At 44.3% G+C, this 62,449-nt stretch overlaps 2 long non-coding RNA genes across 3 annotated transcripts; one reads left to right on the top strand and one right to left on the bottom strand.

Moving 5' to 3' along the window:
* The first annotated feature begins 644 nt into the window (after positions 1 to 644).
* LOC116184823 (uncharacterized) lies at positions 645 to 13,120 on the top strand. The gene is made up of 3 exons (XR_014952183.1): positions 645 to 1,000; positions 1,789 to 2,284; positions 3,458 to 13,120. It is a non-coding gene; the product is annotated as an uncharacterized LOC116184823 (long non-coding RNA).
* Positions 13,121 to 18,534: 5,414 nt separating this feature from the next.
* Positions 18,535 to 45,922, bottom strand: LOC146763385 (uncharacterized). 2 transcript variants are annotated; one of them, XR_014952182.1, is made up of 4 exons: positions 44,653 to 45,922; positions 26,812 to 27,332; positions 24,481 to 24,719; positions 18,535 to 23,704 (listed from the first exon to the last, which is right to left on the bottom strand). It is a non-coding gene; the product is annotated as an uncharacterized LOC146763385 (long non-coding RNA). The 2 variants fall into 2 exon arrangements; XR_014952181.1 differs by having other exon boundaries at positions 18,535 to 24,719; positions 44,653 to 45,450.
* Positions 45,923 to 62,449: the final 16,527 nt, after the last annotated feature.

The raw sequence follows: 62,449 nt of genomic DNA on the forward strand, positions 1-62,449 counted from the left end.
TCTGCCAAGCAATTTTGGTGCACTCCAGAGAGAGTCCCTCCTCATGCCAGGATCACATCCAGTTATAGGTAGTGGAGACCTTTTTGGGAGAGGTAAAAAGATGAATTCTTCAAAGAGTCTTCTGGCTCTTCAGGTCCTCAGCAGGGGACGAGAAAGAGGAGGAGGCAGAGGAGGAGAAAGAGAAGAGGAAAAGGAAGGAATGAAGAAGGAGAAGGGGAAATAGAGAAGGGGTAGGAGAAGGAGGAAGACAGATGGGGGAAAGAGGTGAAGGAGAAGGGAAAGCAAAAAGAAAAAATGAAAATAAGGAGGAGAAGGTGTAAAAGGAGAAGGAGAAGAAAGAGAAGAGAAGAAGGAAGAAAAAGAGGAAAGGAGAATGAGGAGAAGGAGAAGGAGAAGGAGAAGGAGAAGGAGAAGGAGAAAGAAGGAGAAGGAGAAGGAGAAGGAGAAGGAGAAGGAGAAGGAGAAGGAGAAGGAGAAGGAGAAGGAGAAGGAGGAGGAGGAGGAGAAGAGAGAGCCCAACATTTTTCCCTTCCCACTTTGCATGTTAGTGAAATTGCAGGTCTGCCCAGTCCTTTGATAAAAACATAAGATCCCGAGTAGAGGGTGTGTGATTCAGGGAGATTGGCTCGTCTGGTGCAGGGCCTAACCTTTTATCTGCCTTGATCGCTCCTCCACAACCTCTTTCAAAAGCTCTTTTTCTGCGCTGTAATGCTCTGCCAATCATAATTTGCATTTCAGAACACATGAAAGAACTGTTTCCTGTCTCTGGTGGAAAAAGGGAGGGGGAGGGTAAAATGTATTTAAAGTCAAACTGAGATTTTTCTTTTAAAGCCTGCTACGGGAAAACAAAAGACGTTTCCATTCCGGGCGCAGCTCTGGAAGCAGTCGCAGGCGGGAGGTGTTGACAAATCGTGTGCGCGGGGTTACGTTCCCGTTCTACTTGAGCGCCAGCTCTGCCATCGGGTAGGATCGGTGATCCCGGGCCGTGCACATCGTACAGGTCTGATGGCACAGCCACTGCATCCATCCATCCATCCATCCATCCATCCATCCATCCATCCATCCATCCATCCCCGGCCTCGCTGGTCAATACTGGCTGGAGAGGGTGGCACAGAACCCCCCGAAACCGAAGTGCTGGAAGTTCTCTCTCCTGCAGGCACCAGCACTTGAGCGGGTTCTGGGTGCCGGCGGGGAACAAAAGCGCTCTGATGGCACTGGGATGCTAGGTCCCCGAATGGAGGTGCCGGTGTGTGCCCAGCAGCTCCCCCCAGCACTCGGCTAATCTCTATTACATATCTACAGACAAAACAGCTACTTGGCATCGTACAGCGGATGTCTGCAACTTCTGCCAGGACGCTGAGGCCAGGAACTTGGGTGGAGACAGGAGCTAGGAGGTCATCTGGGGTTGCTGCTCTTTGTTAGAGCTAAATAACGTTGTAAATGTATTAAGCTCCTTTCCATGCACTGTTTTTTTTTTTCCCAATGCCTCCAATAGCATTCCCCCCCCCCCCCCACCCCCCCCCACTGGGCTGGATTCATGTACAAATACGCAAAGCATAGCAATATGCTAATTTGCACTTAGCATGAAAGCCTGAGTTTGACTTTTTTTTTTTTTTTGGAAAAATGGACCAACATACTTCCTGCAAAGGCTTGCTCTGTGAGAACAGCAACTTAGGTGCTTTGCCATTTCCTCACTTTTAGACACTGATCAGTCACCTTCACAAAACTATCAGATGATCTCATTCCCTAAGAGAATAAGTTTGGTTGGTTTTTTTTTTATAACTGAAGGTGAGCTGAAGAAAATTGTGGCACTGGAATTGCAAAGATGCAGCTGGATCCCAAAACCCTGCTGAGCACAGGAACATTGATGGAAACTGAAAAGTGGAGACTGAAAAATGGCATGAGTAAGATCTGCATTTTATACAACTGATGCTATTAAATGAGTTCTGTGGCTGCATGGATGCATCTTCTTGTTCTGAACTATTAGATGCCAGAGTGTTTATATATATATATATATATATATATATAAAATTGAGTAGTTTGTGTGGATCTCCTTCTTAAAACAGCATGCAGATGACAGGAGGTTAACAGTTCAGCAATCCAAATGACAGTTGCTTTCCATGTTAAATTACAGGAAAATGTTTGTTACATAGAAAGAGTAAGCCATTTACTATCAAGAAAATCAAAGTTCCTGGGTGCATGTACACATGGAGTTCAGGGTTTCACAGCAAAGTCTCCACTGCTGAGTCTGATGCTTCCATGGCTTCTTCCTTTTTCTATTCAGGTATTCTTTTACTCAAATATGTGCTGTCTATTGAATTGCACCTACCCCCTGCTACCCTGCCTGAGGTTCACCGTCATGGGAGATCTGTTGTTAAGGTTGACATAACCAGGCTTTTTGGTGGTTGGCAACTGCCCTATTCTTCTCCAGACTGGACAACATCTGTGAACATCCCCATTACATTCTTTCTTCAGCCCTGTTATTTTAACCGGTCCCTTCCCTGACAGATAGCACAGAGTAAGACAGAAAAATCACAGGCCCTAAAACATCACAGGTGTTCTCTGCAGTCACCTCTGCCGAGCCTGGCATGACGTGTTTGGGGTGGGATGCAGAAAATAGGGCTGGACATAAAAATCCCACCATGGATGTCCTTGGCAGTCCTGGGGGAGGTTGTAGCACATATTCTGCAAGGCTCCTCTCTCAGGAGAAGCTTTGTGTTGTTATATAAAAAGCATCACAAGCATTATGCACCACCCACCTGCTGCTCCTGTTCACCCCTGGAACAGGATTGCTTTGTATCAGGACAAAAAGTGCTTGAGTCTGAGATGCAAATACCCCTGTTATCTCCATATGTTTATCTAATGACATAAAACATCTTATTATTTCTTAAATAATAAATATGTACTTTAATAGTTTTTTTTCCCCTGGAGCCTTGCTGGATGAAAGGTGTCGTTACTTAAAATATTTTTTTCATGGCTATGTTTATACAGACTGTGACACCCTTTTCCAGAGACATTATCTAATTCTAGCATCTGAAAGAATCTTTGAATAATATTTTGTGGTAACCATAAATAACAAAGGGAGGAAGATTGTGGAAAGATAAAAAGGTTGATCTTGATTTGCAGCAGGCAAGCTAAAAATTCCCTGCAGTCCCTCAGTCCTACATCCCAGTCTCTTTGTGCTGCTTTGCTCTTTAATAATGTCTTATTTTCTTTAACAAAAAAGAGGACAAGACAAATTGTCTAGCCACAAGAATTTGAACAATGCTTTTAATCTGTGAAGAAATGTACTGCACTGCTTGGATGCCTTTAAAGTCTATTATTGCAATATGTCAGCAAAAGGTGTATTTGTAGAAGGGAGAGCTGTAGCTTAATGTAACTACACCATAAAGTTATTTATCCCTGCTGTGCTTGATTTACAATCCTCAATAACTTCCTTGATTTTTTTTTCTCTAAGAAACCTTGAGGTGGTGCCTGCAGAGGTGGAAGCAGGGGGTGATTCACTGCTCCTCACCCCTGGTGCTGCCCTTGTCTCTCAGCCAGACAAGCTGGTCGATGATTAATTTTAATTCTTCTCTAAATAACATGAGTTATAAGAAAAATGAAATTTCACTGCACCTTTTAATCTGAAATACACTGAGCAGAACAAGCTTTTCTTGAATGGAAATAAACATTTTCACCCTAAGGACTGGTGACATCTTGATGATCTTTTTGCACAGATCAAGTGCCTGACATGGGCCTGCCTCTTCCCCACTGGCCTCCAGCTGTGTCCTTCCTCCCTTAGCCTGAGGTACTCTGCTTTACAGGACCCCCACATCACTGATGGGATCTTGTGTGCACATCTCTGTCAGACCACATGAGTGGGCTGGAGAGTAGATTCCATAAATCCATGCAGAAGAACAGGGACTCTGATCATGTCTCATTTCCCATTAGGGGAGACAGTACCACAGTGCTCTGGGACCCAGCCCAGCCCTGTGCCCTGACAGACTGGTGGGAGCAAAGGGTATCAAAAAGAGTTTCCCATTAATTCCCAGAGTCCTCAGTTTCTTTGACACACCAAAATGTGCATCTTGTGGTTCACAGCCTATACAAAGAACTTGATACATGCCTTGTAAGGCCAGAAAGTTTGGCTATTCCTGGGTGCACACATTTTCTTATTACACATTTGGGAGGGTCTGTGCACTCCCTCAGTGAAAACAGCTCTGCACACAGATATAAACCCATGTATTGGAAAGCAGGGAGACAGATGGCCTCTATTACTACATGTAACCAAAAACAGGACGCAGATGATCTGAAGCAATTAGAAGAGGAGATTTCCTATGTGAGATTTTAAAAGAGATTTCATTCATCATATGCTTAGTGGCACAGCTCTAGCTCCAAGGACCTATCTGAGGCAGAGATTCTAAAATATTAGTAATAAAGCTTTTCTGTTCACTGTAACATTATGATTGTAAAGTGTTAGTTTGCATGAGCCCTTAACACCAAAAGCAACTGATATGCATCACCCCAATTGCTGTGAGTTTCCCTTTTTCAGGGGAGTCATGAGAGTGTTTCTCCACTTCCTTCATGTCAAACCCACTGTAATTTTTAGGAACAGTTCAGCAAACACTTATCTGGGACACTCCTTTCCAATGACCTTTCCCAGCTCACCTTGGCCCAGCGGTGATGGAGCAGGGAAGGCTCCTGTTTTCAGGCCTAATTGTGTGGGAGGAATTGGCCTGTTCCAAGGAAGCTATGAGAATGTTTGTTTGGCAAGAGTGTGTGTGCTGGCTTTGCCCCATCCACTGAGGCTGCTCATCTCTCTGGAATGCTCCTTGCCTGCATCGAGGGGATTACTGGGCAGGGGGAAGGTTTTTATCCTGTAAACACAGGTGATTACATGGAGCAACCACTTCTCAGCAACACCTATGAGACAAAGGGGTGAAGTGGGAAGAGATCATCCGAAAGAGGGACCTAGAGAATCAGAATCCTTAAATCCATATTTAGTTCTTGAGCTGATTTTCTCATAAATGTTGCTTCTGTGTAACTCCTCCTATGTAGCAGAAGTCACTGTGAAAAGAAAACCAGTGTATGTGCACGCCATGTATCATAAATCACTTCATCATACACTGAAGCATGGCCAGTCCGGGGTGAAAACCAGGCAGATATTTAACATGCCATGGCACAGCAGCTCCCCAGAGCAGATTGCAGTGGGGCAGGAAGAACACCACAAAACTGCAAAGACTGAGTTAGGTGAGATGTAATTACCAAACCTGGACTATGTCCAGGACACAGGGGCAAACCCTCCTGCCTCTGCAAATTTGATTTTAACAGCTTTAATTTTAAACACCTGATAGTCATATTTCTTGCCAAGTTAACAGATTGCTGAGAGAGGCAGCATTTCCTAAATAGAAAAAAAGCCTTAGAAAATTAAGAAAGGAAAGAAAAAAAAACAACAAGAGTTTCCTTCTATAAGATTTGTGACACCTCAGTGGGAAACCATGAAATATCCACTACAAATACGTATTTTCTGGGTTGTAGGTCAGCTTAACTCATAGCACCCCACAGCTCAGGTCAATATTTTTTGCATGGAAGTGATGAATTGTAGAAAGTGAAACTGCATAGGGGCATCAGCAGAGGGAATCCAGGTCAGAGCAGTACAGAAAAAAAACAAACAAGAAGAACCTGCCTAAAATAAGAAGAAAATTCAGCTTATTTTGCTATTGAAACATATTTGTGCACCAGCATTTATTGATGACAATGCAAATATGCACCTCTGACAACCAAATGGTTTGACACACCAGGTTGCTTTTGTGGAATTCAACTGTATCTACAGCCCTGCAACAGAACAAGCAAAGCAAAATGAACACCTGAAAGAAAACTTCTTGTATAACACAGGCTCTCAGGATATCGGGAGGAACACTGCTGACCTTGGCGACCCCTGAGATTTGCCGTGTGAGCAGAGCAAATCAGTTCTCACACCAATTTGCAAGCTTTGGCATAAGCAAGTCCTGACCCTGCTTTAGCACAGGGGGATGGAGTAGGTAATTTTCTGGGTTCTCTTCCAGCCAGAAATTTTTGTGATATTAGGGCCCACTCCCAAAACCTATAAACCAGGTTCCAAAAGATAATGGAAAAATAATAAAGCATCTACTACTACAAGCTGTTAGGTGCTGCAGGAAGCCAATGCTACCCTGCAGAAGGGTGCCCCATAATAGTTTGCAGACGAGTGGCTGTAAGTAGAAGAAGCTGTACTTGCATCACCCTGAAGTAACAAGAAGCACATGGAGAATCTATTTTCCTGGCTTTTTCACCCAAGTGAAACAACTTTCCCCAGTTGCTGCTGAAAGGAATTTAATGAAATAATCTATATGTGAGATTACTTCCATGTTTGCACAAAACATGAAACAAGTGTTTGGGACTTGCTCTGTCCCATTTTCAGGCTCTGGTTGTGTTGTACATGGGACACATTTATCTCAGATGGAAAAAATCTGCAGCATTGATTTCCCTGGTGTATGTGCTGCTCACACTAGGGTGGTGCATACCACTCTAAGAGCAGAGCCTGAGTTGTGGCTGCTGAGCACGTGGGCCTGAGTCACACAGGAGCATCAATTCCCAAAGGGGAAGAGGAGGGCTCAAGTAGGTGCAGGTGTGCCAGCCTGCTGAGGATGCTGCAGGCTGCAGCCTCCTGCTGTGCAGAGCTTACACCAGCGCTGCCACCCTGTCCTGAATATCTCGAGTCTGAACAGAGCCACCATGAGAAAGTGCCACTTGGGGGTTTAGGGACTGGCCACAAAGCCCTGCAGCCAACCAAAGTCAGGGGTCAGCCCTCAACAGCTTTGTTGTGGGGTTAGCTTGGCGTGTCCAAGGCAGTTGATGCCCAGAGAATGCAGCAGACCCAAGCTGTCATGTATTGCACTTTTAATTAGCTCTGCTGCCTCATTTCAAGAATGGGAGTGTTTACACTCACTAGCCAAAAAAGTAGTAGTATTATTATAGCTTTGCTACATGCTGGCCTGTTCGCAGGTGCACACTGTTAAGCAAGAAAGTACAATTCAGCAATTGAACCAAATAGCAAAATGTTCCATATTTCACAGTTTCTCCAGCAGCCTGGGAACAAAACACAGATATACTTTATTCACCCTGCTGGTGATGAAGCTCAGACACTCATCAGATGTTTGTTGTTGTTTTTAACCATGGCATAGAGAAAACTATAGCAGAAACCATTTTTCTTTCCCTTTTAAAACCCTTGTATGTAGAAAGGAAGCAATGGCTTTACACAGCTATTTGTCCATTACACAGCTTGTCCATTTTTTCTGAGCAGGGTAATGAAAAGGACCAGAGCAAAACTTCAGCTTCAGTTCTCCTCTGGTGTAAATCAAGACAATTTCACCACAGAGCAGTGGAGCTGTCAGATAGTGCACACCAGGATAGGGTTAGGCCCTCTGATACAAGTGTAAGAGACTAATTGCAAACACTGGAATGAAAACAGCATTTCTCTCTTCTTTTGTGTTACCCTATGTCCTCACCTCTGATATTCTCTCTTCTAGAACTATTAATGAATTGGGGCTTCTTAATGCAAAAATGACTTTAATGAATTGGCAAGCAGAAAGACATCACCTTCTCTAACCAGCAGGAAACCCTTCTCTACCCTAGCCCTGAGCTTTCAGTCACCACTGGCTGAGGTTGTCTATAAATGAGGACAGGCCCAGTGTCCAGCCATGGTCTGCACCTTGCAGTCTCAGCACACTGAAATTCCACTCTAAGCCCATTACATGCATTGGTATCCAAAACCTGTGTTATTGGTGACTTAAACAATTGATTTACTGATTCCTATGATACTTCAGTGTCCTGATTTCAAAATATTTAAGGAGATAATTCCTTCAAAATATAGGCTTAAGCACTGAGGTGTTTTGGAATTAATATGAAAAACAAAAATACCTTTCTTGTTTTTTGGGACAGCAGTGCATTGAATCATTATTTTTCCTAAGAAAGAGAAGTATTCCTTTTTCACTTAAAGACTTCATGATAACCTCATGCATGGCTGACTTTAGGGCTTTTATGCCCAGCTCATATCATCCCAGACAGAAAGTAATTCAGGCAATTAACCCTGCTACAACCCCAAAAGGTGCACAGTGTCATTGGTCTGCTTTAAAATTGCAAACACATGGAAAAACAGTGGTTCAGTTTTTCTTAATTGGAGAAAATGACCACACTCGAGAAAAAAAAAAAAAAGTTTACACTGTTCTAATCACAATTAATGAATATACAAAAAGCCCAGCTGCACACCTTCATGCTACATCCCAATAGTTTGAAAAGCTTGTAACAGACTGGCCTAGCCCAGGAAGTCTGTTCAGAAACAGACTGAAATCACTGTCTTGTGCTATCTGGGGGGGACCCAACTAACTCCTTTATTTATGCCTAAACATGCATAGCTTTTAATGGGGAAAAAAAAACACAGTAAACCCTTGTGATATTGCCTATAATGTATTGCTTCCACCACTTCTCCTGCACACACCTGACACACACACATGCACACACACAAGCATGTTAATTTTTACGAGTTTGTTTAGATTTGAGACAAAAGCAGCAGTTCATCACCTCATGTCGTTCTAAAACCCTGACATTTACAGATCTCTTTCCAAACCAGTTCATTAAACACTGCATGCGTCTTAAGGCCATATGCAGAAGTACAATTTAGAGTGTATATTTTATAGGTTTCTTTTTCTGGTTTACCCGCTGATTATTATGTGCTGTAAAATTTCAATTATCCCAACCAGTCAGGAGAATAAAAAAGGGAAAGAAAAAGTAGGTGATGGAAAAGTGTGTGTTAACAAATGCCATAGAAAAGAAGCCAATGTGATACTCAAATTTCAGTGTTATTGATGTCCCTTTCTCTTCCCACAGACAGATTAGCAGTATGAATAAAAAGCACAAAATGACCACTAAATAATCTCTCTCATTCTTGCATGCAGCAGATATTTCAAACCACTGTGGATGAATCCATGGGTGAAATTTATCTTAGCTTTCCTAGTGCAAACTCACAGAGGAACAGTACAGCCCAAATTAAGGGCTGAATTTGGCCCAGCTAGTAAAACGAAGGACTTGAAAGAGATGAGAATATGCCTGCAAATTTTCCACATAACCTGTAAGTCAAACAACCCAATTCTTGAGTGTATGTCTGCCCTCTCTGTATGTGGGGCAGACGTACAGGGCTAAAATGGCTACTGATATAAAGGAAAATGTTCCCAAATAATTTCACTTTTGTCCATTTACATCATTTACAGTGACACCCAATGCCCTTAAGAGCTGCAAACACAAAATGCTGTACCTGAAAAAAAAAAAAAATCACAGAAAGGGCTGGGAAATTTTTATTCAGTGTGCCAAACCTATAAAGCTGAAATAGTGAAACTTGTAAGTTGTCCCTGCTAAATGCAAAATAGAGGGTATGTAAACATGTGACAATATGAAAGGTCTCAACTGTATAGTGACTTGTCCAAGTAATTTATTATACATATGCAGTTGATTTAACTGGGCACCACTTTCTCATGAATGATGATTTTTAATGCATGTTCAGCTGGTAGTCATAGGCAATTTCTGTAGTGTCCAAACTTGTTAAGGCAAACAATTTCTCACCAAAGGGATTCCAGCTGATTAGGCCTGAGCCCATTCCCATGTGTGTATTTTCTGTTGTCTTTGCTGCTGTCAGGATCACACCTCTGTGGGATGCCCCTAAGTGTCCACAGCCTGCACACCTAATTTTTGAAGGCTGGGGAAGCTTGGCAAATGTTTTCAATCTCTCTTTGCTTTCAAGAAGTAGACTTCTTTGCAACAGTTTGCATATTCGTTCTGACTTGCTACTTTGCTGAGCAGTAACCTGGAAAATGCACAAACAGAATTAGGGTAGGACACCGAAAACAGCTGCTTTTCAAGAAATCTCTCAAATCTCGTTTTCATGTTGAAGAAATAATTTTGACTTCTCTAGAGCTCCTGAGTGAACAAAACAGATACCTTTAGCATGTCCCACATAAAATTATGCAATACCAAGCAAAACAAAGGAAATGTGCTGGCCTTTATCCAGTTGAAATCCAAAGCCTTTGGACACTCTTATGCAAGATGAGCAATACAACATTTCACTCCAGTGCTGAGATCCACTGCTGCAGTGCTTTCCTGGCAGAAATGGGGCTGGAGGCTTTTTCCTCCTTAAAAGTAACAAAAAATATGCTGTAAAACAATATCAGAAGAACTAGGTATATGTGGCACTTTATTTCTGCTTATTAGGTCAAACTGCAAATTCAAAGGCTGCATAGAAGCTTCCACTATCATTGAGTTATAACTAATTCCTTGCTCACAGGCTATGAACTGTGGCTCATGGGGAGAACATCCTCTGTGTTTTCATCTGTATGTGGATCTGAATCTTTGTTTCAGGTGCAAACTTAAGTCATCTTTAACTACAGAAATGTGATTATAACATAGGAGTTCCCCTATGAGTTCCTTCTCTGCTTCCCAGTCTTACAGAAAAAAAAAAAACAAAACACCCTGCAACATACTTTTTTCAGGTCATAGGGCAGAATTAGCTGAAATGGAAGGTAGGTGAGTATTTATCTTTAGAGTTCATGGGGTTTACCTGGTATAAATTGTTTATATTCATAGCAATGCATTTGTTTCAATTTCAGTTCAGGATGATATTTAAACCTGAGCTTTCTACACTGTCAAATTGTCAACAGCTATCATGTCCTCTCAGCATGAAGTCTTGCATTCATTTCAAAGCAGAACATTAGTGGCAGCATGACTGGAATTCTGTAGGCTTTAACTGCCAAGTTTGTGCAGAGAGATTCCTGCAGCAAACTTCCTTCAGCAGGCATCTGCATGACACAGTGGTAACTGAACTAGCCCTAAGTCAAATTTCCGGAGCAGGATGTGATCCCAAGGAGAATTTTTGTTAACTTGGTAAAAAAGCTAATCCTGCTATTACCATAACCCTCTGTAGCCTCTTGGTGGAGCAGGAAGAAAAAAAAGTCTAAATTACCAAATGTGATCCTTACTATTTATGTCTTCCATTTAAAAGGCTATATCTAACATTCATTTTATTTTGGGGAAGGAAATGCATTAGGAATTATGCTTAGCAGATGAAATTCAGAAAAGACTGAAAGAGTTAGTATTCTCATTTCTGCCAGTGAAGAATCTTAGCAAGAGCCCAACAGCTCAGGTGCCCACAGGAGGAAGCCTGATTTCAAAACTGAGCAGCCAGGAGGATGCAGGTGCCCCAGAGCCATGTTTGGATGGTGTAGCCTCCATCTAAAATGCCACACAGAGTCCATGGGAATTGGCTGGTTTGCCTAAGGAACCCCAAAGGGTACTTGCACTGGCATAAATAAGTGAAGGTGCTGCAGCCTGTCAGAAAGAAAGCCTGGCTAGAGAGACCCAGGAGGGAAAATTTTCTGTTGTTCAAATAAACCTGCTCAAATAGCTGCTTTTCTTTCTCCCCAGCCATCTTGCATGGACTCTCTGCTTCACAAGTAAGACAGCCTAATGAAAACACAGGACTTTTATCAAATTTCTCTTTGACTTTTAGCAGAGGAGGCAAGGATTTATGAATATCTCCCAGGAGGGCCAAGGTCTAAATGTAACAGCCAGAGGCAAGCCACAAACATTGGAAGAGAAGAGCTGGCATGGAGCACCAACCTTGCCAGTGTTAGGGAAAAAAAAGGAAAAAGGGAAAAAAGGAAAAGGGAGAAAAGGAAAAAAGCCTGCATTGGACCTGCTTTTTGAATTTGAGACCATCCCAGAAAACAGAGCAGAACCGTTCTGGGTCCACATCAAAAAGGAGCAAAATGGAGATGGAATACATCTATATAAGAGGATTGGGAAGTAGAAGGAAAAGCCTACTTTTGTACTGGTTGCCTCTCTGCATGACTGAGGAGTCAAAAGCAGCAGTAAAAATGGCTTCTTCCATTCTGGAAGCTCCAATGTCCACAAACCCCATGGCTGGGTTCTAATATATTGATATTTATTGATTACTGCCTTTGGTAGCCTAAATTAAAAACACATTGTTGGATGTCAATATAATGCATTACAATGTTCTTGTTGACCAGAGCAGAACACAGATAACCAGGACCAAACCCAGCCTCAGATCCTAATCCCAAAGCAACCTTCCCTTATGGGATGGCAGAAGGTGAGCAAAGGGGTGGAAGTATGGGGTCAGATGCTGTCTGTAGGTGTGCCTTTCCCTGGTTCAGTCATGCCCAGAGGGACAGGGTGACACCAGAAGGAAGCATCTAATGGCCCCCTTTAGCCGGCAGTGAGAAGGATCTGTGCCTTGTGAGAGAGAAGGATTAAGAGGCCTCATCTCCAAAAAAGAAGGCTGCAAATTATTTTCCTGGCCCATCTTGCACACCTACATTCCTTGGGGACAAAAGGACTGGTTGCTAGACTAAAGAGCTTTCTCTTAAGAAAACACATGTGAGAAAGTGTTAAAATGTGCAGTGTGGTATTTTGGTTTCTACATCCCCTGATTAAAGGTTTCTTGCCTGGGGAAAATGGAGTGGAAGAAAAATATCCCCTGGAAATATCTGCATAATTTACTCCCACACACCTAGTGAGAGATTTACAATTGAACAGCAGTTCCCCTGAAACCATCACCACATTGTGCTCTGAATTACACTTCTGTACTCCTACCTGCAAATGATACTGTTAATTAGTTAATGGTTGTAAAGGCTTTGGAGAAGAAAAGAGAACTCATTAAATACCATTGTTCTGCTTTCCAGTGTGCAATGTTCCACTCTTCATTAATCTCCAACCTCTTGCTTCATGTTCTCAAGTAGCAAATTAGTCTGAGATATACATCACGGTTCAGAATGTGTTTCCTGAAACTTTAGTTTCAATTTTATTCTAGAAAATTTCGAGCTGGTGTCTTACATGAAATTGCCAAATGAAAATCCTTGATATATGTCTTGAAAACCTCCCTTTTGATAAACTAAAACTTGCTTTCTTTTCCTTGTCCTTTCCTATAGACAAGGGAAATCTAATATATGGAATGAGATTTTTCAAAGAGGTTCAAACCCCACTGAGAAGAGCAAACAAGCATCCAGTTGCTCAGAAGAGCTCAGCATGCAGAATACTGGGAACTAAAGCCTTTTTCATAGTGCTGAAACCCACTCTTTGCAGCACACCCTGGTGAGAGGCATTTGAAAACTTAGCCCCTTCTGCCACCCAGCCAAATTTAAGATTGATTTGTCCTTAAAATTCCTGGATGCCTTCACTGAGTATAATATCCAAGCTGAAGTTATCAGGAGACCTGGCTGCTTTCTCTAGTTTCTGCTTTTGATGGCTGATCTGTGCTCCTTGCTGTACTTGGGAAAAGATGCCCACAGCCAAACCTACAGGCAAGAAAAAAGCCAAAAAGGAAGTGAGAAATGTTCTTTAAGAGCAGCAAAAGACAGACAGCACAGAAATCGTACCTGGAGAAAACAACCCCGACTATCATGTTAAACAAGGGAAAGGGCCTGAAAAAAAAAATACTTCCATGACAACAAAGTCTGATGGTCACCAGTAAAGAGAGGTTTAATTTACAATTGAGGTGGTATCTCTGTTCTGACTGCTTTTACCACAATTTATTTTGTTGTGTGAGCCAAGATGGAAGTTGAAGATGATCTAGGCAGTCACCTGATTCTTGCCTGGTACTTTCATTATCTTTTATTTTAAGCAGTTCTTGCCTGAGAATTGGTCACAGTCAACTGCCTTTCCTACAATGGCAAATCCCATTAAAAAAAAAAAAAAAAAAAGTGGATTTCCTATTTCCCAGAGGCTGCCATGAGGGCAGAAGAGATGAAGCTTTTACCTCCTCTGGCAGGTAAGGTGGGGACATGGCAAGACAGAGAAAATACAGATATTTTGCAGGTCTCATAGAGCAGAAAGGCATAAATATACCAAACACATTCACATACTAATTCCTGCTCCAGGTCTTCAGTTTCTGAAAGAGCTTCAAAATATTTCTTAAAGGTCATTAAATTCTTTCTCTCTCTTTGGATCCACAAAATTCAGCCCCTGCTCACAAGGAGTGGATAGTCTGAAAAAAAAGAGAAATCTCAGAGAAATATTAGCAAACAGCCAAATTACAGATTTGTTGTGCTACTGAATTCTAAAGGGCATAAAGAGTCTGGGAACAGAGCTGAGAGCTATTAACTGGTGATTTGTTTCCAGACCATGCAGTCAGGCAGGGTTCCAGCAGAACCTGAAGCTTCATCTTTGGTCTTCAAAGGGTGCTGCAGCCACAGCAAACAAATCCAGGTGCGGCTGGAATAATCACCACCTCATGTTATCTTTGCAGGGTTGTTTCTCGTCTGCCTGAGCTCTGGGAATACTCTTACAATCACACACCAAGTGCCTACTCTGAGAATGTCTCTCGATGGTTTAAGTATCATGAGCTTGTCAGGGACAGGGCAGTGTTGGCACTTAAGTGGTTCTGCACAGAAAACTGCCACAGAAAACTCAGATACTGAGGGATGGGACTCCTCCTCCTAGGTGGAAGCCAAGTGTCAGTTCTGCAGCTGATGACACTGATTGCATACCTAGGCAGGAGGTCCAAAGAGGTGGACTGGCTCCTGTATAATTTATAAATCTAATTCCCTGCCCTTAGTGGCACTGAACCAGCATCCTGCAAACACATGTCCCACAGGAAATTCAGAGAGGGGCAGATGTACCTCTCCTGGTACATGGGTTGATTTTCAAATATTACTTGTGGTTCTCTGGAGGTGGCTGGAGTTCTAGCAAGGAAAAGAGAGTGTGAGACACCATCTGGGACTGACCATGAGGTGTGATGGGACTGCCGTGGCTTCTGGGCCCCAGACAGGCCCCATTGGTGATTCTGCATCCTTTTGTGTGGTTCCACCTGCTCATCCAGCATGTGGATGCTCCTGCCCATGTGAGCAAAGCTGGCAGGAGCCCACAGGATGTTCCTCACACCCTGCAGGGCCTAGGAAAGGTGGAAAAGCACTTCTAAGAAAATGCCGCAGAGAGCACAAGGACAAGGATAATCCTCTAGGTGGCACCCAGAGACTCCAAACTTCACAGAGAGCTCTTGACGGGGCAGCACAGATGCCTCTTCAACCCGTGCCAAGCCCTCGGCAGCTTAAACTGAGTTCATTTTGAAGCAATCAGCTCTTAGGAAACGGCAAGAGGTCTAAGGAAAGGTGCTTTACAGGAACCTCCGTGTTAGAAATTCTCATTCGTAGGAGGAGCTGATTGAAATCAGTGAATGAGGGTTGGGAAAAAAGGAGGTGTTTATCAAACAGTTATGGCCTTTCCTATTATTATTTCCCTTAATAACACACAGGAGTGAAGTAGAAAAGTCCTTGTTTTGCTCTGTTAATGATTATATCTATTCCAGCACAGTTTGTGAATCCAGTGCCTGGTCTTTAACACTGCCTAATTCCACGTGTTTCAAAAGAAGATAAAATGCCTGCAGAGAGGATAAATACAGAACAACCTTTCCTTATGGAAAGTTCCCTGCTAATGTGCTTAGTTATGTGATCAATCACAAAGGTTCTAACTCCTCTAAGCTTACATCAAGCGCATATAAAGCCTATTGTCATTGCCATTATTTACAGTCGCATCAAGGGTAAAGCTGTGGCCCTACAGTCAGTGCAAGTTCACTGCAGCAGAACCAGGATGTGGCTCCTCACTTTTTTCAGGACTCTTTCCATGTCTGAGCTCCAAAGTTGCATCATCACTATTCCCACAGCTTCGTCTGGATTGTGTGGGTGTATTAAAACATCTGTAAAATGAGATCAAAGTGTTTCTGAAATATGAAGGCTTTACTGGTGAGGTCCTTTCTTTCTCAGCCCATGATTTCTGTGCAACCTAAGAGCATGCTGTCAGGTGAACTTTGTGGATTGAGATATGAACAGGTTAATAAGGAAAACAGGATAATATCTACTACTATTACTAATGGTAATGAAAATGCAAATAATACCCAAAGGAAACACGTACAGCTGCTCCCCACCTGCTGATTGATGTCCAGCCCATCCCAGAGCAGAGGTGGCATCTGGTCAACTCCCACCAGTTTCTGCACTGACCATGAGGTTCTGTAGTGTGGAACATCCCTTTGGCCAGTTCAGATCACTGTCCTGGCCATGCTCTATCCCAGCTCCTTGTGTCCTACTCACTGGCAAAGCATGAGATACTGAGTAGTCCTTGATCACAGAGAACACTGCTCGGCATCAACAAAAACATCCCTGTGCTGTCAACATTCTTCTCATCCTGATTCCAAACCACATCACTGTACCAGCTACTAGGGGGAAAATTAATTCCATCCCAGCTAAAACCAGAACAATATCTACCCCATCTAGCATTTAAGTCATGCCAGCCCCCACACTTCCTGATTATCTTTCCTGTCTTTTGGTATATATATATATATATATATATATATATATATATGTATGTATGTATGTATGTATATATATGTATGTATATATATGTATATATATGTATGTGTTGCTATCATGCTGGCATGGTAGCGTGGAGAAAGGTTTTAGAAAGGCCTTGGGAATGGTAAACTGAGGAAAAGGATACATTCATGTATGCCCCATTGTTTTAGAAAGGCTTTGGGAATGAGAGACTGAGGGAAAAGATACATTTATGTATGCTCCACTGTTTCGGGAAAGTCCCGCTTCAGCATTCCTCTGTAAACCCCCTTCTCCCCACCCCTGAGCAGTTCCATTGGACCTGGCCCCTGGGGTGGTTCTGATGTGCCTTAGCTGGACAGTATCCCCATTGTTTAGACCTTATATCTTAATTTTGATGTATGAAACTGTATCTGGGCAATAGCCCGGGGCCTTTGGTCCCTGCAACCGTTCAGGCAATACAATTTCTCTGGACAAGCATACCATTGGTCTCTCTTGGTCTCTTTATCTCGAATCCTAGCAGCAACCGAGGCAACGCCGGAGCTCGGACCGTGCTAACCCAGCCGCTGCCTGGTGAGCCCAGGGCAGCAGGACCGCGGAAAACCCTGGCCCCTGGAGGGGACAGCTAGCCCGAGGGGTCCTGGGGGGCTGGGGAGGGGTGGGGGTCAGCAGCAAGTGACCCCCGAAAGCCGCATGTATGTATGTATATATGTATGTATGTATGTATGTATGTATGTATGTATGTATGTATAGGTAAACTCACACAGAATGTGGTAAAATTCCCACATTCCTCAGTCATGGACCTTACCTATAAGAGTCCATTAAGTTAATTTAATCCTTAGTTCATAGCTTGGGGTTCCATCTGCCATAACAGTCTTTCAGGACAGGAAAGATGGTGCTGAGAAGCTTAACAGCATTCCCTCTGCTGCAGACGGAAAGAAAGGTGCTGAGAGTACTTTTGTGGATTTTAGTGGCATCTTGGCTGAGTTTATGGAGGATCTGGACAAGCTGAGGTGCTCCAGGGGCACCAAAGCCCCTCTGGGTGTGGGTGTCTAAGCCAGGCTTGAGTGCCTGGAGATGCTGGTGATGACCCTTGTGGTGTGTGCATGGGACAAGTTCACATTCTGTGCCAGTGGAGGAATGAAGAAGGTTCTGCTGTGATGGACTGAGTCATTGACAGTCATGGCCAGATTTGGTCACAAACAGAACCCCAGGATGCATCAAGTTGCAAGGGACCACAGTGGGTCATCTAGACCAACATCCCTGCCCAAGCAGGGTCACCCTAGAACACACTGACATTTTTATGTCATCATAATCAACATTATATATTTCCCTGAGTTTTAGTAATCTTAAACATTTCTTCAAAAGTGAAGTGTTTTCATGTTTTAATTTCTATGTTGGTCTCAGCAGACTTGTGAATCAGGCTGAATAATGCCTTTGTGGGAAGGTAGGACAGTATTATTACTCCATTACTCCAGGTTATGATACACAGGCAGACTTGGGCAGGGGTTTTTTTAGCACTGCAGAGGGCACTCTGCCTTTGGAGTTTTCATTTCTGAATTTGAAAGGGCTGCTTTTTTTTTTTTTTTTAATTCTTCTCTGTTCATGTACTATCCAAGAGCAGAAAAAGAGGGAAGAGCTGGAAAAAGGCAACAATGTTCCTCAGTTTACAAAGAAGAAAACTATCATTAATGATCATAAAGATGAAGATTTCAGCTGAGAAAGGCATAAAAATATTAATTCCATGAGACATGACCGTTGCTAAATTCAGGCAGCCGAGCCCTTCTCTCCATCTTCCTCCATCCCCAATGATAAGACTGACACCATATTCCATTTTTTATCCCTTGGTATCACGCCTGCAAAGGCAGAGGCCAAAACTTTGCTTTACATCTCCCCCTTCCAAACCATCTTTAAACTCTCGTGGGGAAAACTGGATATGGAACAGGGAGACTCTTTTTGCTCCATCTGTGCTACAGGTGCTCCTGTGCAAACCCAGTATTTCAGTGCGGGGGCTGCAGAAGGGGAGCCTTCTTTTTTAAGACCTAATGGCAATTTCAGGTGTTAAGAAAACCTGTCTTGATCTTCATTGTTACATTTTGCAAAGTGTTTTCAGGCTGTTCTTTTGTCAAATGACAAACTATGAAACCATGTGTTTTGCTGGCAACAATTGTTTTTCTTGTAGTCAAAGTAATTTCCTATGGAAGTAGCAATGTTAGGGCTCAAGTTTGTTTCACAGAAAATGGGACTCTTTTCAAACACAATTCTGTGTTTTCTTACCGATTTTTTTCTTTTAGGAAGCTCAAATTAATAATGCAGTTTCTGGTATAGCTGTGTGTAATCATGTGTCTTATCTTAGGCATGTGGAGGCATTTTTGCCAAATGCTATGAATCATCTTCTTAACCATTTTCAGTCATGATCTGAGGTTTCACAAGACTTATAAAGGTAATCCATGTTCAGGCATCACCTCATCCTCAAGGTTCTGTTCTTGGTTTGCAATGTTTTTTGCAGTGGATCACTCCCTACAGGATTATTCCCTGAGCAAGGATTGCCATCCATTCTCAGTGTCTGGAATCACTCATGCTTTGATTTCTCTTGCTTTTGATTTGACACACAGCTACTGCCTGACAATTCATGGCAGTAGGGAGAATGAGGGGAGGAAGCAGGGGCTTGCATCAGAAAGAAGGCTGTATGGATGTATCTCTCTTCCAGTCACACCAGTTGCTTCCTTCATGCCCTTTTATCCATTGGGATTGTCACTTTGAGATGTGATGCTACCTTCATAGTTCTAGATGGGAAATGTAGACTAAGAAAGGCAGGGGCACCAACACAGTAGGTCTTTATAAACACCCTTTTTTCTTTTCAGTTTTGTCTGGGTAGAGTTTTCAGCTTCCTATTTCTTACACCAATAAGATTTAAATGATAATTAAAAAGTACAGTGTTTTTATTCCTGGGTATTTTGTGACAACTCAGGCCAAAACCCAAAGCAAAATGAAGAAAGATGGCAGGTTTGGTGCGAAGGGATTGTTAATTTAAGGCAAGTGTGATAAAAGTGAAGAGAGACAGCTAGGTTATTCTATCAGTTCTGGTCTCTGTGCGAAACTAAGGACTTGTATATTCTGCAACTTGTAGCCTTTTTGAAGTGCCAGTGAACCAAAAGACAAATTTCTGCATGACGCCAGTGCTTTCTAATAGTGTGTGTCTTGAAAAATGGTACTGAGTTAGTTGCTATTTTCAATTAACTCTATAAGTGAAAATATAAATGGAGACAGAGGAATCACCACTCCATTATCTATTCACCTGTTCACTGGAGATTAATTTTCAAATAAGCTTAAGACTATTGACTATAACATAAACCCCAGATAGAAACACAGGAAAAATTAGGGGCTAGGCAATCTTTCATGCTCCATTTATCCTCCTGCATTTAAAACTCAGTCTAAAACCTCTAATATTTTGAGGAAATAGAACTTTCTACTCCCCCCATCCACCCCAGAAACAGATTCCCCATTAGTTTTCATATCTGCAATGTTCTTCACCTATTGAAACAAAGATACTTTTGCCTTCTGAAGATTGTGATTTAGTTAGCCTATAGAAAATATAGCTAAATATATTTCTGAGCAAGTATACCCCATTTTGGGGATGCTACAGTTACTTGGCCTTTGCCTGTTGACATATCCCTGAAAAAATACTGAAAAAGAAAGCATAGGTATAAAACAATGAGGAAGGTTGTAGCTATATATATTAAAAATACTTCTGTAGATGTAATAGATATGCTAATGCAGGGAAAGCTTGCACTGTATGGAGTAGAGGAAAAAATGCAAGCTCATGTGGAGAGGTAGTAAATGTAAAAGCACAGCCTCTGCTTTGGGAGGGAGGTGGAAAAAGCCTTCACTGAACCTGTCCTGGACTCCCTGGCAGGACAGCTAAGACCCAGGAAAAAAAAGGCAAAGTTCTCTTCTGCCCATGGACACAGGGATTCCCTGGGACTGTGTGTTTGAAGGGGGTGCTTGGAGCTGCTCAGTGCCACCTTTGAAGCAAACTTTGGCCCTCAGTCCTTGAGCAGCAAAATTCAGCCACTCTTGCCTTCAGGTCAGCTTTTTCTCAAGTGGCAATCAGCAAGACTACACAACAAAACTGTGTAAATTGATAGTGTACATGTGGAGAGAAGTTCTTGAGCTATTTATTGCAATTCCACCTGCCTTCACTCACTCCTGTGCAGAGATGTCAAAGATGTGAACAGGAGATGGAAACACAGTGGTTCTGAGCTTTTGCTTTTCTTCTTCTCCTTTTTGGACAGCAGGAACTCTAGCTGCTCTATAGTCCAGGCATTTTCTGCTGGGCACACCATGGAAAGGGGTGTGCAACCTCCCAGCCATTGCCAGATGACAAAGCATGTGCATCAGGAATAGATACAATACCCAAAGAGGCCTGGGCACTGGCATGACCCATTGCTCCTCAAAGGTGGTGGATTCTGATCCGTGAGCTTAAAAGTGATTAGGGGACAACTGCTAGACCTCTTAGGCCTTTCTTCTTCAGGAGACCAGGATAAAAGGGAGCAGGGGAATGACATCAGCTATAGATTACATTTTTGTTTCTTTATTAAAAATACTCTTACCTTCACTTCAATCTCGTAGCCTAAAATTTAACTCATTCTAATATGGTGGAAACTACTGAGTAATGTTCATAGTGAGCTCTGCAGATACAGCAACATCAAATTTATATTAATTGGTTTTGTAAAGAAAGCTTTTGGGGTATCTGCAAGTTTAAACATTATGGAGATCCAAAGAGTCTCACTAAAGCTGGACAGCTGGAAAAAAGCATCAAGTGGTAGGAGAGAATTTTTTCCAGGCAGGCTCTGTCCCATGCTTGTCTTGCAGTGAGAGGAAGTCCACAGTTTCTATTTGTTTCTAATACAACATTCATACTTTCCCAGAGAAGCTGGGGATGCCCCATTCTTGGAAGTGTTCAAGGCCAGGCTGGGCAGGACTTGGATCAGCCTGGTTTAATGGAAGACATCTCTGACTGTAGCAGGGGGGATTGGACTCGATGATCATCAAAGGTTCAGTCTGACTCCAACCATTCTTTTCTCCTAATCTGACAGTACTTCTGGCCCTTTTTTACCCACTCTCCCAAAGCTGTTAGGAACCTGAAGCATGTGGAAAAACAGGGAGTTTCAGTAATTTTCTCTCAGATGGACACCAGTGCCACTGATGTTCCACAAGTGTCAGAAATTATGAGCCTGGTTCTTAAGGATTTGAGCCCTTTTCCCACCCTCTTGCCCAGAGAGCTGTGGCACACACAGTCAAGGCTAAAACTGTGCATGCCTTGCTTAACCAGCTGGATGCCACTAGATTAGAATACATGACTGAGCTCTGTTCGCCTTCTGAACTTGTGCTTTAATTTGGGGCATTTCCTTTATTCAGCTGCCAGTTTTCACAAAACATAATTTTAAATTTTTTTTTTCCCTTACACCAAATGTGCCAAAGCTGTGAGGGTATGTTTGGGGTTGGTGAGGATAAATTTCATTGACTGTTCAGCTGTGATCCTGGATTTGTAAGTCCAAACTGTGCTTGGCCAAAGTTACCTGTAATCACACAAATGAGCCTAGCTAAACCTCATTAAATATATTTTCTACAACCTCAAGAGCTTAATAGATTTTTAGTTATATTATAATTAAGACGCTGCATAGGACAACTTGGGCCAACACTAGTGCTCTGAATGAGGTTTTTAAGTGATAAGGGGATAAGGATACTTGGTGTGCACACAGCCAATGTCCTATAGCAACTTCTCCTCTGATCTAAAACTCTGAGAAATGTTCTCTTTGTAGTTGTCCTGGAATTACATGTTTTTCTACTTGGTAAACATAGTGCCCAAAAGGGAAGGATTGGTATCTATTACATATATTATAAACATGATTTCTTAGAACCCATGGGATCTGGGTTAAAAGTTTTTGGTCAGTGTTTTTAGCTCTGTTTGACTTTATGTCTGCACTTAAGAAGGGGCCATATTTTAGCAGAGTGGATGTGGTATTTCTCACAGACTGAGTTTCTTTTAAAAGGGCTGTGTTCTGTGTGAGATAGAGTGAAATGTGCCATATAAACATAGGAGACAGTCTTAAGCCAAGAGACACTCTAGTTTGGAGCCTGTACTACACTCCTTGATTAGGCCTTTGAGGGACTTGGAAATGAAACTGAATTCCTCAAAGCTAGTGTGAATAGCATGGGCAGAAAAGGGCATAAAGGGAAAGAAGCACATGGTGAAGAGTGACCTGCCTTCTTGTACAAGCTACAAACTCTGACAGGCAGAAGAAATCCTGCTTGGTCACCTGAGTCTGACAGGAAGGTAGGGAATTCCCACTGCAGTTTTCATTTTTGGCCAGCCAGAAGAATTACAATTTCTGTAGCATCCCTACCATGGAAAGAGCCCCATGTCTGCCAAGTTATTGGAGAATGACCCGGTCTTCAGAAATCATAGACTCATAGAATCACAAGGTTAAGGGATGGAAGGGACCTTGAAGATCATCCAGTCACAACCCCCTGCAATGTGCAGGGACACCTCCCACTATCTCAGGTTGCTCAAGGCCTTATCCTTTACCTGGCCTTGGACACTTCCAGGGTTGGGGTAGCCACACCTTCTCTGGTCAACCTGTCCAGATGCTTCAGAGCTCCCACTAGGAGCAGTACCGATGTCACTGGGACATCTCTGCTCAATTTTGACCTCTTTTCAGCAATTTTGCTCACACCTGGGGCCATGGTATGTCTGCTTTTGGCCACCAAGCCGCCCGAGTGTCTGTGCTGGGCAGAGTGGGGTCCCAAGGGCCTTCTCTCTTCATGCCCAGCACAGTGTCTGACAAGACAGGGCTTCCCTCCTTGCATTATGCTGTGCAAATAGGGATGGGGGGTATTTCCTCTCTTCCCTGTGCAAATAGGGATGTGGGGGTACTTTCTCCCTTCCCGTGGAGCACCTGGCCCTGGTCACTGTCTGGGACAGGCTGCTGGGAGGGTGAGGCACTGCTCTGCTCCAGCGCTGTTATGCCGACATTGCTGTCTCCCTGGTGGGCTGTAGTCCTGTGATATCTTTCCAGCTGGGAACATGCCCAGGACAGAGTTTTAGCACCATCTGCCACTTGAGTTGTTTGCAGCTTTGGTGTAACATTACCAAAAATAAGGCTGTTTGAATGAAACAAGTGTTGGGAAATGAGCTGTCTCTCTCCTGCTCTCTTTATCTCTCCCCACTGAGGGTGGCGGAGTGTGCAGCAGAAGGAGCAGAGGAGTCTGGTGAGGGCTGAGTGGGCACAAGCTCTCCCTCTTCTCCCTTCTGCTCCCTGTCAGGGAAACAAAAATCCTTATACCTCCCAGAACATGCTGGCTGCGGGATTTGTAATCTTCTCTTCTTCACCCCACCATTCCCTCTCCCCTGTCCCGCCACGGTCCCTTGTCCTGACCCTGCGTTCCCTTGTCCTTCCCCCTTGCCACACGGTCTGGTCCCTGCCCCCCCCCCACCACCTTCCCCCTCGACACGAGGTTTGTCCCCTCCCCGCTCCCCCCCCCCCCCGCCTTTCCCATCACTGTCCCTGGGGTCTCTGGGGTTTCCCTGCCCCTGTCCTGTTCCCATTGGCCATGGCTCATGTTCCCCCCCACCCCTGGCATGGGGTATAACCAACCCCTGGTTGGTGCCCCGGTGGTCTCAGGAACACGCATCCATAATAAACACATGTCTCTACCCGAGCCCCGTGTCGCTATTTTGTCTGTTCCCGTGCTAGAACTGAGCCTCGCAGAGCTGAAGGGGAAAGCGGCCACCGCCTCTCCTCTCCTCCCACCGTGCTCCTGCAGGCACCTGCCCAGAGCCGGTGTTGCATGGCAACAAATTGTAGCAGAGGATGGTTGTTTCCATTGATTTGTGAAACGGGGGAGAGAGAAAGAAATTCTGCTGCCGTAAGAGCTCTGCAGACACTAAGAGGAGTGACGTGCCGGGTGGAAAACAAAACCGAAGCTCTGGGGACCCTCTTCCGTCCTCGCCGGCGTGCTCTCTACCCTGCCCGGGAGCAGCTGCGCTGCAGGGGCAGCCAGACTGCAGGGGCCGGGAGCCGGGTAGACTTACCCGAGGAACAAAGAGGACAGTTTGGCAGTGGCTTGATGAACTGAGCTCGAAGAGTAGCCCATCAGAGGACAGCATCTGAATGGAGACCAGAGGCTGACAGTGGCCAAACCCAGAGTTTCAGGGACGAACTCTGGTTAACAGGAACATCCAGGCTTCTGGGAGAGCCAAACCATGAAGGAATACGTCCTCAGTTCAGCGCGATGTTCCACCACCGAGGAGAGAGAGAGAGATTTCACCACCTGAGCCCAGAAGGTAAGTTGGGTCAGAGCAGGGTGGGACCCTGGTGGGTGGCTGAGCTACATTTTTTTCTTTTTTTGTGTTTTAACCACCGTCCATGCCCAGACGGGGACTGTAGCTTTGCATGTCCCTGGCGGCCGGGAGGCTTTTCCCTTTCCGAGGAGGACGCAACCTTGCTCGGTCTTTTTGGGGTAACTCATACTGGAAAGCTCCTTCTCTTTCTCGGAAAGCTGCCTTTTCTACCCTCTCCTCCCTATTCTGGGATATGGGGGCAGGGGGGGTCAAAAGGACACCAATGAGACAGAATTGTAGATGGCAACATATCAGCTATGGGAGAATTGTTAACATCCTAAGAGAGGTCCTTCGCATCCATGCATTTTGTTGGCTTCCAGCCGCATTGGGCCCCTCTCCTGTAGTTTTCCCCCTCAGCTTCTGTGAAGCTTCCCCTTCCCTTTTCCCCACAGACTTCCCCAAACCTTCTCCCTTGGGGATGGCCGCGGCCAAGCTGTTCCAAGAACCCTGCCGGACACTGTTATCCTCCCTTAGGGGTGGCATTGGCCATGCCTCCCTGGGCGAGATGCAGTGCACCTGGCACCCCCTCCCAAAATGGCGCTGGCCACACTACAGGGATCCCATTTTCCCACTGTAACCCTTCTCTTCCGCTCAAGTTTTCTCGCCAGCCCCACCCCTCCCCCCAATGGCCCTGCACCATCCTGCAGTGGGCCAGCCCCTACTGGGGGGGAGGTGAGGTTGGACTAATCCCTCAGTCCTTCTTCTGGCCCCCCCTCTGATGGGAGGGATTGCTGGAGGGGCCCCTCCATTAGAGGACCTCCCTTTGTAAGAGAGCTTTCCCCTTTGCTGCAGGGGGGGGGCCCCCTTTGACGGGAGTGGAGCTGGAAACCCGGATCAGAGCTCCACTGTTTCTTTCCCCTGAAACGGTGGTGCCCAGGTTCACCCTTTATCCCATCTCCTAAATGTACCTTGCCCAAATTTCCCTTATACAAGTTTTCCCCATTGCTTGTGATAATTTGGAAATAACTTTTTGGATTGAGTTCTATCTTATAGAAGGAAAGATCATCCTAATTACTGCCCACAATGCTATGCCAACTTCGAAATCAAATAATCAAATTGGAGAAACCACGTCGCTGTTTGCTGCCTGCCTCTGCTCTGCTAGAATTCAAAAAACCACAAGCATTGCATCATGAATCCTGCTTTCATCCTCGAAACAGAATGTGTTTATGATAATTTTGTACCCTTTATCTTAAATTGTAAAGTGAAAAAGATTTTTGCCCCATTCATTGTAACTATGATTGCTGTATCACTTTCTGATGTCTCTCGACTTACATTTTCTCAGTAATTCGTAATGTTGCTAATTTGTTTTTACCTCAGAACTCCCTTTCCTTTATGTAAATTCAAAAGATTGAGCTGTGGGATTTGTAATTTTCTCTTCTTACCCCTCCCCCATTCCCCCTCCCCCCGCGGTCCCTTGTCCTGACCCTGCGTTCCCTTGTCCTTCCCCCTTGCCACACGGTCTGGTCCCTGCCCCCCCACACCACCTTCCCCCTTGCCACACGGTCTGTCCCTGCCCCCACCCCCCCTGCCTTTCCCATTGCTGTCTCCGGGGTTTCCCTGCCCCTGTCCTGTTCCCATTGGCCATGGCTCATGTTCCCCCCCGCCCCCGGCACGGGGTATAACTGACCCCCGGTTTGTGCCCCGGTGGTCTCGGGAACACGCATCCATAATAAACACGTGTCTCTACCCAAGCCCCGTGTCGCCATTTCGTCTGTTCCCGTGCTAGAACTGAGCCTCGCAGAGCCGAAGGGGAAAGCGGCCACTGCCTCTCCTCTCCTCCCACCGTGCTCCTGCAGGCACCTGCCCAGAGCCAGTCTCGCACGGCAACAGCTCATCAAAAACCCCGTCCTGATTTCCTTTGCCAAAAGGAACTCTCAGGTTCAGGTTCCCACCCCTTAACCCATCACCTGACACATTGAAAGAGAAGAAGGGAATCAGGAGCCAAACACGACATTAATCAGATCAGGACCTTTCTTGGGACACCATTACTTTTACTTCTGTTTCCCTGTTTCAGTTACTTACCTCATCTCTCCTAAACACCAGGGGCAGTATCCCAGACAATGGTCTGTAACTTCCTTCACAGCATAGATTTTCTAGTCTCCAGCCCAAATGTTTACTTGTAGTTCCAGCTAGTCCCCAGCTGAAGCAGTTAGTCATTTGGCTGGATATCTTTGTACTGTTTGTACTTTCATCAGGGGCTGCAGCAAGCCTGCACTGTCAAGGGAGACAGCAGGTTTTTTTTATCCTGTTTCCACATTTTGAGTTCTGAAACAGCTCAGCTGGGACAAGTTAAGTCTACAGGGCATGTGCATTGCTGCAGAAGTGTCAAGGAAGATTAAAAACAGGCACAGAAGTATGACTGCTAGAGTAACCCCCAGAAAATGCTAGAGGGGGGCCTTTTGTCTTGGTGCAAGGTAGATGGACATTACAAACTCTGAGCAAAAGACCACCTTCATCTGCTGCTTTTCCATTCCCACAGTGTGTCTTTAGGTTACAGGCTGGGTATTCGTGCTTGGTAGTAAAAGACAGAAGCCCATTTTTGCCTGTAATAGAGAAAAAAAGGAAGAGCATTCAGCTATCTATTCAGGTTAGAAAACACCATGGCAGTGGTGATGTAATCAGTTTATTAGCACGGGTGTGTAATGGAAATGCCACAGCAAGGCTTCTTGCACTGCTGCCCCTGGGTTCCCTGTCTGGCTGAGCAGAAGAGATGGATGAGAAGTGACATCAGCATTGTTTTGTTAGAAGAGGAGGGGTTGGAAAACTGAGCAGTGGGAGGCTGGACCAGCCTTCTGGCATTTCAGAGTATTAAGGCAGAAGCAAAGGAGGGAGTGTTTCACATGGCACATCATGAGCAACGAGGAGTCAAAGGCTGGGACAAAAGGAAAGTTTAGTCTCAGTCTCAGGAAAGATGTTCTGTCAGCTACTATATTGTTGACTGCTTTTCCAGGGAAAATCATAAGGACAGGATTTTTTAAAACAAAATGGGATAAAGAATGAGAAAATTCACAACCCAAACCAGTCCTAAACTGGCTCCCGCATGAACAACGGATGATCCTTCCCTTCTTTCCTGACCTGTTGTTCTTGCTCCCAGCTAATTCTTCCCTTTAACTCCTGTTCATAAGAACAGCCACAGTGTCACTTATGCCTGTGGATGTGACATGTCTCCTGCTTGTCCCACTCCCCCTCTGCTCGATGCTCTCCAATCTCCTTACTTCCCTTGCTCTCTCGTCCTCTCCCACTCTGCTGCCTGCCACCAGGGTCCAAACTTCTGGGGACCTCCTGCTTCTTCTTTAATCTCTCCCCCAAATTTCTGTGAATTTCTCAGTGTGGATGACTGCAGTGTTCCCATTCATGGGTCACTGGCCAGGAGACAGAGTTTTCATCCCTGTAGCTACATGCACCTGGCTAGGAGCAGAGAAGGCTGTGATCCATATTTTGCTTATATGAAGAAGCTGAGAGGCAGCCAAGAGAAGAGGTTTACTTGAAGTGGGATGCAGGAATGGACTGACTCAGTTCTCTGGTATTCCATCCCAAATCCTTTCCACTGGCTCATGGTTCCTGCACTCCTGCCTGACCTATTTGTCAGGAAAGCCTGTAATGTGAGAACACTCCCACCATGTTAGGCAGTACAGAGGAAACAACACGATAAAGAGGGAGATCAGACTGAGGTGTGAGGCTGGAAACTTCCCACTTCCCTCTGGATCAAGCATTTAAACCATTGTTGCCATTTCTTGCAACAAAAGACACGTCACTAAACAATAAAAAAGGCACATGTACCATTATTTACCAATTAAGGAAGTTGAAAGTCTCCATAAAACATTCCCTGGATTTGAAGTAATCATGTTTTTCAATGGAATATTAAAAAAAAAAAAAAAAAAAAAAAGACACACAGCATCTTTCCTGAAGTCTAGGCAAGAGGCACATATTTATTTGCAGTAGCAGCACAGACAGTACTGACTGTAACTAAGTGAGAATGCTAAACAGACCCAGTTTCCTTGCTGGCTTCTGAAAACAGGGATAAATTCTCCTGCAGAAAAAAGACAGATGGTGTGGGCACTGCTGAGATCCTGGCTTTCCAGAATCAGGAAGCTGTACAAATCTGGAGGTTCAGCGTGAAAGATTGTTAATTAATTATTATCATTGTTAGGATGTTGTCATGCTCTGCCAGTGGTGCTGAGGTCTGGCAGAAAGCTCAACCCTATGGCCAGGCAGGGTATTTCTGGCATGGGACTAATTTATCCTCTCCAGATGACTCATGTGCTATTTCTTATGCAGAGGAAGAGCAGTCAGGCTGCTGTTGTCACAGAGGTAGGGAATGCTAAAAAGGATTAGAAAGCAGGATCTTTTACAGTTCTTCTGGAGCACTGGATTGTGCTGTCAGAGCATGAATCAAGCAGCATGAAGGTGGTGAATAGGCGCAGGTGATTAGACAGGGAGATGAATCAGTGGAAGGCTGATTGGTGGCCAGACTGGGGAAGAAGGCAAACTGAAGAAGGTCAGTGAAAGTAGAAGCACAGAGGGAGAGTGGGAATAGAGCTGGGAGGTCTGGTTGTCTTGCTGAGAAACAGAGATGAGAGCTACTTTAGCTAAGTGGGAAAAAAAAGGCCTAGAACAGGAAACCAGAAAAAGAAAAGGGATAAAACAGGACAACACAGGGAGGAGCTTATGTCTAATGGTTTGCAAGAAATACCTGTCCGTGGAGAACAGTCCCCTCAAACCTAGAAGGGAACCAGAATTTGTTGTTCTCCTCCAGCTGACAAGTCTCAGTGAAACCTGAGGGCAGCATGTCCTGTCTGTCTGTGGTACAGGGACAACTTTTTGACTACCTGATGCTTAGTTCATGTGACAAAAGTGTCCTGGGCATTGGGAAGCTTTTTTACTATGAGGCAGACTGACCACTGGCACAGGTGGCCCAGCTGGGTTGTAGAGTCTTCATTCTTGGAAATATTCAAAAGTCATCTGGACATGGTCCAGAGCAACTGGCCCTAAGTGATTCTGCTTGAGCAAGGGTGGCTGGACCAGAAGACCTCCAGACATACCTCCCAGCCTCAAAGAGTCTGTGATTCTGTGGTTCCTGAGACTCTCTCAACACACTGCCCTCCTGCCTCTCTCTACATCATGAGTTGTTACACCAGCTGATCTCTCCTCCCTCTTATAGCTGGACTTGTCAAGCTGAAGGACTTGAGAGGCCCAGAGTATTGAGGATGACTCTCAAGAATTCTGTAGCTCACATAGTTGAGCAAGTGCATGTGTATGATTCTAGTTGTTTCTTTGTGTGGCTGGCAGTGTTTCTGGAAAGGCTCGTTTTACTTCAGTGATCATAGATAAAACATCCAATCCTGGTAAGAGATATACCTGGAAAAAAAATATCATGGCAGCCAGATGGCCAATTTCAGTGACTCACAAGGGCATCCCAAAAGGCTTCTCAGTGCACATCATAAGGGTGACATAAATATTCCTTTGATCGTCTCAGAAATTGTATTGTGATATCTCTCTTGTTTGATTTGAAAACAGCCTTTGTCCCATTTCTCAAGTACTTCAGGCTTTTGCTTCTTCAGTTTTTACAGCATATTGAAATGCTCAAAATTTACCAGTGGCTCCCAAAATTTGCACAGATTACAGAATGGGGAGGAGGTGGAAGAAGGAAATACATCCTTTCACCACTTCTTCTAATGCTGGAGGCTTCTTTCCAGTCAAAATATGACATTGTCAGGTTTTCTTATCTCAGGGATCTTAAACGTGTTGTGTGCTTCAACAGCCTGCTGGCAAGAGATCTCACTCTCTCTGCTGTGCTGCAGGGAAGCTGCTGATATACTTAGAGCCTGATGACTGTTGCTCCACTTGAGAGGTTATACAGCACAAAAACATTGGGTCATTTGCCACCTGCTCCCTCCCAGCCTCTGAAGGAGGTTTGTGGGTTACTATGGTGCATCAGTTGTGTGCAATATGACTGCTGTGGCACTTCACTGTTATTTTTCTTAGTTCTTTCTGTTGGTGTCCTGAAAACTTTGCATTAGTCATCTTGGAGGGGGAGAAACCTCAACCCTCTCCCTTCACATTTTCATGGTCAATTTTCCAGCCTGACTTTTTTTCAAGATGCAAGCTTTAGATACACACATGAATTTTTTTGCTGTCATGAACAACCAGGTCAGGAAATCATGGTTTGTAAAAAAATTGGGTCATTTGGGCTTCCAGGTTTGTGGCTCACTTCATTTTGCTGCCAGACTACATAGCACTGTCTTGGCTCTGCCATGTGAGCCATGACTGCTCAGCACTTCTGGACATTTGGGCCATTTACTGGTAGGGGATTGAGAAACAGATTTAAATTCCTGATTTCTAGCTCTCTAACTTTAGAGAAGGTATCTTTGGCTTTTGTGCAGGACACCTAACACTGAACAGTCCTTGCTATTTTTAACAAAATTGTAAGAATAGGGTAAAAACCTGGAGGCCCCTTTGAAGTTCTTTGGAAAATCCAGGGTCTCTAAACTGATTTTTTATCTTTCTCAAAGGTATCCTTAGGAACTTTTTGCACTAAACTGTGGAAGACAAATCTCCAAGCTATTCTGGATATAATCCCCTAAGGGAGTCAGGGCTTGACAAGGCATTTATAGGCAAAGAGCACCACTTTTCCTCTCTGTCCTTGCTGGACAAGTAGATGTGCAATGTTAGAGACACCCAGCACAGGGGCAGGTGCCAGACTCTCCCCAGATCCTTGTTCACCCGCACAGTGGGCTAATTTCAGGCCTTTACAGGTGGCTGCTCATTAGGAATATTAAGTGTAATGCATAAAGTGCTGGGTAAATTGGGCCTCTGAGGTGCTGGGAAATCAACACCACGGTTTGTGGTGGGCATAGGTCTGGGATCAAGTAAAGAAAGCAGAAACACATCCTAAACGGTGCCTCTTTCTTATGTATTAGTCTTCAGCCCCCCCTGTCTGGGATGCCCCCTGGCTTGGTCTTTGCTTCACAAACATCATATTCAAAGCCACAGAGGTTTCAAAATAAACCACAAAAGGAGGGAGTTAATTTGCCATTTGGTTTTTGGTTATCTCAGAACAGATCAGCACTGCTGCTGGTTAGGATCACTACTAATTTCCAGGTTCCCCCCACATTGCCAGGTTTCCCTCTTCTCTGCAACCCCTCCCTAATTTTCTCATACTTTATGTCCTCCCTGGCCACCCTTCAGTTGCCATGTCCTGCTCATGTAGTGTCACCCCATTCTGCCAGCAGGACAGAAGCTGGGTAGGAGTGGATCAGGGGCCAGGAGGATGCAGAGACCTGGTGCTGCTTGTTCAGACAGTCCAAGAGGCAGCAGTGGGTTAGGGGAGCCAAGCTGTGCCTGTTTTCATGCCTGTTTTCATGTCTGTGTTGCCCCTGCACTGACCTGTCTGTGCTTGGGGTGTGGAAAACACACAGCTGTGTTCCCACTGTGCTCCTGGGAGATCTGGCTCAGCCTGGTGTCAGCTCATGAAATCCCTGCAGACCACTGCTGTGGTGTCTGTGTTCTTTTGTTTTTTCCTTTCCCTCTCCCTGTGTGATTTGCAGATCACACAGTCTTGGCATTATCATGGCTTTCCTTGTTTCAGGTTTTTATTTAGGGAAAGATTTCACAAAGTGGCCCAACCCCTGCCTTTGTCCCCTCTTTGGGTGACATGTACTCTTTATAACAGGAAGATGGTGGCCTCACCATTGAGGTCATCCCTCCAACATCACCATGGCCTTATATCAGCCCCCCCATTCCCTCTTATTTCCCATATGATTCAGTAGGGACTGGGAGGAAGGTACTCATTTTCTCTGAAAATGGTGCAGGTTGTAAGCAAAGAGAATGAAAGAAAACCACCAGTACTGACCTCCTTACCCTGCTAAGCCATAGCACCACCAAATAATCAGCAGGGAAGTACACATCAAACACTTGGGATCATGCAGGGATTTGTGTAGTTGGTGCAGGAAGTAAAAGGCAGAAGAGCCTGTCTCTGCAGGAGACCTGGCTGGTGTGAGGTAAGGGCAGAACAAAAAGGAAACTCAGCTGTCCCTGATGTTTCCTTAGAAATACACCCTTGAGTGAATGCCAGTCATCCCCATGGCACAGCTTAAGGTTGAGGGTGAATTCCTTTATCCTCCTGCAAGGCCAGTGCTTTGCAGTCATAGTGTGTTTGAGCTGTAGTAGTAATGTTATTTAATGTTATTTGGAAATACCAAATACACTTGGTATTTCCAAACCAAGCCTTTCATGTGAGACTCTGAAATTCTTCACTGACCACACAGGAAAAAAGGATCCCCTTTCTTCTAACAGTCTAAGACTAGATAGGGCATGGTGGAAGGAGAAGTAATTCAATACCCCAATTCAACAAGGGTTTTTTTTTTTTAATAATTATAAGGTATCTAAAGGCTATTTCTAAAATTCATATTTCCAAATCCCTGCACGTGAGCCTTTGACAGTGCTGGCTCCTCTGTGACCTGCTGGTCAGCTGTGCCTGTGGTGCCTGGAGTCTCTCCCTGTACCCTGCATGCACTGAGGGCAAGCTCTGGGTCAGAGCCCTTTCCACTCATAGATGACTGCTTCACGATAGGCTGGAGCCTCAGATGCTTTGGTAAAAGAAGGAAGATAGTATCAAAGTCTGGAAAGAAAGCTGATTTTCCATTAAGAGCCATCTAGAGTCTAGAATTGTACTTTATGTCTTACTAAATGACACTACTGTGTTCTACTCTAGCACGGAGCTGCCTAGAAATAGATTCAAAGAAAAAAAGGAGAATTAATTACAGAGCCCAAGGTACAGATGTTCAGCCAGCAGAAATCATCTTTCTGACATGGGAGTTCCTTGAACTGAACACTTTTGCAGCCACTGATCTTCTGACCATCTAAATTGATTTGCACAGAATTAAATAATAACAATAAATTAGAATATTAAACAGATATTTGGCTATGCTTTACTTGCTGTTAGAAATCTGTGGTGAACTAGAACAAGACCCTGTCACCTGAAATTGGTATCACAGCTGTGATTGCCAGTGAGGAGCCCATGGAGGAAGCCACTATGTTCTTTAAGTTCTAAAGAAAAGGGACCAGATTTGACAACTGCAGTGCTGAAGGTGGAGACTTGTAGATGCCAAATGAACACATTCTTTATCCTGGCACAAAAGGCAAAGCCTTGGGCATATCTCCTGCTGCAGCAGCAAGGACGAAGCTGGGTTTGGTATATGTTATGGAAAAGGCTTTGGCTAAATGCAGGGAAAGCAGGGAGAAGGAATCTGTTAGCTCCTGGAGGATGAGTTTGCACAACAGAGGTGGGATTAGGGTGGACAGCTGCAACAAAGAGCAGAGGAAGAAGTGAGTAAAGAAAGAATGGGTTAAGAGGAAGGAAAATCCTTTTGGTCTTGGCTGTATTAATCCTGAATTGTCAATAAGAAGCATATGAAGGGTAAACAGATGCAAGGGGATGGCACTAAGAGCGGGAGATGGGATGGGGAGGCCTGTGCATCTGTAGCCCATCAGCTCCAGGGGTGCAGCTAAAGCTGGGAGAGGGTGATCCTGAAGGACAGTGATGGCCCAGGACAGAGCCATGCCCCTCCAGCTCCCCTTTCTACCCTTGTGTCCATCTCTTCCAGCCCAAGGAATCAGTCCTGGTGCCCCCTCAGCAGCATTTGGCCTGGTTTCCACCACCTCTGCTGCAGCCTATCCCACGATCTGGGATGGAGGGGTTTCCCAGCAGGTTTGATGCTTTTCAGGGCACTCTGCTTCCACATGGGGGTTCAGATCCAAGAACTGTCTCATTACTGGAGGGTGTCAGGGGCACAGATCCCTTTGAGGGTGCTGGGTCTCCCCTTTTGGATGTGCTGTGGGTGAAGGGGAACAGTCTAGAGCAGCCTGACTGATTTGTTCAAAACCTCTCCCAGTTTGAAATTGAATTAGCAGGAGATCTGTGCTTTGTTTTGGTTCTTAAGTAGAAGCAGCTGTGTTGAATGGATGGGGAGGGGGAATAAAAAGATGCTACTAAATCTGCCTTACTTTTGGGCAACTGCTTGGGGATCTCACAGGGCTGGGTCCCTGCTTCCCATACTCTCCTAGTACCATGTCTTCCCAGGGTTTTTCTTTTTCAGTTTGAAAATATGGGTCATTGATAGAGCAGAAGTTACAACATGCTGGAATATGTAGGTCAGGAAAACTGTACCAAGAAAAGAAAGGGAAAAAAATTTTTACAACTGCTTCCAGCAGGAAAAGGCCACACTGGGATTTGGGCTTTTGAGTGGGATATCCTCTCCTGATCCAAGTGCCCCAGCTGAAATGCCCAGCAGATTGTGGCCAAGAATAACAGGAAGATCAGAGAAGGGGGAGGGGGAAAAAGGTGCAGGCAGAGGGTCTGACCAGCTCATATGTCCCTCCATTAGAGACTTATAAAAAGGGCTGGTATGAGCTCATTTTTCAGGAGTTTTAATCCCTCCTGCTTATGATGCTGAGCCAAGGTTTTTTTTCTGGAGAATCTGAGTCACAAGGCTTGCAGCTGGAAAGAGAGGATTGATAGCAGTGGCTCAGCAGGCACAATCACGTCTGGAGAGCTGGGAGGGGAGCAGCAGAGCCACCAGTTTTCAACACCACCACATATGTCTTTGAAAGAATGGGGCAAAAGTGGGACAATTACACCAAAAATTTTAGGAAGACAGCAGTAGTCCTTATGTCACTGTTCCTACTGCTCCCAAGAGTTTCTGGAGCAGAGGATTTTTACAAAAAGGGTTGTGTGTGTGTGTGCAAGCAGGGGAAGCTGGTGCTGTGATTTCACAGTAGGCTTAGCCAGAGGTATGCTTGGGAGCAAGATCTCTCATGAAGATTGGTGTCCCAACTTGTATTTGTCCATCTTTGGTTTTATTTAGAAATTTATGTGAAAGTTTTTGGGTTGTTGTTTGGGGGATTTTTTCATAGAAAGAGGGTTTTTTGCTGGAGCTTGACTGACTCTTGAGTCCTGTCCCCTGTGCTGCCAAGTCTGATATGTGAGCAGAAGGGAGGAGCAAGGATAGATGCTTTTGTCCTGGCTCAGCCTCAGCACATTCCCTCACGGTGTGAACTGGGATTCCTTTAGGCAGAAGAGCATTAAAGCTGTTTAGAATAAAACACAAGGCCCTTTCCCTGTCTCAGTTGGGGATTTGTGTCTTGCAGTCAGTATTTCATTAGCATGTTCCATAGCAGATGCTGATGAGGGACACAAGGTGCCTAATGTCCTGTTACATCTCTCTGCCTGCTCTTTCTGTCTGACAGTCCCAATCTTTATTTTCTACTATCCTCTTCCCAGAATAGATGGCAAGCAAAGGGCATTGTAATAACTAAATCTTGTTAACTCCAACAGGAGTCTTCTGCATTAATGACTTTACTATGAGAGTGGGAAGAACATCCCCCTGGTGTTAATCAGAACATGTCTCTCCTCAATCCTCACTGCAGACTGATGTGTGCAGCTGGTGTTTCTAATTAATTTTTAATTATGAAATCTGATGAAGGGCATCTGACAGTGTGCTGGCAAAGGGCATTTACACACTGACAGAGCCCTCTCTAGAGCCCTGTGTGTGGTGAGCATTACTTACAGTGAATGAGTCTCTGACAGGTGGGGCACATGGCTTCCCTGGCCATGGTGGCATTGTCACCTGAGCAAAGGAATGTACCCAGACAAAAACACTTTCTGCAGCTCTCTTCAGACATTCTCTAGTTGAGCCACTCTTTTCTGCTCCTTAAAGGAATTTCAGTTTATATGGAAGAAGGAATTTCATTGTCTGTGCCACCTGAGCTGGTTGAATAAGGCAAACCCCAGGCTGCAGCCTGCCTTCATTTCAGTGCAGGACTTGGGAATGCCTGTGGGTGTTTCCTGCACCCTGCTATCCAGGCAAAGGATACCTGAGCTGGGAGGGGGCTCCTGCCTCCTTTGGCAGATCTGGGGGCTCCAGACCCCTGGAGGAGCAGGATTGGGACACACCAAGGGTCTGTGCTGCAGTGCAGGCACAGACAGAACACTGGACTATGTACAGCAGTCTCTTGGCTCTTCCCATGAGCCTGCACCCTACTCTTCAGCTCCTTCCCATGTCATTCCATCGCAGCTGACCTCCTCCAAGCATCCCCAGTCCTACAATTCAGTTGGTGCTCTTCTCATCCCAGACCTTCCTCCCCATCCACACCATACCATCACCTGAGCTTCCCCTGTAAGACTCCTGTCTCTGCCCTGTAGTCCCTGCCCTCCCTTCTGTGGGCTGGCATGTTCTCTTTCCTTCCTACTCTATTTTGCCAGTCTTGGCAAAACTGCTCAGTTATATCCCACTGAGCATCCTGAACCAGTAGGCTGGTTCCTTTGCCTCTGGTTCAAAGGTAGCTGTGGCCGTAGAGCTTATTGAGAGATGTTTTGAACTACTTGCCCAAAAAAGCTTCTTCTCTTTGTTACATCCTTACCTAGCTAAATCCCTTTTGAAAGTAGGACAATAGGCTCCTAAATCACTGAGAGATTATTTGGAAATGTTAAGTTAGGAGTTAGTGGTTAAATGAATCTGTCCTTAGATCCTTAAGAGGATTTGCCTTTCAAGTCTATTTTGCAAGTCAGGGAGGAAAAGTGACCTGAAGATCACTGACTGATAATGGTGTAAAGCTGAGGTAAAATGGAGTGAGCATCCAAGCCTAAATACATTTCCTTTAAGCACCTGGCTTTGCACTAAAGAGAATAACAAGAGAAATAACATGGATTAAAAAAAAATGCAGATTCTTAATCTCTGAGGAAACTACAAGCAATATCAGGGGGAAAAAAACCCCATATTAAATTATATTATCTGAATATTCTGCAAATGTATTTAAATTTAAGCCATGGTCACCAGGTAGTCTGGTGGTGTGCATTGGAATATTCATCTCTAAATACCCATCTTCCATTGCTGAATGTGAGATAAAATCACAGAATTATGGTCTTTCATCTGGGTTGGACTGCCCTGATACTACAAGCATTCTATTGGCAGATCATCCTGACAAGCCTGATTTTGAACTTTAGTTTTACCCCAGAGTCCTCAGTGAATTTCAGTGGAACCAATTGTGTGCTTGTAAATTAACAACAAATAATATAAGTGTTGGCCAGCTTGGAACCGAAGAGTTTCCCATAAGGAATGGAATTGGTGCATGTAAAGGCATTCGAACCAGAGTTCATAACAAGGAAAAGCTATTTTACATCTGCTTCATACAAAGCTGCAAGAGTCCTACAATGCAAAGGTGCGGCAAATCAAGTTGACTGGGTTTTCCTGTGTTTCATTAAACCAGACTACTCAGTTACTTTCAAGAGCAGCAAGGAAACACTCTAAGATCCCATGGCAGAGGATGTCTGATGCCTCCAGCTGTGTGACACAAGCTGTGATGTGTCACTAGTTGGTAGCTCTGAGTTTACCTCCATGGATGACTCTTCCCATCATTATTTGGGAAGTGCCATTGTCACTTGCAGTTCACACACTGTTTTACTGCCTGGAAATGTCACCCACACTGCACAGCTTACGTCTCTAGGGGATCTGTGCCAGCCTGTGAATGTCATGTCTGGGACCCTGTGTGCTCAACACAACCTCATATCCTTCCAGTGGAGTAAATACTCATCTACACTATTGTAAAAGTGAGAAGAATGGGTTCACTCATCCATCTAAGGGCTGAAAATTTTAGGAAAATGTAATTGCAGTCAGCCTGGAAACACCATGATACAAACTTTTCTATTGCATTTATAAAGCAAGTTTCCAGTTTATCAGTGGAAATGGCTCAATGTCTCTGGGTTTGAAACTAGATTCATCTGGCAGACTTTAGGTCTACTGTTTTACACCAAGTGCTGAGATAACTGTAAAAGTGGTAGCTTTTTCCCAAATTCAGGTTTGGTCAGAGTTCTGAACAAAGCTTTGGATTGCTTTGACACAGACCAGGTTAATGGAAGAGGTCTAAGCAGTGAGTCCTTCCTGGTCCCTCTCCTTCAGGCTGGAAAGAATTTGGACCTGCTTGTGATAATCAGCCTCACCTTGGGGCTGGCAGCTTTGGCAGAGATCTGAAGAGCAGCTAGGACAAGTTGTTCTAATCCCTTAAACAAGCATTGTGGATTTCTCTCTCGGGGTTCCTAGGTCAGGATGACCCCAAGAGAGATCGAAAAGAGTCTTTGCTTCCCTAACCCGAACGGAACCATGAAGGAGCCTGGAATGCGCCTGATTGCGCTTTCAAGGTGGTTTATTTCTTCTTATCTAAACATTCTTTCTCTGACCTGCCCAACTCTGGCTAGCAAGGAGGCCATGGCCATCTGCCCTCAAGCCCTGAGTGGCTCCTACATTATATACTCAAAACTATGTGAGTTTGTTTACAATTTTTTTACCAATTCCCTTCAGCTATGTTAGACTGTGAATCTCTATCTTAAACCAAAAGAAAAGTGCCACCATGACACCAAGACATGGAGGACAAGATAAAGAAGAAGAAGGTTAGGACATACCCAAATTCATCCATCTTGTATCCCCTTGAACCCCATTCGAAAAATCCCAAAATTCTACTTTTCCACCCTGTGTTAGTTCAAATATCACACTAGTAAAACCCTTGTGACTTGTAATTCCTCATCCACAGTTGGCAGTTTTCCACGGGCTAAAACTGAAGCCAGTGATGTTTTTGACTTCATGCTGGGGTCTCAGAGACCCCTGCCAGGGTCTAGAGACAGCCAGAGAAGCCAGAGGGATGTTCTGGACTCTGACAAGCATGGCTGGCTGCAGCTGCATGAGGCTGTGTGTACACAGCCTGAGGGCTGCACTCAGCAAGTGTCCAGATCTGTAGATGGCACCATTGCTGTACATCTAGTTGGACTCTTCAGATGACTAAATAAAGTCAGAAAAAAGGTTTAAAGTTACTCCTGCCATCCACAGGTAAGGTGTAAGTAATGTCTACTCCTGCAGACACCTTGGGAAGCTCCTTGGGAGGTGCTTGTTAGGGGGCAGAAGATGTCAAATGAGGAGAAAATTCCCCTAAGGTTTGTAACTATCACCAAGAGGTCAGGGGCAACCAAAAGAACAGCCAGAGAGTGATGATACAGACATGAGCTGCTCTGGCCAGACCCTGGGAGAGTCAAGAGGGAGCTCATTTCTCTCTGGGCTTTTTTTTTTTTGTTTTTTATTTGTCTCATACTACATAGGAAAGCTCAAAATAATACTTCTTCCTCAAAGCAGCAGGTCCCAGGTTCCTTCTCTGCCCAGCTGGGCATACCCTTCCTCTTAAAATTCCACTGCAAATGTCTGTCAGACCTGAAATCTCAACTTGTTCATAAGTGATTCACCCAGAAATTGCTCCATGGTAGGAATATCCTGATTTTTTGTTACAACTATTTGTACTGCCCATGCCCTTCCCTTCCTGGCTTTCTCAGCCCAGGTTGCCTCTGTCCTGCAAAAGTACAAAAATTACACCCTCAACAAGGGTAACAATGATGTAGGAAGAAACCTAATTTTAGGCTTCTCATCCTGCAATGAGCTCAAGGTTTACTCTGTAGAGTAAGTCTATGCAAACACTCATATTTTGACAACAGCAAGACAAAAGGTTTTGACAACAGCACGACAAAAGAATTCAAATTCCCCTGTCATCAGCTCTCAAACAAGGTATTTCTTTCTTTCCTTCTATTTTCCCAACTCTGAAAGGAGTGAGCTTGCTAAGAAGATACAGACCCTGCTGCCTGCAGTGGAACTGGGCTGCAAGTTAGGTGAGAATGGCCTGAAGCAATCTGCACGACTTCATCTTGCATTTCTATCCAGGGATGTGGGGTAAAGTGTCCTTTCATGTTACTGTGGTGAGATTAGAGGGGATGCAAGGTGCTAATTAACAGCCACTTTAAATAATTTTGACATTTTTACTTTACAAGGCAATGATATTGAAGCTCCTGGGTCCAATACTTCTCATTAGTATGAAAATCAGATCAAAATGGACATCTATTTCTTCTCTGCTGGCAGATGGTATAACGGGCTGGGAGTTTAGCTGACATGCATGCATAAATGCCATACAAAACAAATTTTGTTTGGAAGTGGGTTCAGGCTGTTACATGCAAGAGATTTTTCAGAGTTGTACTTAAACAGATTGCCCCAGTTTCACTGAGAGTGGGATGTCAAAGCACCTGGGAGGAAAGTCTGGTCCATCCATGTTATGTGTAAATGCAGTAATTGGCAGTTTGTTTGGGAGTTGAAGGCAATTCTTGGTATCCATGAAGGGAGTGGTTATGTAGTATTTCTTATTTTCAAAACAATTACTCATCCTCTCTACACACACAATTTGTAATGTGTGTTGTATTGTTTACAGCTCATCACTCAAAAGGGAGCAACTCCCTTAGGGATGGAAGCAGAGGGGGAAGGTAAGAGGAGAACACTGTAAATAACTGGGTATTTTCCCATTCTCAGTGTCCGGAAGGCTAATCCTGAGCTACCTGGGGTACTTGGGGTAGGGATCCCATGACGTAAGGGGGATTTTTGCTGCAGCAAAGAAAACAGAGCTTAGATATTTCCTTTAGTGTAAATAAATATGTGGGGGAACTTCCAGAATAAGCAGAAGCAGCAGGCATTGTGGAGCTGGGCAATTTTGTCTGTTAGGAAGATAATATCTAAATGGTCTAATTATAGCTCCAGTTCAGCATACTCAGGGAATCCCCACCATTACTCTTCAGTAGCTGCTGCTGTAAATTTACAGGACCTGCTTGATAATTTATGTTTACTACAAGCCTGTCAAACTACAAATTTTTCTGTGGGAACCCCGACCTTATTCTGGGTTCCCATGTGGTGGTGAAATTCCTCCTCCAACCCGTGCTTCCAAAGAAAAACTCCACAGTCTCTTGTTGTTCCATCTCAAGATGATTTATTGCTAGTTATCTAACAGATTATGTTCTTGGGCTGTGGCTGTTTGGTCAGCGGCCTGGGCAGAGGCACACACACACCCTGACATCCTCTCTGTCTGCTGTCTTCTTCTTCTCTCCCCCCACCCAGGGCTGCTGCTATCTTTTATATGATATATTACGTATTACATGTTTATAGTTTTCCCCCAATACCTACTACCTATATTACAAAGTGCTTTTCTACTCTAAACCAATCTGTGAGTGCCAATATCACCAAGAACATGGAGGTAAGGAAAAAGAAGGAGGAAGAACAGGATCAGCCCACTTTCCTCCATCTTAGAACTTCTGACCCCCATGTACAAAGTAAAAACCCCCCTGTACAAGTGCTAAAACCCCCCTGTACAATACTAAAAAAAATTCCCCTCTGTTTTGTAACTACTTTTACTATACTATCTAACCTTTTGTGACTGCTTGTTCCACCTCCAAAGTTGGTAACTCAAACTCAAAACCACAGCTGTTTTTGAGCTGTCTGCCAGGGTCTAAAATGCTTCTGACCAAGGCTTGGAACCTCTAAAAATGTCTGAGAGACATTTTGAGTTCCCACATTTTTCTGTTATTGAAAAAAAATCCTCCTTTGCTGACCCATCCCTTCTCTGTCCTGTATTGAGAACAGTCTGCATTAGATGCTGACTGAAGCTCAGTTTCCATGAGCACATCTGTGGCCTCAGGAATCACGGAAGGACCACAGAAATACTGATGATGCTGTGCCACCACTTGACACACAGAAAGTCTTGAGAGATCCCCAGGGCACTCGGACCTTTAGGCCATGTGTATGGCAACCAATTCAATGCCTCCACTGAGCTTTTCTTGCCTTCCTCAACTCCTCTTCCAAGGGTGGATCACTTCAGTGGTGATGCCTGAGAGCTTCCAAAGCAGAATAAGCCACCTTCAAATTCTTTGACTCAGTTGATGGAGGACTCCCTGCCCTTAATTTACTCCCAATATTCTCTCCCTCTCTCCCCCAGTAGAACATTTTGGTAAGGCACAAGTTCTCAGACCAATTATCTGCGTTCAGGTTTCAGTGACACATAGCACTGTACTTTGCCCCTGTTATCACCTACTTCTAGAACAGGAGACTGAAACTTGAATGAGATGAAGGGAGATAACAGGGCTGGTATACAGCTCAGTATGAACTGGTTGATATGGAGTCATTATTCATACTGGGAATTTCCACTGGAAGAGTCACTGAGGTCCTGTTGCTTGAAGGGTCACATGACAGGGACTCCTCTGCTTGTCTACCTTCCAAAGTTGCCCTAATGCAGCTGCAGTGGACAGGAGAAGCACAAATCTCTTGTGTAGGCAAGAGGAAGGAAGGCATAGTTAGAAGATCATTGGATCTGGAGAGTTACTGGGTGATCCTGGACAAGTCACTTGGACATCTGAGTTTCTGTTCCCCATGAATTAATGGATAAACAGGACTGCCCTGCCTCACAGGAGTGTTTTCAGGATAAATATAGCGGAGATGTGTGGGTGACACAGCATATTTATCCTGATAACATCATTAGAAAGGCCTAAAATCCACACAAATCCTGAGTGCATTACAGAGTTTGACAGCTTTCTTGTATGAATTCTAAATGACCTACCAAACATCACTTACTTAAACCCCTTCAATAAGTCTCTTTGGTGTATAGATTGTGGGATTTTTTTGGTTGCCATTGTTGTTGTTATTGTTGGTTGTTGGGTTTTTTTTTGCGTACACATTTGAGGAGAGGGGAAACAGCCCAGTTAGAAGCTGAGGGTGCAGTTGCACTGTCTGTGTCATTGATGGAATTATTGAAGAGCACTTGTCTTGAGCCAGAGCCCTGAGAGGCACCACTTGCCACCAGTGTCCACCTGTACATAGAGCCCTTGACCACAGGTCTCTGGCTGTGTCCCTCCAGCCAATCCCTTATCCACTGAATGATCCAACCTTCAAATCCATGTCTCTCCAGTTTGGAGATCCAGGATGCCATGTGGGACTGTGTCACAGGCCGTAGTAAGCCTTAGGCCTAAGGAGAAGTCCACTGAGATTACACCAGTTGGACTTCCCTTGAGCAGTGCAGGCACACCTTGCCCTTACTGTTGTTCTGCCCCATGACTTCCCAGGCACAGAGGTCAGGTTCTGTAGCTCCCCAGGTCTTCCTTTCTGCCCTTTCTGAAAATAGCAGTGATGTTTCCCTTTTTCCATTCATAGAATCAACAGAATATTATAAGTTGGAAGGGACTCACATAGATCATTGAGTCCAACCCCTGGCTCTGCACAGGACACACCAACAATCCCATCCTGTGTCTGAGACCATTGTCCAAACACTTGCTGAACTAAGACAGGGTTGATGCTAAGACCATTTCCTGGGGAGCCTGTTCAGTGTCCCACCAGCCTATGGGGAAAGAACTTCAGTCACCAGGGACTTTGCCTGACTGCCATGCCTTTTCAATGATGGAGAGTGACTTGGATCCAGTATCAGCCAGCTCTTGGGGACCCTGGGATGCATGTCATCAGGCCCCATAGATTTGTGCCTGTCCAATTTCATCAGAGGGTCTTGAGCCTGCTCTTTGCTTACAGTGGAAGATTGCCTGCTCCCAGCTGAGGATATCAGAGCAGGGTCAGCTCAAGCAGCTTGTGCAGAGCTTCATCCCGTTGGGTTTGAATATCTCAAAAGCCTTCTGACTTTTGCAGGGGAAAGTATAAACCTTAACTCTGGAGCAAAACAAAATCAGATCACCTGAGGTACTTATGCCCTATCTTTTAAATTTACATTCAGCACAAGATAATGGTGGGCAAAATAGTTTTGATATCTGACAGAAGACTACTCAGTGAGTGTAGTTTGTTAACTGACTAGGTAGGATGACAATCCACAGACAGGAAAAATAAATGATAACAAATACATTATAATAAACTATAATAAATAAACTAATATATAAATTATAACTTCATCCTAGACTCAGAGAGGATGGCAGGAGGGAGGGATATTGAAGTGAGAAGCATTGTTTTCTCCCTGGATACCCACCTGGGCAAAGCAGAGCTGATCCTGATGCTTTTCCTCACTGGCAGCTCTCTCCAGGGTTGTAGTTACACAACAGGTCACAAGGAGAAGAAAACCAGTCTTTTTATATCTCCTCACCCATCTGTACTTCCTTTTTTAAAATGAGTACTGCTAACAAATTAACAGAAGTATCATGTTGGCAGTATTTTTAGTAAACAGCAAGAGACTCATGTGAACTTGTTCCTGCTTGTCCTTGTCCCCTCTACAGACAACAGACTGAAGAGTTTTTAGGGCAGAATCTTTTCAAGTTCTTATATTTCTGCCTACCAAAGGGCTGGTCTGTACCAGCAGGCCTAGAGCTGACTGGAGAGGCAAGTGCTCTTCAGGTTTGAAGAATAATTCCACCCCCTTGAATGGTAATGCCAGGTTAGGATACCCAGAGTTCCAGGGATTGCCTTGCTATTGGATCATGAATGGCTCTGTACACAATAGCTGGCAAAAGAAGATGATGGAAATCCACAGGGGAATACAGGAAAAGAAAATAGAAAGTATGTTTATTAATTAGGAATGTTCCCAAGGGTTTCCAAATTGTCCTAAAATAGTCACACACATTCCTAAGGACAGTGCAAATGTGGGTGGCAAGATCCTCCTACTACTGTTTGAGGGGAAATGGGGAGGGAGGTGGAAAATAAACTAGAAAAGGTATTTTCATTTGGTTCCCTGACTTGGCTGAAGCAAGGCCACCACTATTGATGTTTAACCTGCACTGTTCAAGAGCGAATCTGCCAAGAATTGTGTTCTAAGACTGGTTTGCACTTTGCCACTGCTCTTACCCTCAACACCACAGAAGAGAAGAGTTGACTGGGCCAATTCCTGCCTAGTGCTTCAGGAATACAGACTCCACTGCTCCCTGTAATCTCTCTACTCTGTTTCATAAAATCCCTTTTTTTCACACTTTGAGATGTCACTTCCACAGCACCTCTGGTTTTATAATGGTACCTGCGCACCCAGCCATAAGGTTCCTGATGTGGAGTTTGGCTGCTTGCCCCCACCCCACCTTTATGATGGAAAATTTTATCTTGGTGATCTTAATTTTCCTCCTAATCTTTTCCTTTATGTTCCTCACAATTTTCATTGACACCTACTACTTGGGACAACTTCTTCAGGGCTTTGCCCCATCTTTAATGCCAAAACACTTGCTTTATACAAAGAAATGTAGGCCTTGGGCTGGAGGAATTTATTTGGAGAGGCTGAAGGAGAACATTGTTTGCAGCTCCTTCTAATCTGCTGTTCTCCATCCATCTCCCTTTGAAGTCAAAATTCCTTGATTTTAATGTGAGTCAGGCTACTGCTTAAGAAGCCTCATTATTTCCTCTCCCTTTTGCTCACAGATTTTCAGATGCATCTTCATGTATTTCATCAGGGAAATTCCATGTGTCAGCATGGAATCTGTTGGTTTTATTTTGCAGAGATAGTAGGTGTTCATAAATAATGAACATACTCTGGGCTAAGCTAATTTACTGTAATTTTTGTGTTTCATGTTCCCTTGTTGAATTGTTTTGAATGAAGCAAAACAAATGAAGAAGTAATTACTGAGCATTTCCCCACATTTCCCAAGCTTCCTTTTTGAGTCATTGTTTGTGTGCCCTCTCTGGGAACTTATTTCTGAACTCTTCTGCTTTCTTGCTGACATGGTCTGAAACATTTTGAAATCTGCATAATTTAACCTACACACTTTTCTACTCTGGCCTTGTATTTGGTATCATAATAACTTTAAAAAGGTGATATTGCTTTTTTGCTTTTTGTTTTTGGTGTGTTTTTTTTTTTTTCTTTACCCTGCGGTTTATCAATAAACTGATTTTCCATGCCTACATTTCCCCACCAAATCACTTTATGACTTCATGAGTATAGGGGGAGGGATTGATAGGGGTGATTTAATTTAATACATATTTGTGTTCTGTTTGGTTTCTATCAGCTTCACTCTGAAACAATACAGATTAAATAGCTTACAATATATGGGTTTTCTTTCATTAGTCATGTTTTACATTCATAGGAAAATGGATCTTGTACCAAGTAATTAACATTTATGTGTACTGTAAAAATTAACTGTAGTCTACACACAAATAAAACATGTGTCTATGACACAAATTAAAACCACCCCCAAATACTTCATGTCCTATCTCAGCATCTTTTTTTGGCATGCCTAGCAATGAAAAGTCTTTTAAAACTTATTGGATTTGCCATGTGTCTAGTAATTCTGGTTTCTCTATACAAGCCTGACTATCTGCATGTGGCCAGAGATATCTCCCAGCCACAACGCTTCAGAGCAGGGGAAGGAAAAACAGCTCCCTCTTTCCAGTGGAGGCACAGGTCCTGGGGTGCTTGTGTGGTTAAGGATAGTGCAGCAGTTGAGTGGTGCTGAATAATGGTTGTAGGACCCTACCAGGAGCTGGTCAGCCTGATTTTCATGGATTTTCCATTTGACCTAAAGAGACAACAAGAGGTGCATATTGCAAGAAAAATTACTTATGTGTAATAAGAATCATTTAAGTAAACTGGTGACTCGAGTAGGCTGAGTAAGAGGATAAAAGTGGAAATGTAAGGTTTGTAGCCATGGCCACTTGTTTCTGAGAGAATCTGTTAGAAAGAAAAGTTCAGGAGCAGGCAGTTGCCTTTACAGGTTTTGGTCAGAAGTGGCTCTGGTCAGAAGTGGCTCATTCTGGCTGGGTTGTGAGGAGCAGAGGCGTGTGTCAAGTGTGAAGTAAGGGGGAGTGTGAACCCGAGGTTCTGTCTGTGCTTGATAGTTATCCCCAGTGTAACCCCTGGGCTGGGCATGCTGCATCCTTGCCTCTGGCTTGGTACCAGGATGAAAGGCAGCCCTTGAGGCTGCAGCTCTCTCTGTGCTCTATTGTCAGAAGGAGAGGGAGCTGTGCAGGAGCACTGGGCTCTGAACAACAGTGTATGAGCGAGCTGAAGAGCAGCTCAGTGGGAATGGGCAGCATGGATACATTATTAGTGTCACTGTGCATAAACACAGAGTGATGCATATGGGAAAAAGCCTCCCATGGAAAACAATGAGCTAAGCACTCACCACTGTCATGGAGAAACATTTGTGGGCTGTAATACAGGAACAGGGGTCAGCAGGGGCTAAAGACCTCGACTCATTTTACAAATGAAATCTTGTCAGAAATCAGCAATGTTCACCCTGCCCCTGTACAAATCTGTGGTATGCCCACATCCATGAGCAGTTTTACTCTTCTCAGCTTGGAAAAGGCATGTGGAAATGGAAAACATTCAGGGAAGGGTGACAAATGTGGTCCAAAGTATGGGATGGCTTGCCATCCCAATTATGCAAGCATTAATTGAGCTTGTTCTTTGAACCTTCCCTAATTCTACAGGACTGGAGAGGACATCTATGATAAATGCCAATAAATTAATGAATGTCTTGAGGGGGTGATTGGTCACTGTCACTTCCAGGACAAAGTAAAGAGCTGTCAAGGGGACAGGTCAAAATAAACAAGGGTGAACAGTTTTTTTCCATCACATGTATTATCCCAGTTCCCAAAGGTACATGTTTCTAGTGGAATTCCCTCTGATAATCACCCTAATTTATCTGAGGTGCTGTTGTTTTATTTTAAAAAATCCAAACAAAACCAACAAAAAAAAGCAGCAACATAGCATAAAATATGGCATGGAAGGTGATGTCTCAGGTCCAAGTGGTTCATCTTCCCTTAGAAATGTTTTCTGCTATTAGATTTAAAGTCAACAAACATATTTGGTCATTTGCATGAGTTCAGACCCAAATGAGTTCAGACTCATCTTTTCCAAATGATAGCTTTTCATCTGCATATCCTGGCATATTCTATTGGAAAGGAGAACCTAGTGGTCCTGTAGCAACAGCCTAGTTCTCTCAGTGAATCTTTCTGATGCTCCTTACTCAGAAACCCCCCAACTCCTAAAGGTGGAGATGGAAAAGGTCCAGTAGTTAAGCCTTCCTGAGGTGGGATGTCCAAAAATTGCTGCAGCTGTTCTACAGTGACACCAATGACTGTCCCAGCTCCTGCCCATTGTCAACAGTTCTCTTTGCTTTTTTAAGCTTTCTGAAGGCAATGTTAAGCCCATGCATCCTTCTAACACAATAAATCTACTTTGCTACAGTGGAAAGCTGGGCATATGGACAATTGTTTTTTTTTGAGAGAGTATTAAAGGATCCTATTCTGGGCTCAAGTGTGGATCCACTATACAGCCTTGTCACAAATCAGGAGCAGAAATTGTCTTTTCTTACTTTGCAGGAAATCTAACTTATGTGAAGCAGGGAAAGCCTGTGAGCTTGGTCCAACACACTTAACCCCTGGCAAAGCTTTCATTTTGTAATATGACTTGAAAGATAAATTAGTCTAACAGGAGGTATGAAGGTAAATTAAAACAGGGGTGTTAATTTGGAGTGGGTGCGACTCTTTTGAAATGGATGAAACTGCCCTTTCTTTACTGAGTCTGGATTTGCTGTCTTTCTCTTCCCCATACCTGTGGAGGAGCAGGTGTCCCACTAAGCTCAGGTGGGAGCCTGAGTGTGTGTCCTCAGCTCTCAGTCCTGCCCTTACCCCTTCTTTTTACCAGATCAAAATCAAGCCCAGTGGAATTTTAACCTGCTGGTTTTGTTCTGTTAACAAATACCAACCACAAACCTGTTTTTCATGCTTCCTTGATGGAGAAGGAATGACAGCATATGGAGAGAGAACTGGTGTTTGTGCTTGTGGAGGTCAGGAAGGCTGGAAGGGTTAAACAGGCCTGGGTTTGAAAGCAGCAGAGAAAAAGACTATGACAGCAAAAATTATTAAAAATAAAGCCAAAACATGAAAACCAAAGACAGACTTGGGCAAAAGCTTTTTATGGGAAGAGTCATATACACACATGGGATAAATTACAGAGAAAGGGCATGGAAAAATCCCCCATCTTAAATGTATATTTTAAAGCAAAAGAGCAAGGCGGGGGAGAAGAAGAGACATGGGATGTTGCTAAAGAAACATGAGAAAAGCAGTGGAGGAGCCAGCGGGAAATGGCAGTGAAAGAGCTGCCAGCAAAGGACTGGTGAGGCCAGTAGTGCTCTGGTTTGTCCAAGGCCTTCATAGCACCTTTCCTGATCAACTTAATATAGATACACATGGAAAAGAAAAGTAAAACACCTGATCCCTCCTTGAAGGAACTCCTGTGGACTACAGGGCCGGGGGGAGAAGTAAGAGAAAGGGAGCGCAGTACTCATTCCAAAACATTCCCCTTGGCTGTCACCCAAGAATTCCTATGGGAACCTAAGGTACTTTTGGCATGTGTGGTGTTAAAACAAACCTTATCTATGCCACTGAAAATTAGATCTGCACTGATTATCTGCACATACTGATGAGAGCAGCTGCACTCTTGACTGCTCTGGTTCATACCTGCTGTGTTCCCCATGTTTACCCCTGCTTCTAGCCAGGTCTTATCGTGGCTGCAGCAACACTGCTGAACTTACCTTGTCCTTGTCTACACTTGCAGCTAATTCACATTCAGCCCTGGTTCAGCCACTCCTGTTGCTGACACCTGTTGTCAGCAGTCGGTAATTTCTTTTTTTAGGACAAGCCTACATTGCCCTAGTGCTCAGAAAGGGCCTTAAATTAGACTTAATTCTATTCAGATGTAGTTAGCAGTATTTAATTAGTACAGTCCCAAAGCAAAAGTCAGTCTATTCCTTGGATCAGTGGAGTGTATTCTGGATACTTTCCATACTGCTGCAGGAGTCTGACCTCTTTTTTTTTAATTTTTTTTTTTTTTAAATTTTCTATCTTAAGCCCAAGAAATGTGTTGGGGCTTTTTGAGCACTTCCAGAGTAGGGGCCACATCTTAATAGACAGATTCCTTTGCAGATGGCTTCCTGCTTGTTTGCAATTGCAAAACTCCACTGAGGCAATTACCATGATTGCAGACATGGGAATGTGACATTAGGAAAGCATTTAATGTATTCTCAGCATCTGTTACAGTGCTGCTGCAAATGGAAACCTCAGGGGGAATGCCAGCACTATGGGCAAGACTCCTTTAAATCAGGCTGACTAGAAGCTCACATCCAGTCTGAACTCGATGTGCAGGTACCCTCTGAAGCCCACAAAAAGACACAGGCACATCCAGAGAGTGATCCATCTATCCCAGTTAATGTTCCAGAGAAGAGGGAGGACTTGTCTTCTCATGGTGCTCCATCCGGTGGGAAAATGAGTAGTTCAGATGAGGAATCCCATTTTCTGCAGCTAAAATAAGGTGACTCAAACCCTGTGCTCTGTGATAGCTGGGATTTTCATAGACCACTGCAAACTGCCCCAGAAATTATGAGCCAATGCTATTTCACCTCTACGGACTTGAAAGCTGACAAACTAGGAGATCTGCTTGCCAGAAGAGTTCAGTTTCCCAGAAAGTGATGCAGGAACTGGCAAGAAGGTACTCTATAGGAATAAGGAGTAAGGGGGATGTATCAGCAATAATGGAGACAAATCCCAGCCTTAAGATTAAAAGTCTGAGCTGTGTAATCCAAGTAGAGAACAATGCTCTGGAACTATTTCTTTTAACTTTGCTGTTTTTTCATCCATTTTCTCCCTTATTTCTATGACGGTGCATACACCACATGGCTAGAACATCATGCTACTTCAATCCATTTTTAAATGGATGTTAAGAGAAGACTATGGAACTGCTTATTTTAGAGCCTGTTAGCTCTCCTCTAGTGAAATATTTTAATTTTGCATTACATAAATAAATATTAGAACAAAATAAATAGACAGAGAGAATTAATAACATATATTCATTTTAAAAAGACCCTGAACTTGAAACAACCCCAAAAGACAAACAGGAAGCCTCAGGCTGGATGATCTGGGAGAGCTTGTTGGTTGGGGTGCAGGTGGGATATGAAATGGGAGCTGCTGGTTGAGCTCTGTGCATAATTTGAAGGGATTGATTCCTCATTTCTGGAAAGGAAGAGTTTGAGCATCTTCATGTCTGCAGATCTTGAGAGAAAAGGCTGCTGAAATGGTGCAGACTCATCCAGCTGAGATGGGTCTCCCACACAGGCTGGGTTCCACAGTTTAAAGAGATTTCACTTCCCTCATCCCTTCCTCCTGTGGTATTTGGAGCTTGTGCAGAGCATGGTTTCCAGAAGAGCCTGCAGCAGCCATGGGTGGTGACTAGAGCAGGTCTTGAGAGCAGCAGGTCTCAGGCCAGAGCTTCCCACCTCAGCCTTTCCTACTATTCACCTACTTGGATCCTTGCTCAAAGTGCTGCTTCAGCTCCTCACATGTGGGGGGCACTGGGATTCAGTGACCTCACAGCTTGTGAAAACATCTCATTTCCTTTGGGGGATCTCACTCTCATGTTGTATGGAAATACCAGCTGGCAGGGACCAGCTGAGGACTGGGAAATCCCTCCATGGCTGAGCACCTGGGGCTAAGATTCAGTGTCTACCATTTTCTGACCTGTGCATCCAGCCAACATGGCTGTTGGTGGGGTTGTGCTGTGAACCAGACCTGGGAGCTACGCTGACTATTAAACAAAGCCCCACCCTTTATTACTAATTTAACCTGAGGCACTTCCCAGGCCTAGCTAAAACCTTGCATAAGAGGAGCATCCACTCCACTGAGGGAAAAGGTGAAACCAAGGTGAAAATGTGCAGCTGGAAATGGTGATGGTGGAAAAAAAGTGACTTTGAAGAAATTTTGTTTTGGTGGGCTTTTTACAAGAGTGTAGGCCTAGATTTTAAGAAGTTAGCCTGAAGCTTGCACTAATGTGATTAGTTTCAAATCAGCTGTTAGGGACAAACACACTGCTTCTTTGAATTGAAAGTATCTTTGAGTACTCAAAGTACTAAAAGTACTTTTGAGCCTTTGAGTATCTCAATTTGTCTGGCAGAGGGAATCCCATCCCTTATAAACACTCTGATGGGCACTGCCACAGAAATTATCCAGCTCACCTTCCCCCTTCTCCAATTCTCATTCCCTCTGCTAGCACAAATATTAGTTCTGTGCTGACACAGGCTGGAGAAGTAGTCTCGTTACTACTGAGTTTAACATCTTTTTTCCTTCCTCAGAAAAGGCCACTCACATTTTGACCTTTCTTTTCCTCAGTGGTGAAAGAGCAACAGTTTGTAGCCGTGCTGCAAAATCATCTGGATTATTCCCCATGCACAACCCTTTTATTTTTGTTAATTTCTTATATTTCAATTTCAGTTTAAAGGCCTTGCTTAAAGTTGATATAAGAATAAGTGGCAAAGGATGGAAACCTCTTAAAAAATTGACTTTGTGACATTGTAGTTGTGGAGGGGATGGTGCAGCAAACTGTAATGTTTAACTCTGCCCTTCTGTGTCCAGGAGCTCAGCTAGGGGTTGCTTATGGCACTGAAGCCCATCACTTTGGTGTGTGCCCATCTGCAGGACACACCACACTGCCCGCTCCTCCTTCAGGATTTTGGGGAGCTCTGTCAGGCTGTGGGGCACACAGGCTTGTGACAACCCTGCTTATGCAACACAGGCTGTATCTGTTTGCTGCTGCCAGATTGTGGAAATCTGCAAATAATTGCAAAGTCTGCCAGTTTAATTGGATTGTGGTGTATTTGCACAGATGGGTGAAGTCTTCCAGGCCATTATTTTCCAGAGTGACTTAGCAGTCTCTCAGCTTTAAGGTACTCAATATGAGAGAACATAGAAGCAATGGCTTTCTGTGGATTTTTTAAAGAGAAGCACCCCCAAACTGAATTAATCCAAACCATAAGTCACCTAGAAATCCCTTGCCATAGAGACCTTGAGATGGGAGATGGGGATCTTTTACAGTAGCTTGATGTAAGCCAAACTAAATTCATAAAAATAATACAAGACATCTTAACACATCATTTCTTCAGCAGAAAAATCCAGTGTGAATGTGTATGTGTGCAGGCATTTTTACAGGAAGTATGATGAATAAATTAATATTTGTAAAACAAAGGGAGGAGGAAAAGAAAGACATTTTATTTCACATGTGAGTCGGCTGTTGTTGTTATTTTTTTTAATGAGGTACAAAATGTTACTGTGGAACATTGTCCCTGTGTGCTCTGGCCCTTTTCCAGGCCTAGAGTTCAGTACTTGCTGAGGAAAAGAAAGCCTCATACTTGACTTTCTGAAAGATAGGCTATTATCGCTTGGAAGAGGTCAAAAAGGAAAAGAATCAAATTACTTATTCATTAAATACAAACTCTGTAAAATTGCTCAAAAGTAACTAGCCCCCAGGGCTCAAGCTACAGGTGCCCAATATCTGAATGTACAAAAGAAAACCAGTTTATTTGTATTATCATTAGCTTTATCTATCAAGAATTAGCAGGGAGACAAGAAAGCTGTAGAAGATGCTTCTGTTCTCACCAAGAGATTCCACTAAATCTGCAATTTGTAAGAAGAAACAAATGGCTATTTTAGAACATTGTTAGGAACATTCACAGAAGCTGTAGGACCAACTTTAAATCACTTCAGTTAAATAGAAACATTTTTCACAGGCAGCAAAATGATATAGTTACACGATATTGATGTAACTCTTTTTGAGAATATTACCTTGGAGGTCTGCATGGCTGTAATGAAATCAAGGGCCCTAGTGCTAAAGTCACTCTTGAAAACAGGACTTCAGTAGCTTTGAACCTAACCTAACCTTTGAATCCTTGGAAAGTCTTCCCAAATACTTCTCCAGAGCATATGTCCAGAGCTGAAGTCCACTTCTCCCTTGTGTAGCCAAAGTGGACCTCAGCTTCTGGTGTGAGCACTTATCACTGTTCTGCTGTGTCAATTAGCTTTTGTCTTAAATCTCGAAGTCCTGAAGCCATGCTACTGCCAGAATCCTTGAATCTTTCCCTCACAGCAGAATGAGCTTCTGGTTCCTGTGGGTAAGGAGGAAACCTCAAAAGAGCAGAAGAAATTATAAAGAACCCAAACATATTATTCTTTTGAAAACCCAGCATTATGAAATCCCTGAAGTGACTTTGCACCCTCAGAGCCATCCTAACCTCCCCCTTCCCACCAGGCACCCTGAGAAGGCTTCTTGCCAACCACCCTCTAGAACATTACAGGCAGGTTTTCAAAGGTGCTTACACACTTGAATGCCTTGGAGGAGCTGGCCCTGTTTTCTCAGCAGGCTTTACGTGGCCTGTTGGGTGGCTGACCAGGCTCTTCTGTGTGCTGAGAGTTGGGGATTTTGTTTCTAACTCTGGGGCTGAGCAAAACAACCACACCAGAGCAAAGCAATCCCAAGGTAGGTTCTAGCAAGATCTCACAGTTTGCTCGGAAGACTTGCAAGAAAAGGCTCCCTACTGGCCTGGGATGCTCTGGCTGTGCTCAGTTTCTTCAGCCCCTGCTTGAAAAAATAGAGTGCTGTAGGCTCAAAAAGATACCCACAGGGACAGATGAGGGCTTAGGATAATTTTTAGTAGTTTTCATTGGTTTTGAAGGGCAAAGGAGTTCTGAGAGGTTGACCATGTCTTGAGAGTGGTGGAGACCACCAGGAACAGAACTTCTGTAAGGACATTGTTACAGAAATCCAAGGAACAATTTTTGAGTCAGACCATAGCTTTTGCTGCTTTTGTGATTTACCACCTGTCTTTTGCAGGCTTAAGGTGGAGCAAAACATAAGACAAGGAGGATTGCCAGGGCCTCTTGTAGTATTAGCTATGTTTCGTTGCTGTCCTTCAAGTCAGTTATTACATATAAACTGCGATATTTGTGATGATAACTTTGTCCTTTGCAAACATCTTGAGTGGATGTTGTTCTCAAAAGCCTTTCAAACTAGAGATAACAAGGTGACAAATCCTTTAAAGTGATGCTTTCAGGTACTCCTCTTTGAATAGATATCCCAGTTTAGCTACTGGCAGCCAGATCAAACCAAGCAGCTTGTAAGAGTCAAAATCACAGCAGACTAGGCTTCTGCTCAGAGAAATGTCTAACTCCTTATGAGGGAAACCCAGAACAAGTGCTAGTAAATAAAAGGCCTCTTTCTCTTTTGCCATCTTTCTCATAAGCCACTGAAATCATGGCCACAGTGCATTTTGCAATAGACTGGCTTCAGTGAAATAATGTTTGCTTTTTGACTTGCCAGCTTGCTCTACTTTTTTTAGGCTTGGCTTGTTTAGGTCAGTCATGAACAGACTCAGGAGCACTGATGCAGCCCCTTGATTACTGGGCTCAGGAGGATCTTGCCCTGTCTTGCCCTGTCAGGACCATCCTAGCGGGCACGGCTGGAAGGATGGTGGTGGAGTACATGTTTTCACAAGGGCCTGGAGTCACAGGAGAAGGGGAAATGGCTTCACACTGACAGAGAGAAAGCTGAGATTGGGTATTAGGAAGAAATTCTTCTCTGTGAGGGCGCTGAGGCCCTGGCATAGGGTGCCCAGAAAAGCTGTGACTGCCCCTGGATCTTTGAAGTGTCCAAGGCCAGGCTTCATGGGGCTCTGAGCAAACTGGGATAGTGGAAGGTGGCCCTGCCCAAGGCAGGAAGGTGGAAAACTGGATGATCTTTATGGTCCCTTCCAACCCAAGACGTTTTGTGATTCTATGATTCTCTGAAATGCCTGTCACCTACCTCATAACGATTTTCCACCTGCCAGATGCTTGCAGAATCTACTTTCCATCTTCCTCTGTAATAGCATCCCATTACTGTAGGTTTATGCCCTGGCTTTTGCATCCCGGACCTGTACAATTGCCTTGCTAGCTTGGTTAATACAAACAAGATGTGGTACTGTGCAAACAGAGTGTTTCCAATGGCTAAAAGTCTAAACAGATTAGGAAAAGGGTGAGGGAAGAAATGGAGATGCCAAGAGTTGCAGCAATGTGCATGACATGGCCAAGGGAAGCCAGAACCAGATCCCAAGCCCTGATAGTAACCTGTTACTTAATGCCATCATTTTGGTATGTGAGATGGGTCATCTTCCTTAAAGGGTTTAGAAAGTAGCCAGACCAGTTCCTCTGTTTATATAAGGAAGATGTTTGTAGACCTCTTGATCCTAAGGCAATTAATACAGCCCATTGGGGAAAGAAAAAAAAAGAAAAGAAAAAAAAGAGACAAAACTAAAAAGAAAGAAAAAGAAAAAGAAGAAAAAGAAGAAAAAGAAGAAAAAGAAGAAAAAGAAGAAAAAGAAGAAAAAGAAGAAAAAGAAGAAAAAGAAGAAAAAGAAGAAAAAGAAGAAAAAGAAGAAAAAGAAGAAAAAGAAGAAAAAGAAGAAAAAGAAGAAAAGAGAAAAGAAAAATAAAAGTAAAAGAGAACTGGGCTAGATTCTTATGTAAACAGCACCTAGAATGCCTAAAATTCTAACATATGCAGATGTTTTTATGTTGGGGTATTTTTTTGGTGAGTGTCCTCTTTGTGTTCAGCTATAAGCATCACATTTACATAGTTCTGCATTTCTGAAAAATCCTGTTGCATGAAGTTGGGATCCTACCAAATGAAACCAAAACACAACACTGACGAAAAATAACAAGCTCTTCCAACAATGTTCAGTAACTGACTTAGAGGTTAGTGCTGTGTTCTGGGAAAAAAATTATCCAGGCACCATATAATTTCATGCATTTCATAAAAACGTTAAACATGTCAGAGGAACATAACACATGACAGGGTGTTTTTAATGAATGGCTGTAAGAAATGGTGCCAGCATCCCTTCTCACAGATGAACGCCTTGTGCCAAGAGAATTGCTGTAAAATGTGTCATCACTCGGGAACCTAAAGAATTGTACTTGAGAAAATATTGCTACAAAATATCATTCCCTTCCCAGAAAGGTTCACTTCAGGCTTTGTAGAAAAACAGGACAACTCATTTCCACTGCACATAATTCTTCTGTTGGGAAACTTTCTTAAAGGCATAGGTGGCAGAGCAAGGGGCTGGAAAACTCTTTAATCTCATAGTGACAATGATGGCTCCTGGTTATTGTTGGTGCTCAGCTTTTGCTTTGGGTTTTTGATACTCAGAATTTTATAAACATGGAGTGGGTTAATCCTCTCCACACCCTGAAAAGGGAGAGGGAGAGAGGGAGAAGGAAATGGAAGAAGAAGGGGAAGGGGAGGGAGAGAGGAACAGAAAGGATGGGAAGGAACATGGAAAGGGAAGGGAGCTTTAGCTGCCATAAGAAGCCTCTAGTTAAGACTCTTATGCTAAAAATTTGCTATTCTAATGAAGTGGCATGGGTTATGTGATGTATTAAATGAGAAGTCTTACAGACATGGCGATAGACTGAAGATTACTTTTTTTTTCATATGGTGTGTTTTCTTCAGAGAAATTAGGTCACTTCACAGCAAGTAATCAATTTACTGATTTAGGCCCCACCTCTACAACAGTATTGTTTGCCGGGACAACATAATCATGTGTAAGTGTGTGTATTTATTTTTAGAGACTGTATATTAACATCCTCTTTCTTTCTTATTCCTGGTTTGAAAAAGGAGAAGTTGGTTACCCAGAAAAGTACATCCATCACTTCTGGCTATAGGACACTCCTGGCTTCACCTGTGCTTCAGGGGCAGTTCAAGCTTGCTCCTATTTTGCACGTCAAACAAAATGAAAAACAAAAATTAAATTGTCTGAGCCAGTCTTCCCTGAGACAAAATCAGGGTATTTCAGAAGACTCCTTCTTTAGCAAGTCAGGGGGAGTTGGTGACAAGCAGAGAGCTGCAGAAAGCTCTCTCTTTGAAGAATGAGATCTCTCTTTGGAATGAATACTTTCAGTGCTAGTAATTTAACCTGTATCTTCTGCAGACATAACTGTGTAACCTACCCTATCGTTATAGCACAGAAGAGGCATTTCTGACACAGCACCTGACTTTAAAAACAAATCCCATTAAGGACACCCTCAAATCCCCCTAAGGACAACCCAAATCCCATTAAGGACACTCCCAAGCTGTACCTGCAGGAACACCACCACAAGGACTCAAAATCCCCTGGGCTGGTCCTGGCATCTGAGCCCACCCAAGGCTGCTGCAGGTGTTGGCAGGTCCGGGACCCCTGGGCACCCCTGGCCCCACCTGCCAAGAGGGGAGCGGGAGCAGAGCCCGCAGAAGTGCCAGCAGCAGGGATGGGAATGGGACTTGCCCAGGGACAGCACTGGGGACGCTGCCAACAGCAAGGTCAGGTCCTGGCGCTGGCCTGATCTCTGTCCTTAGGCTCCCTCTAGAGTTTACAGCAAATGAGCAGAAGGTCTCAAATGCCACTTGAACAGGAGGGTAGTGTTTCCTTGCCCCCCTAGGGAGTGCTCTGCTCCTGGTCACTGCTGGATCATGTCCCAGAGCCTTTGTACACTGAAGTGGTTCCTTCCTTCCTGACAGTCTCTGCTGCTGAACCTCACCGGGTCCTAATCCTGCCTAGAAGGAAAGGGCTCCTGTTAAGTGAATATTATATGGTGAATACCTGGGGCCTGCACCCCAAATCTCATGGCAGGCTCACCCCACATCTCCTGAAGGAATCAGCACTTGGTGTAAACCTGGAGAGGTGGGGAAGTAGCTGTGGCTTAGTAATAGCTGAGGTGGGTTAGGAGCAAACCTCCAGATGGGTCATGCAATATCTTTGCTTTTTTCATCCTCGACTCTGGAGGACACATCCTGGTGGAGGAGCTCAGGTATGATTCCCAATTTTCCCCCTATTTGCAAGGGAATATATAAAATCCCAAGCAACCTAGATACTTTGTGTGTGCAGTTTGGATGGGCTTTGCTGGATCACGGGACAGCTTTATGAAGTGTTGGGGAAGGCGGGTGGCCAAAAAGAAAACGGGAGGCTTGCCTAAGCGATTCTGGTGGAAAGAGAAACAGCGAGCAGCTCTGCCAGTGGAAAAACCCAAACAAGAGCGAGGAGAGGGGCAGTGGGAAGAGAGGGGATAGGGTGTACAGAGCCTGTTAGAACAGCCACCCAGACCTTCCTACAAACACTCCTCCCTCCTCCCTGCTTCACTCCTCCAAGTTTCGTGCTGTTGTTTGGTTTCCTTTTTTTCTCTAATGCTCTCCTCCGGTCTTTGACTGGCTGAACCGGCCCCGAAGGGGGCAGAGCCGGCTGTGGAGGCTGGAGCTCTGCGGGAGGCTCAGCCCTGGCCCCCGTCCCCACCCCGCACCGCCTCCCCCGCAGCCCCAATGCTGTACCCCTCTTTAACAAGACGATGGCGCTCTGATCTTTCCACAGCTTCACTCCGGGACTTTCGAGTATATTTTTTCCTGTATTTTTTTTTTCCACGTTTCACTGCTACTACGGGCGGGCGCCTGCCTCTGTCCCGATTTGCTGCAGCCATTGGAGGTGCTGACTGTAAACAAAACACTTTAGATCATGGCAAGGTCGCTGCAGACACAGCGTTCTTTTTTCTTTTTTCTTTTTTTTTTTTTTCGGTTTTTGTATTTTTTTTGTTTGTTTTTGTTTGTTTTTTGTTTTTTGGTTTTTTTTTTTTTCTTTCCTCCTCTGCAGCCGCAGCGATTTAAGGTGGATATCCGAGCTCGCATGGAAGAGGTGGGGGGACGAGCCGCGAGAGCCGAAAGAACGGTGGGAACCAACCCCGATCCCATAGCACGGCCGCCGATACTCCGGGCATGCGGATGCTCCCGCCACGGGGGAGAGACTCCGACTTTTTTTTTTTTTTTTCCTCCTTAATTTTACCCCCTTTCTTGTTGATTTGTCCCAGCGCGACCCTAACGTTTCCGGCGGCAGGGGCTGGGGGTTGTGCTGTCCCCAGAAAGACGCGCAGCTACTGCAGCTTCGGGGGTACACCCTCTCCCCTTTCCCTCTCCCCAGTCCCTCTGACAGCGAGGCAGGGTGATAGAGGAGAAGGGACAGAGGGATAAACCGAGGGGCAGACCATTTCTCATTCATTTTCTCCGTTGCTTCCATCAACGGCTTAAATTATTCGCGCCCCTCTTCTCTCCCCCCGCCCCCCCCCCTCCGCCCCTTTGGATTTAATTATTCGTGCTCAATATACTTGTACAGCATCCAGGGACTCAGTTTCAGGCCCTTGTGCTAAAGAAAATATAAACAGAACAACAACAACAACAAAAAAAACCCAGAAGGTTTTTGTCCTACAGTGACTTTTTTTTTTTTTTTTTTTTTTCTTTTCCAAAGGCTTCAGATAAATCAGTTCTCTCTGTTGCACTGCTGTCATGTTTCTGCTGCTTTACTCGGGTACAGAGTCTTTTCCACTATTTGGAAACCCATACTCCCCATATTTTTTTTCTTTTTCCTAGTTTGTGTTTATACTCTGGTACAACTGTCATAATCCTACAGTCAAGAGGGCTGCCTTTCCCTTGTGGATTAGGGAGACAAGCAGAGACTCCCAGAGTGGAGAATGGGAACCCCTCACCTAAGGAATCTCAGGTGGGACACTCAGCAGGTTACCAGCAGGGAAGCCCCCATCGACAGGATGAGCCCTAGGCATCCTTGGACACTTTCTGCAGATCACTTAGTCACAACTTTCTTGTGTGGATCAACAAAACAAGCTCAGTGTCCCTACACCTGACAGAGAAAATGAAGCTTGAAATGGAGTGTTCTTGCTGTTGACAATGGAAGTCAAAGACAGGAAAACCTAGAGAAATGAAATCCTGCAAATACAGCAGATACAGGCCCACTTTTTTCCAGCTGATGGAGTTTTATCATGGACTTGCAACTTGAAAAATAATCTCAGGTCCTGCAGACATGTGAATATTAGCTATAATTTTTTACAAGTGAATTGCTGAAACTTGTAATTTCTGAGAGCAGTTAAAAACAACTTCCAAGTATTAAAATCCCCAGCATATAAATAAAAATAATGTGGCTAATAATGTATTTCAACCTTGTGGTTTTTAAACTAATCTAATTTGTTTTGTTTTGGGGTTTTTTTGGTTTTTTTTTTTTTTTTTTTTTGCCTGTACACATAATTTTTTTGAACTTGGGTCTGATGGTACTCTGCTGAGTGGTGTGAGCATAAGCTGGAGGCCTGGAGGAGGACTGATGATGGCCAGCAAAGTGCTGGCCTGGGCTTGAGCACCGTGTGAAGTCCACTTTTGTGTCCTCTCTTCAATGTGTCCTCCTGCTGTGTCCTTTCTCCCATGTGTCCTCCTGCTGTGTCCTCTCTCCAGTGTGTAAAATCTCCACATTTTCAAGGCCAAACCTGCTGACTCTCATCTCAACCAGTTAAACCAAATTATATAGACCCCTGCCCTGTTGAGATACTTGTGTATCCCCCTCACCCTCCCACAGTGAAGTTTGGATAGATTTGCTCTGCTTGCAAGAGACATGTCCAGATGGATTGGTGTGAAGAGCCTTCAGGGCCTGCCAAAGATTCAGTCACCAGATCTGGACACCTGGAAATGTCACAACCTTTAGTGCCTGAGAGATCCTGCAGTGTCACACAACACTCTGGGGGCCTTCCCTGCCTGGTGAGTGAAGATGGCTGTGGAAAAGGGCTGGAGAAAAGGGGGCCAGAGAGGAGTGCACAATTGCTCTTATGTCCACTACACCTGCTCTTAACTATACGAGGAAATTGCTTAGAAAATCCCTGGCTGTGACTTTTTGCTCATCTGATCTTTTGATCACACAAACAGGACAAACCCCAATGCTATATTTTTTTTCTTTCCCTGAGTAGCTGACATCTGAAATCCCGGCAGATGTTATTTTAGAGACATTTCTTAATCTAGTCCTCTCTCTGCCGAGAGGGCAGGAGATGATCGCCTTGACACTAGGAGCCATCAGCCCATCTCCGCAGGCAGTGCGCTCAGGATGCTGCGGATCAGGGTGCTGGTCCCCGCGGCATGCCGTGGGGTGGTCAACCTGCCCACTAGCCCCGAGCTTGCCCCCAGCCCCGGACCTCATCGGGGA

The sequence above is a fragment of the Lonchura striata genome, chromosome 1A, assembly GCF_050655825.1.
Source record: "Lonchura striata isolate lonStrDom1 chromosome 1A, ASM5065582v1, whole genome shotgun sequence".
Lineage (NCBI taxonomy): Eukaryota > Metazoa > Chordata > Aves > Passeriformes > Estrildidae > Lonchura > Lonchura striata.